This window comes from Panicum virgatum, chromosome 9K (genome assembly GCF_016808335.1).
Source record: "Panicum virgatum strain AP13 chromosome 9K, P.virgatum_v5, whole genome shotgun sequence".
Taxonomy (NCBI): domain Eukaryota; kingdom Viridiplantae; phylum Streptophyta; class Magnoliopsida; order Poales; family Poaceae; genus Panicum; species Panicum virgatum.
Genome location: NC_053144.1, coordinates 41,353,678 through 41,424,910, shown reverse-complemented (window position 1 = coordinate 41,424,910; position 71,233 = coordinate 41,353,678). Strand labels below are relative to the sequence as shown.

The 71,233-nt window shown below is 46.8% G+C and overlaps 4 protein-coding genes and 2 long non-coding RNA genes across 7 annotated transcripts; 3 read left to right on the top strand and 3 right to left on the bottom strand.

Moving 5' to 3' along the window:
- The first annotated feature begins 20,467 nt into the window (after positions 1-20,467).
- On the top strand, positions 20,468-22,513 carry LOC120651439 (purple acid phosphatase 4-like). 2 transcript variants are annotated; one of them, XM_039928914.1, is made up of 6 exons: positions 20,468-20,696; positions 20,781-20,937; positions 21,062-21,169; positions 21,436-21,563; positions 21,703-21,899; positions 22,019-22,513. In XM_039928914.1, the coding sequence occupies exons 1-6, from the start codon at positions 20,523-20,525 to the stop codon at positions 22,323-22,325; spliced, it is 1,071 nt and encodes a 356-aa protein (XP_039784848.1). In that variant the 5' UTR covers positions 20,468-20,522; the 3' UTR covers positions 22,326-22,513. The 2 variants fall into 2 exon arrangements, with proteins under 2 accessions (XP_039784848.1, XP_039784849.1); XM_039928915.1 differs by having other exon boundaries at positions 20,470-20,696; positions 22,025-22,513.
- A 1,766-nt stretch (positions 22,514-24,279) lies between these two features.
- LOC120651437 lies at positions 24,280-27,021 on the top strand. The gene is made up of 2 exons (XR_005666181.1): positions 24,280-25,094; positions 26,745-27,021. It is a non-coding gene; the product is annotated as an uncharacterized LOC120651437 (long non-coding RNA).
- A 12,011-nt stretch (positions 27,022-39,032) lies between these two features.
- Positions 39,033-39,554, bottom strand: LOC120647998 (calphotin-like). The gene has a single exon (XM_039924787.1). The coding sequence runs from the start codon at positions 39,552-39,554 to the stop codon at positions 39,033-39,035; it is 522 nt and encodes a 173-aa protein (XP_039780721.1).
- A 41-nt stretch (positions 39,555-39,595) lies between these two features.
- LOC120647997 (cuticle collagen 2C-like) lies at positions 39,596-40,099 on the bottom strand. The gene has a single exon (XM_039924786.1). The coding sequence runs from the start codon at positions 40,097-40,099 to the stop codon at positions 39,596-39,598; it is 504 nt and encodes a 167-aa protein (XP_039780720.1).
- An 11,296-nt stretch (positions 40,100-51,395) lies between these two features.
- Positions 51,396-52,342, bottom strand: LOC120651436. Its single transcript, XR_005666180.1, has 2 exons — positions 52,018-52,342; positions 51,396-51,919 (listed from the first exon to the last, which is right to left on the bottom strand). It is a non-coding gene; the product is annotated as an uncharacterized LOC120651436 (long non-coding RNA).
- A 1,749-nt stretch (positions 52,343-54,091) lies between these two features.
- On the top strand, positions 54,092-70,775 carry LOC120651435 (extra-large guanine nucleotide-binding protein 3-like). Its single transcript, XM_039928913.1, has 8 exons — positions 54,092-55,105; positions 55,813-55,950; positions 58,304-58,408; positions 58,490-58,675; positions 65,989-66,160; positions 66,793-67,037; positions 69,635-69,804; positions 69,951-70,775. Exons 1-8 carry the CDS (start codon positions 54,218-54,220, stop codon positions 70,513-70,515), a joined length of 2,469 nt encoding a protein of 822 aa, XP_039784847.1. The 5' UTR covers positions 54,092-54,217; the 3' UTR covers positions 70,516-70,775.
- The last annotated feature ends 458 nt before the right edge of the window (positions 70,776-71,233 follow it).

Genomic DNA, 71,233 nt, shown 5'->3' with positions numbered 1-71,233 from the left:
ATTGCCATATGTTGGGCTCGTACATTTGTGGTTGAGCAAGGTTGGGAGATATCTATCTTGTCACAATTAAGGACCGAGTTGATGCATCATCTTGTCTAACTCAATTATTGTGCAACCACTCGATCATTGTGTGTGGCAACAGCTTAGCATAAATCCCACTAGCTGGCCTGTTAGTCATCAGGAGAGCTGGGAGCAACGGGTGATCAAGAAGACGGGATAAGATCTGGGTGACTTATGCCCCGGTTAGGCCTCGTTGGTAGGTCAATGAACCCCTGGGGGATCCCGTATTGGCTAGTCAGGTCTAGCTAAGGTGGGTAATGGCTTTGTTGGGATCTGCACCGTCACTAAGCTGATCGTGCTGCGGTACCCCACTTGTGAGTGAAGTGTATAACCTCTGCAGAGTTAAAACCTATTCGAATAGCCGTGCCCACGGCATTGGGTGAGTTACGTTTTAGTCACATAACTAGATTTTGGGATGGATGGTTCTATGGCGTGAGTTGTTTTTGGAAGGTGTCCGGCAGTTGTGCCGTGAGCTATGGTGGATGAGGAGTTCGGTAGCATTAAAAACTTGGATCTTGTGTGGATTAACCCCACTTATTATTCGGTTTGCTAAAGCACTGCTTTGAAAAAAACCTTTTTTCCAAAATAAACCCTTGCATGTGTAAAATCTAGCTTTATTGCAAATTAACCTTGGCCTTATCCTTATTATATCTTGTGCATATTCTGTGTTATCCCCCTCCATGGATGGGGTTGGACTTGTTGAGTACTTTTGTACTCACCCGATATATATGCTTCAGAGGAAGATCCGGACTTCGTTGTTGAAGACGTCGAGTAGAGGTTGCGTCCACACCCAACGCTGCCTGTGGTGTTGCCCCTTTGCCGGATGCTTCCACTGGCGCGATACTCTGAGCCCAATCTGGACCCCGTCTGGGTCGTGCTTTGGTGTATCACCGTAGCATTTTTACTGCTTATTATCGTTTGTATCGAGTGCCCGCCTCCACAGAAGTTGTACGGTGATTGAGCTATTTGTTGAATAAATGTATTATCAGTCTCCTAGGACTGATATTTATATCACATTTAGTCTCTATTTATGTGGGGACGCTTCAGGACCGCAGACATCGGTTCGAGCACGGCTCCTCCCGGCGCAGACTCGACAGAGCGTGCGGACCCGGGCGGCGCGAGCAGATCCGGAGGACATGCGGCAACTTCCACGGCTGGTGGCTCGTCCCTAGGCGGCGCAGGTCTAGGGGAGGCCTCTGCGACGCCTTCCACATCTTCAGGTAAAAATATTTTATGTCACCGGGTAAAAATGTGTTAAGAACAAGACAACTCAATGCATTTTTACCCAGGCAATTCTTCTGATTTCTTATGTGCAACTCAATGCATTTTGTCCAGACAATAAGTGTTAAGAACAAACAACTCGGTGCATATATATGGGTATTTTTTTCTGGTTTTCATATATGCAACTCAATACATATATCCAGGCAATAATGTATTAAGAACAAGGCACAATGTGTTATTAACAAGGTAGAATAATTCAAATCCATAGATAATTTTTATCTGTCATGTTTCACTGTTTTCCACTATATTGCAGGTATCTAAGTAGGAAAGAAGAAAGGACTGGGGACATAAAACAGTCTGTATGGTTATTGCATCCATCTTGTGTATACAAATCTTGGTTTATTGCATCGATCTTGTTTTTGCTCTTTGGGCTGTGATTTTTTCACCGGAGTTGTTGTCCTCCCGCTGTCCAATTTATGTGGTTGGGGAGCCATTTTTTCCCTTGTGATTTGCGGATGAGCTCTGGAGAGAGGTGGTGGGTCCGCTTGGGCCAGGGAGCCTTTTTTTTTTTTGCGTGCGTGTAGCACTGGGGGATGTCTGCAAACATGCTGCCTTTTGTACTATTCCAAAAATAGTGTGGCCGAATGACCGGTCTAATTTACGGCGTTGCCGGAATACTTTATTGCCAGCATTTAGAAAAATATGGTGGTTATAGCACTTTCATTGCCATGACCATGTTTGTTATAATTATTACCACTTGTTGCAATATTAACATATTACTGCCATGATATCAGTCATTGCAACTACTATCTAATGCAATACTTCATTACGAGGCAATACTATAACTATTGCAACGAAACAAAGAAAAATGTTGCCCAAAGTTTAAACCACGCAAGTACTTACCACGGCTGTCATTGACCATTATATCATGGCAATTAAGATATATTGCCACGATTTAGCCTCTATTGCTGCAATTAGTCAGGGATGCAAAAAGTCAAAATATCTAGTGTTTTCTGTCCATGGCCGACGAGTGGGTCTCCACATCGGAGGTCGTACTGGGTCTCCCTCCGCCTCGGCTGAGCCTGCCGACCCTGTCGAGCTCTCCGTTTGCGAGGCCACCGGAGGCTTGTAGACCCTGCGAAGATACCACAGTCGAAATATGAAAGCACGAGCCTTCAATGTCAGTGATCTGGCGCTTCGACGCATCCAGAACAAGAAAGACATGCATAAGCTATCGGCACCATGGGAAGGCTCTTTCATTGTAAAGGAAGTAACTTGCATAGGGCCATATCGCTTAAGAGGTACCCAACTCTTGTCGAAGGGTCGAGGAGCCTGACGACGTCAGAATCCAGTACGCGCAGCGCCCGGTGGGCGGTGGTGGTGAGGTGGGGGATCCTGGTGGGTAAGCACGACTCATCATCGTTCTGCTCCTGTGATTGGCATGTCCCGGCACTGCGGCAGGACCAAATGCTGGAGTGGCGTGCGTGCCTTTGTCTTTGCCAAATTTGCGAAACTAAATTACATCCTAGATCAAATAACTTAATGTTTGCGTTTCTTGGGTAAAAACACCTTAATTCATATTTCTCGTGTATAGTACTATGATGTAAAGCAACAAGAGGACTTTTACGGCGCACAATACGACCATATATATACTACTGTCTGAAAAGGACTTGTATGAAAACATTGGACGGTCGAGATTTTTCTATACCACTGAAACATTGATTAGTAGTATGAGGTAGTATATCTAGATAGTATAGGTAGTATAAAAGTAATATGGGAAAAATCATTTCACTACAAGGTTTCACCCCAGATGCAACGGCCTAAAAGTGTTGTAGTATGCCAAAAATTGTTGCAATTGACAAAATTGCAAAAAAAATATAAAAATTATCCTTAATTTATATTAAATTACTAATGACAATCTTACTCCTTCAAATAGATGGTCGGATCTTTCTATACTACATACTACTAAGTGGTAGTATTGTGCGCCGTAAAAGAGCACTACTAGAAAACAGACCAAAGGTCCTGGCCAAAGGTACCGGCTGCTTTTGCAACCGGTACTGAGTACCGGTTGCAAAAGCAGCCGGTACCTTTGGCCAGCGGCGATCAAAGGTATGGGGTTTGGTACCGGGTTAAAGCATTACCCGGTACCAAAACCCTAGTATAGGCACCGGTTAGTGCCACCAACCGGTACCTGGCACTAACCGGTGCCTAAAGGGCGGACAATGGCACCGGGTTTTGCCATGACCCGGTGCCGCCACGTGCCCACAACAAAAGCACCGGTTGGTAACTTCAACTGGTGCCTATGCCTATTGTTTGACACCGGTTGTTGAGCACCAACCGGTGCCTTTGAGCCACGCCTATAAATACCCCAACCCCTCTCCCCTCCAAGATGCCGTGAACTCACTGTTCATGGCAGCTGAGTGAGGGGAGGGGAGGCGAATTTTTGTTTTCTTTCCAAAAAAGGTTAGTTATTTTTCTCCATAACTTAGCAATTGGTTTTTAGAAGCAGTTATCACTTAATTTAGTTTATACATGTGATAATTATTTTTAGTTGTAGTATTTTATTGTAGTTATATGCGTTATCAATTTATTTGATATGTGAATACTATCAAATTATTATATTTATATGTTTTATCAATTTATTTGATAAGTGAATAGTATCTATTTATTATAGTTATATGCATTATCAATTATATATTTGAATTCAAATTTTGTATGGAAATATTATCAATTACATATGCAAGGGTACTTTATTTAGTTTCCACATTCGAGATGCATGCTGCGCCAATTCGAGACCCGCAGCTCAGCAAGGCCAGAAAGCCACATGCGTCGTTTTTTGTACAAAAATATAAAGTTTCATATAGAAAACAAAGTTTTTACACAGTCATGCAGTCAGAAGGCCATATGCATCGTTATAATTTTGTAGTTCAGTTTTATTAATAGCATATTCAATATTAGTTATAAATTGGTAGTATGAATGAACTATTTGTACACTACAATGATGTATATAAATGTATTGTGGACTCAGATGAGTCGGCAATGGATGTACATGTCCGACCGGCGTTCAAAGGAGTTCATTGATGGCGTGCATGAATTCATAGAAGCGGCCGAGAAACACAAGTATGGCGGTTTTGTTCGTTGTCCATGCAAATTTTGTAAGAATGAGAAGGATTACTCATCATCAAGAACTATCCACAGTCACTTGTTCAATAGTGGTTTCATGCCGAACTACTATGTTTGGACCAAGCATGGCGAAAGAGGAATTATGCTGGATAATAATGTAGAAGAAGAGGACAAGATTCCTGACTTTGCATCCAATTATAATGCCTTTTTCAATGACACTGCAATGGATGAGCCTGAAGAAGATACTGAAGGATACGTTGTAGAAGATGATCTTGGTCAGATGTTGCGCGAAACTGAGGAAGGTTGCGAAACAGAAAAGGAATCGAGAGATCTGAAGCGTATGTTGGAGGACTATAGAACATTGTTGTACTCTGATTGTAGACAAGACCAAAAGAAGTTGGGTACAACATTGGAATTGTTGCAATGGAAGGCATCAAATGGTTTGTCTGATAAGGGATTCGAGGAGTTGCTGAAACTTATAAAAAACTTACTCCCTGAGGGTAACACCTTGCCGGCGACAGCATACGAGGCAAAAAAAGTTTTTGTCCTTTAGGATTTGAGGCACAGAAGATACATGCTTGTCCTAATGACTGCATCCTATATCGAGGTGAGAATGAAAATTTGGATTCATGCCCTGTATGCAACGCATGCCGGTATAAGATCCCTCGAGATGATCCAGGTGATGTTGAGGGGATGCGTGTCAAGAAGAGGGTGCCTGCCAAGGTGATGTGGTATTTCCCTCTAATACCACGTCTGAAACATTTGTTCATGAACAAAACGAATGCGAAATTGATGCGATGGCACAAAGAAGAACGTAAGCAAGACAATATGTTGAGACACCCCGCTGATGGGTCGCAGTGGAGAAAAGTGGACATAACATTCCCAACATTTGCAAATGATGCGAGGAATATAAGGTTCGGCTTAAGTACGGATGGTATGAATCCTTTCGGTGAGCAGAGCAGTGGCCATAGTACCTGACCTGTGACACTCTGTATATACAACCTTCCTCCCTGGTTGTGTATGAAGCGGAAATTCATTATGATGCCGGTGCTTATCCCCGGCCCGAAGCAACCCGGTAACGATATAGATGTGTATCTGAAACCACTGATTGAGGATCTTTTATTGTTGTGGAAAGAGGAGGGTGTTCGTATGTGGGATGCGCATGCAAAGGATCATTTTAACCTTCGTGCATTGCTTTTCGTAACCACCAACTATTGGCCAGCACTAAGTAACCTCTCCGGACATTCCAATAAGGGTTATAGGGCATGCACCCATTGTTTAGAAGAAACCGACAGCACGTACCTCAAGCACTGTAGAAAGATCGTGTATATGGGTCATCGTCGATTTTTTCCGATTAAGCACCCATTAAGGAGGAGGCATGCTCACTACAATGGAAAGGCAGATCATCGTACCAAGCCTAGGCACCGTTGTGGGAAAATGGTGTTTGAAATGGTCAAAGATATAAAAGTAGTATTTGGAAAAGGACCCGGCAGCAGATCAGTGCAGAGTGATGACGGACGTGCACCTATGTGGAAGAAGAAGAGTATTTTTTGGGAGTTACCTTATTGGGAAGTCTTAGACGTCCACCACGCAATTGATGTGATGCACCTAACAAAAAATCTTTGTGTGGACCTTCTAGGCTTCCTTGGTGTCTACGGTAAGCCAAAGGATACATTGGAAGCGCGGCAAGATCTTCAACGTATGAAACAACGGGCCGCCCTACATCCAGAAAAAAGGGATAAATGACGTCATTATCTAGGTCCTGCGTGCTACACTCTTAGTAAGGAAGAGAAACAAAGTATGTTCGACTGTTTGAACAGTATTAAGGTCCCATCAGGCTACTCTTCGAATATAAAGAGGATACTGAACTTGAAAGAGAAGAAATTCACACACGTAAAGTCCCATGACTGTCACGTGTTGACGACGCAATGGATTCCAGTTGCACTTAGAGGTATTCTACCAGCTAATGTTCAAGCAACAATTATAAAGCTATGTGCCTTTCTCAACAATTACAAGATACCTCTATTTCGTTGTCAATGGGTTAAATTCACAGGAAAAGGTGTCGATATCGACGAGTACGGAATGACAACTGTAGACCTCAAAGAGCTTGGCTATCGAGACGAACCATTCGTCCTAGCTAAAGATGTCACTCAAGTTTTCTATGTGCAGGACATGTCTAGCAAACCGAGAAAGGACAAGTCCAGGAATAAATCAAGTTTTGTAGGTACCGGAGATGAGCCAAAGCGCCATATTGTTCTGGCAGGAAAAAGGAAAATTGTGGGAGTCGACGATGTCACAGATGAAGAAGAATACAATAAGGTTGAAGATATGACTCCATTCGCAGTGGAGGTTGACACAAGTATTCTTTTAGCCGATGAGGAGGCTCCGTACGCATGTCATGATCATAATGAAGGGACGATTGTAAAGCGAACCATCATTAATATTCCCTTAGCTGAATGATTATGTCTTGTAATATTTCCCGTGAACATGATATTAATGATTATCTATGATTGTTATGGCAATTATCAGGTTTATTATGCAACTATCCGCTTTATTGTGCATTTAAATCATTTATTATGCAATTATCAGATTTATTATGCATTTAAATTATTTATTATGTAACTAATAGAATTATTATGCATTTATACTATTTATTATGCATTTAAATGATTTATTATGCAAATATCTGATTTATTATGCATTTAAATGATTTATTATGAAATTATTTGATTTATTATATATTTAAATTATTTATTATGCAATTAACTGATTTATTATGCATTGAAATGATTTATTATGTAATTAAAAGAATTATTATCCAATTATCTGATTTATTATGCATTTAAATGATTTATTATGCAATTATCTAATTTATTATGTATTTAAATGATTTATTATACAATTATCTAATTTATTATGCATTTAAATGATTTATTATGAACTGAAATAATTTATTATGTAATTAAAAGAATTACTATGAAATTATCAGATTTATTATGCATTTAAATGATTTATTTTGCAATTATCTGATTTATTATGAATTTAAATGATTTATTATGTAATCAAAAGAATTATTATGCAATTATCTGATTTATTATGTATTTAAATAATTTATTGTGCATTTAAAAGATGTATTATGCAATTTTCAGTAAAACCTATTGGCACCGGTTGATATTTTCAACCGGTGCCAATGTCTTTCGACAAAAGAAAATGGGTGACCTGGAGTCGAACCCGGGCCGCGGCGAATAAATATCTTTGGCTTTCCATTGAGCTATGTTGTGATTTCAAGTTTTAAGGCAGCAAAACATCTAAAGTACTTCTGAAAAGAGCCTAAGGCACCGGTTTTCTGATTCCAACCGGTGCCTTGGACCCTTTTCATTTCCTGCTCGTTGAGGCTTTTGGCACCGGGTGATATCTCCACCCGGTGACTATGGCTCTCCAATGGCACCGGGTGGTCTTCCAACCGGTGCCTTAAGACCTTTTTTTTGGCACCGAGTGGAGTTTTCATCCGGTGCCAAAGGCTTGATAATATAAAAAGTGTGCCATGTTCTCTCTTCTTCCTCACTTCTCCCTTCCACTGCTGGCCCTCTCGATGCCCCCGATCCTCGACGCCGCCGTCGCCCCATCCGACGATCGTCCACCGCCGCCGCTCAGTCGTCCACCACCGCGCATCCTCGACGCCGCCGCCGCCCACTCCTCCACCGAAGCGCCTCCTCCTCGATGCTCCCTCCTCGACGCCCCCGCGCGGCCGCGCCCGTACAGGTGCGCCGCCGCCCCTCCACCTCAACGCCGCCGCCCTCTCCACCTGGAACAACGCGCCCTGGCCGCATTTGACGACCCCGCGCCTCCTCCTCAACGGCGCCGAACCCGCCCTGCGCCGCCGCCCCTTCGCCGCCGTCTGCCTCGACGCCGCCGCCCCCTACCCTGCGCGCCGCCTCGTCGTCGCCGTGAGATCGTCCCCTGTGCACCACCACCGCCAGGACCCTCGACGCCGACACCGCCAAGTCATCCCGAGCCACTGGAGCAGCTTCGCCGTCAACTCTGCCGCCGGTGCGCCGCCGCCCGACGTCCAGCCGCTGTTCCTATCCTCCCCGACCTCAACCCTGAGCACCAGAAGGTGCGCTTGGAGTCCCTCTTGCGTATCCCTACCCAGAACACGCCGCTGTGGCCTATCCTCGCCGGAACATCGCTGGCAAGGGAAGCTCTGCTCGAGCTCCGACGACCAAGGGCATATCTGCAAATAAAAATGACCCAAGTGTTAGATCTATGGGCTGAAATGTAAAGATTTCAAGAAACTTTCTAAATTCAAACCTGTGAACTTGTAAAATCGATATCAAATGGAGGAAAAATCATAAAAATGCAAAATCAAATGTTTTGGACTCTCTGAAAAGATTCTACAACTTTGTAAATATCCACTTTGGCTGAAATCGAATAGTTTTAATTGTATGTTAAATGAAAGAATAAATAAGGGATAAATGTTCTAGGAGTTCTACTTGTGAACTATAACTGATTTTTGGATATGTTATGCTCCATGCCAAGAATAGCTCTGTGCAAAATTTGGAACACCAATGGACAGCTCTAGCTAGATGAAAACCCACACCTTGTTAGATCTAGTCATAAACTTAAGGATTTATTTCTGGTTGATCTACTCCAGTGCTGTGAATGAAACTTTTTCCATGCTCTTATAGAACTAAAAGAACACCAATGCAAAAGTTTGAAATTTTTTTGAACATTTTGACTATATATTCCATTAAATCTTTATTAGATGCCATTTAATTAGTATAAATAGTTTCTCTAGTAGGGAAAAGCTAAGTTTTATTCCAGTGCTTGCTTTTAGTGATATTAGCCTGCCTGAAAATTTGGAGCATCAGATAATGGTTAGAACTAGAGGTACTAAATTAGCTTGCTGTCATATGGATGATTTTGTTATTTTATTTCTGGTAGTTCTACTACATTTCTAACCATGAAACTTTCACCATGATCTAATATTTGTACCAAGAGGCTATGGTAAAAGTTTGGGATATGATGCATGATAAGTTACAACTCAAATAAATATGCATGTTACAAGATGAATATATAGCTTACGAATTTTAATGATGGACATTAGGGTTGATAATTTTTCTAAGGCTTACTCACTACTAGAAATTTCTTATAGAGATATTTCTTAGAATTATATAGTGAATTATAGAGAATTATAGAACTAGAATTATAGAGAATATTTGTTATAGATATATTTCTTAGAATTATATAGTGAATTATAGAACTAGAATTATATAGAATTATAGAGAATATTTGTTATAGATATATTTATTAGAATTATATAGTGAATTATAGAGAATTATAGAGAATATTTCTTATAGAGATATTTCTTAGAATTCAATTATGGATATTCTTAGAATTGAATTATGGATATAGTTTTTCCTTTAATTACTTTTTCTTTACATGTGTATTTCTATGTCAATTATGAGATGTAAATATCTATGTCCTTATTCAATGTAAATGTCAATTATGTAATTCTGAATTCTTAATTCAAATGTGTCAATTATGAGATGTACATGTCCTTATATAGTGAATTTTTGTACTTTCATTTCAACTAACACACGCAAACACGCGCAAACTCTCGCAGTCTCCTTCGATCACACACCCGACCTCTTGCTTCTTCTCTCACACCCGACTTCTCGCTATCTCCTCTCACACACTCGGTCTCTCGCTCTCTCCCTTCTATAAAACACTTGCACCTCTCGTTGTCTCCTTGTCACCGACGCTCACTCTCTCGCTCACACACATGCACACACACACACACTTTCTCTCACACACACACACACTCACACTCTCTCTCTCTCCCACTAACACACACACACACACACTCTCTCTCTCTGTCCCTCTAACATACACACACACACACACTCTCAAACACGCATATTTGTTCAAAGAATTGAATTCTCCTACTTCATTTAAGGATGGACACATACTCTAACACATTTTTACGGTTTCAGTTAAGGATGGACCCCTTCGGTGATGACGAGGTCGCCGAGCAATACATGTTGGACACAATAAATGAAGATACGAGGGCCAACACCACCTAGCCAATCGCTGAAGAAGATGCTCAGACAGCTGATTCGTTCCTGAATATGTCTAGAGATGCCGATGAAGAAGATGATGACTTTGCGCCACCGCCCAATCAACAGCAGCATGTTCCAATACGAATCTTAAAACTATATGCATGGTGACTTCGGTAGATTAGTTTTGCGATTAACATATCTTTTCTGTAATTTAGTCGACCTCCGCATCGACTTCGTTGAGCCAGTCAAAAGGGAGACGCCGGCCAACCAAGAAAATGGGGGGAAGACAGGTCGTCACAGAAGTGGATGCAGATGGTTGTCCAAGTGCTCCAGATGGCTGCTAGCACAAAATTTGTCAACCAATGTGGGGTTATTCTAGTAGGGATCTCACAAATATGACAATTCATTTTTGTCACAGTAGGCTATCGAAACATCACTGAAGATGTTTTGTGACGAATTAGTGACGAAAACTCATCCGTCATGCATATGCCGTCACATTTATCCCACCGTGACGAAATCGACAAATTCGTCATAGAAGTGAACTTTTTAATGACGAAACGGCCTTTGTCATCAAACAGACGATCTTCAGTGACAAAATATTTATGTCATAGTTGATGACCAGATCTGTCATTAAAGGCTATGCCACGTGGCATGGCCACGCCTGCAGCTGACGTGGCATGTGGTGACACGCTGGCGGGTGATGTGGCGCCACCTTGGATGCTGACATGGCACCACCATGGATGCTGATGTGGCACCACACTGTTCAGCCACATGTCACATTTTTATTGGGCCACGTGTCTCTTTTTTTTTATATTGGGAAATGTATTGCTTTTCATTATTATACCACGTGTCACTTTTTCTTCATCACAGAGGGCATTGCAAAAACATCACCGAAGGCAATGCAAATTCGTTACAGAAGCCACAACCAATTCATCACAAATTTTGTCAAATCACTTATTAGCATAGATCTCAGATTTCAACACCTCCAGTACATCACAATGAGCTACAAAAGTACAACTTCACATAACTATGTTCATCATACATAATTGACTCATCATAAATCAAGTTCACTAGAAACAGCTTGTGCACTAGATCTTGGTGCCTCACCATCAGCTACAGTTGCAGCTTTCAAAGTCTCCATATTAGACTGAAAAAATACAAGGAATATTAGGTGTGATATAGAGTAGCAAGTGGATGTGCTATACAGGCTGTGAGATGTGCAACAATAATATAATGCATACATTTCTGATGACCACATCTGATTATCAATACAACACTCGAGTACAACTATTAGTTTGATCAGATATATGAAAAGAGGAAACTAATGGAAAAATAGTACAGATTTGCATAGATAAAAATTTTTTACAAGATGGATTAGAGCAAGATCTAATTTATACTAGTACCAAATAACTGGTGGCGTTGACACAGCTTGACAGAAAAGTAAGGGACAACCCCAACTCACATTTACAATTTCAGGCATTTTGATTACGACTATCCACAAGTCCAGTATAAAGTGTTGCAAGATAGTATAGTTAATACTAGAAAAGTTTTCCCAAGCCTAGGAAAGTGCCTACAGGAAAGACAGGGAACACTAGATTTAAGGAACAAAACTTTCATGTGCACACAACATAACATACAAATTGTCCTATGTTACTTGTTGGAACCAGTTGTTAGGGTCCAAACAAAGGCAATAGATATGGCCAACTAATCCCAATATAAGTTGTGGAAGGAAACTTCTTAACACCAAAAATTTCAATGATTAAAATGTTGACCTGTGATGATAACTACTAACCCATGAGCACAGATGAACTATAGATAAAACATGGTTCATGTGCACAGCAGAAATAAATAAAAAATGGTCATACCATTCCATTCCAGAATGCATTGAAGGTGGAACTCATGTTTGCATACAATCAACTAGATAGAAAAAGAACAACAAAATGGTTAAGAAGAATATCCACAAAATATAAGGGCCACTCTCACAGAAAGCTTGAAGGCGAATGTTACATGCATCCTGAATGCCACCCACCACAAAAATAGCACATACCTAATGCTCTGCCATGAAACCATAGCACTTTAGCTTAGCCTGCAATCACAACAAAACCACAGCTCCTAACTGAATTCTTTCAGACTTGCAATAAAAACAACTTTGCACACGAGCTATTTCTGCAAATGTTCTGCAACCTAATGCTCTGTCACGTTCTTATGTGCATACATACCGAAATTAGTATCATGAATCAGGGGGCGGTTGATGAGTTAATTAGTGAGCTTACCTGATTGGAGATTCTGCCATGGCTCGTGTTGTCTCTGCAGCAGCACAATGGTCAGCTCAGCAACAGCAAGCATGACATTGACCTAGCAGTAGCAGTTGAGCACAAATTAGAATAGAAAGCCGAGAGGGAGAGAAGGGGATTAGAGAGAGGAAGTAACCTAGAAATCTAGAAAGATGGGATGCAGTGCGATCCATCCCGGAGGAGAGCGCCTCCCTGACCTCCTCGACGAAGGGCCCGAGGAGCCGAATCCGGCGCGACTTGCGCAGGCACGAGCGGAGCCCGGCCGCGGGGCCAGCTACAGCAGCACGGTCGGCAGCAAAGTGCGACCTGAGGAAGGGCCGGTGGCCGAGGAGGAGGCGCGAGGTGGACGAGGTGGAGAGGATGGCGGACGGCCGGCATGCGGACTATGCCGCGGCAGAGGCTCGCACGGGCGCCTCGGACTGCGCCGAATTGAGAGCCACCACACGGCGCCGCCGCACGGAGGCGCCACCACACAGAGAGTCTGGGAGGGGCAAGGGCACAGCGGGGTGAGGTGAGGACGGTGATGGATCTAAGGTGGAGAGGAGGTGGTGGTGCTGGATCTGAGAAGGAAAAGAGGGGAGGTGGCGGCTGATCTGGGAACGAATGGGATAAAGGAGCTAGGGTTTCTGGCTGGCTAGGTCTTTTATACATCCAACTATCAATACGAATCGTTGGTTCGGAGATGGACGATCAAGATGAGTTGGGCCTTAGCAGAAAACGGCCCAGGAATGTTTTTTTGACCCGTTAAACTAAATCGTTAATTATTTTTAATGCTAATCTAGGTTTAAAATGATCTAAATGTACACCTTATAAGATTCAAAATTTTTGAAAAAATTATATTTAGACTCATATGTTTACCTGCAGCCCATGTTCTAAAGATAGATGAAAAATTCAATTGTTTGTTATTGGTAATTCAAGCATCAATCTCCAAATTATCATAGGATAATTGTAATAATATCTAAATTTGTTCAAAATATTCTACAAATTGACATGGAGACATATTTTAAGTCTATAATCTTGCTATAAAAAAACAGATGGTTTTGACAAAGTAAGATTATAGATTGTTCACAAATGGGTACATCTCTCACATAGTTTCTTATAACTTAAGTCAAACTTTGAGATTTGAATACTTCATAATACTTTTAAACTCGTATGAACTTGAAATTTGAACACAACCTTACCTTTACCTTACTAATCATAAGTGTGATTTTACTTTGCCAGTTGTGATGTAGAAAAGTTGGTTTTCTATTTCTACTTTAGAGGAAGAAATCAAGCCATAAGCAAAAGAATCATGAAATAGCAATTAACATACAAATAAATAGATTGAAATGAAGGATCATAATTTTAGAAGAAAGTAGGAACAAAAACCATCAAATTTAGAGTTACTATGAGGGAGAAATACTAGTTAGAAATTTTAATTTCGGATTAAAATGAGAAATACGAACTATTTGTGTGTTCTTCATCTTAGATCTGCCATGTGGCATAACCTGATTGGTCTAACCGGCCGCACGTGGATCACCCCCGGTGGGTTCGATTCCTTCCATCATTAATTTTTTTTTTCTAATTTTAACTCATGGCCCCCGGGCCCCTGCCTCCTCCACACCCGTGCCTCCCCCGCCGCCGCGCCACTAGGCCACACCAGACCAAACCCACCCCGTCCCCGCCGCCGCTGTGCGCCTCGTGGTCTTCCTTTTCGCCGCCCGCGTCGTGCTCGTGGCCCTCGCCGCCGCGGTTCTCGCTGTCGAGATCGCCGTGGATGGCTCCACCCCCGCCTCTTCCCCGCTCCGCCGCTTCAGGACACAGCTTCACGGACGCCACGCACCAGCCGGGGACTCCTCCGCAGGCGCCGACCTCGGCCTCTCCAGATCCGGCGTGTTCCCCACTGCTGCCTCGATCTGGCCAGGCCCGGCCCTCGCCCCCCGCCGTCGCCTAGCTCCGGCCTGGCCGGGCCCTCCCACGACGACGCACGCCGCACCGGCCCTCCTTCAATGCCAGGGAGATGGCGCCGTCGATGTTGCCGATGTCGGCCAGGTCGTCCACCTCCTCCGTCCAACCGGCCACCCCGTCCATGGGCGATGGTCTAGGCTGGGAAGAGGCGATCTCAGAGTGCATGTCCACGCCGTGCCTCGCCGCCACCTCCCTCGGGCCAGGACGACTTTAAGTTTGTTGTCTCCGTACTCCAGACACGCAGCCATCCAGTCCTCCGGTCATGCTGCCGTGGATTGGAGTGTGATGCTGCAAATTGATTTGTTGCAGTCCGTGTATTAGAAAGAAAAAAAATTGCAGGTTGATCATTTTCTTTGTTGGCTATCGTCAGATTGCAGTTGCTGGATGTCCAGCTCATTGGGTGATAGTCAAGTTGATCATGGCAGATCGCTCATTCACAACAAAAAAGGACCTCTGCAACTGGTGCCCTGAGGTATAATGGCGAATGGCTTCTAAATTGTTCAGAATCATTCTTGCTGTTAGATTAATATTGATGAATTCCATCCCATTGTCCATATGTTGTATGCACAATACACGTAGTTTCCTCATTTTCTTCTCAGTTAATGACTGCGCTGCAGGAGAGATCTCAAACTGTACTACTAACTATCTTCTGCCATTTAAGAAAGATCTTGCTGCAGTAAGATTTTGTTTAAGTTGAAACAGAACTGAATTGCAGAACATAAGTTCAGCTTGGTTTCTGTAATTAATGGCACGGGATTATCCTGAAATACAGTAGTTGTTTAAGAATATTACCCTGCCAGAAGAACCATTTTGTTTATGAATATTTCTAGCTAGCAAGGAGCTACTTGTTCAGGCTACTCTAGGTAGCATGTTCAAGAAGGCAGAATATTAAAAAAATTAAGATGCAAAACAAAGACAAAGTAATCTTTTCTCTGACTTTGATTGGATACAAAGATAAATTACAAAATCAACTTTTACAGCTTGCAGACACACATTGACATGAACAAATGTAAGAAGAGAAGAAGGGGGAAATGAAATGAAGCAAGCTGCTTTTGATCTCCCTGACGGCAAAAGGAGTGAGCAGCCACTTGCTGCTACCTGGAGTAGTGGTCACTGAACCGCTTCCTCATGGATCTCTGCAATGAATATCTGTGTTCTTTACATTTCTCTATTTTTTTGTCTTTCCAGATTGGTTTACCAGACTAAGTGTTTGTCACTATGTAATTTGATCAGAAGAAGAAATTCATGTCATCTTGAGTAGAGAAGTGGTGTTACATGACCTGTTTCTCTTTTTTTTGGTTTTCTAAATCATCATCAGAGACGTGTCTGACTGATATGCGTCACTTTGACGGTGCTGTACTGCAATAAAAAAAATCATTTGCTGTTGCTGTGATGTTAGGGTCCACGTACTCATGCTTTTGTTCAAAAGCTAAATGGCTCGTATGATCTATGACGAATGAATTCGTTGTTTTGTGACGATGTGTTGCATTTCGTCATAATTTTTTAGTGCCTGAGCTCCGTCACCAATGATTTATGACAAACTCTAAAATTTCATCATTGATAGACTATGTTTCAAGAAAAAATATGTGAACGTCACGAGGTAATCGTCATAGATAAGCAGATTTCTACTAGTGAATTGTTCGGGCAAGAATTCCGATCACCACAAGACTATGGAAAACGAGCAAACCCGAAGAATAGCAACACGCCGTGCCTGCACATCAGAAGAAAATGCTATGGGCAGAACTCAAGGATATGTTCACTCTTCCTGAAGGAGTTGACCAAGAACTTGTGAAGAAATGTGCCTTGAAAAAGATGACCCTTGCCTTTGCAACTTTCAAGAAAAGTTGTACATCAATTACATCAAGAAGGATAAGGAGCTGAACTGGGACGATCTTCCTCAGGTTAAACCATACTGGGAGGAGTTCAAACAATACAAACTATCAGAGGAAGCCCAAGAAAAATCCGAACAGGCCAAGGTGAATGCAGCAAATAAGAAGTAAAGCCACCGCCTTGGGGCTGTCGGGTACAAGAAGTCAGTTAAAAAATGACAGAAGATGGAGCAAGACCTTATGGATAGAGGCATCAGGCCGACGACTTGGGATTGGCCGGATAGATCCAAGTCGTGGTTATTTGCTAATGGCGTGACACTAAAACAGTTGGATGGAAATTTGGTCGTGCCCGAGCATATGCAAGAAGTGTCCCGCGATCTAGTCGCTGCAATAGATGAGACCCAACAAGGAATATTCCAGCCTTAAAGGGAGAATGATGAGCTGACAAGGGCATTAAAGAATCCGGAACACCCTAGACGAGCCCGCTGCATCGGCGTGGTCCCATGGAAAGTTGCTTGGGCCGGAGATTCCTCTTACAAGACTCACCGAAAGAGCAAAGCCGAACAGGAAGAGAAATTTTGTGCCATACAAGAAGAGATGAACAGGAAGTATGCGTCCTTGGAATCTCAGATGGACGCTAGGGTCAATGAGGCAGTGCAGCTAGCTCTGAGCCAAAGGGCCACTGCTAGGTCGCACCCGGATGTTGTGATAAGCCCGGCCTCTCAGCGACGCAGCAGCTATGCATCCACGGCGGCCCCCGACGTACAAGCGGAACAGCAACCTCAGATTGAGCCAACGGCGGTAGATGACCAGAGGTATCTAGTGGATGATGTCACCATGCCGACACCGTGCGAGCTTCATGTGCGAGCAAGAAATATATCCATTCATGTCGCATACGGGTCAGCCCTGCCCCTGAATCCTTCTACTACAATTCATGGAAGGCTGATACCCCCTGGCTACACTTCCATCACAGTTGAGCAGATAGTTGGAAACAATGAGGATCTTGAGCTCGACTTCGTTGGAGGGGATGGAGAGAAGACATTGGGAGACGCACTGCACGGGGTCGTTCTATGGCGTAAGGCCGACATCAAACTTACTGCAAGCACAACGGCTCCTGTGCAGACTGATCGCTCGTCTCCGCGGCCTCCCTCACCGCCGTCCCCACAACCACCTCCTTCACCACCGTCTCTGCCTGCACAAAGGGCCACGAGTACTCCAACTCCTCCTGCACCAGAAAAAGGAAAGAAAATGATAGCATCCCTCCCAGCGGCTGGACCCTCAAAGAAGAAGCAGAAAACGGTCGAAAGAAAATTAACCTACGAGAAAACCGCTGAGGAGTTGGAAGTGGAGACTGCTTGATATATAAAAGAACAATTGAAGCCTAAAGTCCCCCCGCCGAGGGAAAAGGTACCTCTAGAACTAGAGAAAAAGCTTCTCGCAAACCTAGACAACCCACCAATACCGAAAAGCTTACCCTCGGACTATGATCGTACTCTGACAAAGGCACACAAGGTGAGAAATCTGAAGAAAAAATATGTAAAGACCATTCCTCAGCTTGGCACACAACAAAAAAAACTCGAGCCCCTCCGGATGCCAGGGTTGCCACTCCTACACCCGATGGACGTACAACTCCAGGCGGACCTACATGCCGTGATATTTCTTTCTGAAACTGGATTAACACTAGAGGAGGCAACGGGGCAAGTGGAGGCGGAAATCCCTGTCGCTCCCGTTCTTACTCCATTCCAGCATGAAAAATCTTTTGTCACTGAGGAAGAGGAGAAAAGTCTAGGCACGCAGATGTTCAATTTGCATAGATGGTACCTGCGAATTTCGAATGACGAAAGGAAAATGTTTCGAGTCAAGTATCGTGACCATGATTTCTTCCGCGGGGAGGACGACTTCTGGGTGTACTTCGAAAATTTATATCACATTTACCATCGACAAGCCCTCGACGCCTCTATCATCACCATTTGGGTTTTGTAAGTATCACTTACCTCTACATTAATACTTTTTGTTAATAAGAACATAATTATATGTGTGCATTATAAAATTTCAATTGTATCGTTTAGACAGGAGACCCAAAGAAGCCGAAAACATGGATGGCACCATCAGATCGGCTTCATGTCTCCTTTGCTAGTCAACCAGAAAGTGCTCAACGAAAATTACAAGAAAACGTGCCAAAACATGTACGATTCGTTGACTAGGCAAAATTACAAATCCTATATATTCATACCATACAACTTTGGGTAAGCCTTGGTCGACTCAATCCTCTGTTATATTACTAAATAAATACTAAGTCGTCTAATGCATGTATCTATATATCCTATCTATATCTGCAGTTATCATTGGATTTTACTCATACTTTCCATAGAGACCGGCAATCTTATAGTCTTTGACTCAATGAAAAATCCAAAGTCCGCAATCCAACATATCCTAGACCCCATGAACAGGTAAGTTCAATTTACACAATCAAATCCTTTTTCTGTTAATAACAATTCCTGAATATCAAACTTAACTTTGAGCGCAGGGTTTGGAAAAAAATTGTGAAAAAAAACAAAGGACGTGGTCAATGGAGGCCCGAACTGAACGTTAACATGAATTATCCGGTATGTTGATTCATAAAGATTTGTCTAGTTAAGTATATAATCCCAAATTGTTCTAAATTGAGTAATTCATTTATTTCTCCTTAAGTGTGCGAGACAACAACAAGGAACTGATTGGTGCAGGTACTACGTATGCGACTACTTGCACCTCATGACTCCATGCGGGAAGGCTACTGATGAAGATACGAGAGTACGTCCAAACCGTTCACTAGTACATTTTCATATTTGTACTAACGCACATGATGTTAATCTTTTTTTCCTAAATGATAGATGTCTCAAATGGGGGATGAATGTTACTCTACTGCTCGGATCAACGCCGTGTGCGAGCAGCTCGCCGGATTCATTTTTAACGAGATCTTGGATCCTAGAGGCGAGTTCTACCACGACGGTCACATTCATAGAGGACTTCCATCGAGCTCTTGAGGGGACCAGTAGTTGGACTACAAATATGACTTGTACATATGTAAATATTTTTAAACGTTATGCCTTGATGTTTGTAAATTTGTAAGTATATTAGTTCATCTAATTAGCTTAATTATATGCTCGCATTTCACTTTTAGTTAGTTTCAAATATTCTCTAAAAACAAACACGAACGACCAATGAACGTTTAGCAATTATAAAAGAATAAATAATAATAAATATAACAAACAAAACTAAATTTGGGAAAAAAAAGGAAAAAGTCATTGGTACCGGTTGGAAAGACCAACCAGTACCAAAGGGGCTGCCACCTTGCGTCAGCGTGGCAGCCTCTTTGGTACCGGTTGGTCTTTTCAACCGGTACCAATGGAAGACTAAGGCACTGGTTGAAAAACCCGGTATCTAAAGGCGAGGCCATTGGTCTCGGTTTGCGGGAACCGGTTGGAAAACCGGTGACTAAGGGTGTTTCCAACCGTTCCCATGGCGTGTTTTCTAGTAGTGGAGGTCAACAAATTTAGAGCTACCATATACTTATTACTGCCCATGGAATCAGAATAGAATCTACCATGTCGAGATGCTGTAAGAGAAACCATGTGTATAATAATATACAGAATGCAATGCCCAATAATGCTTTCAAGTCGAACTGTGTGCTCTTGCAGCTGCATCCAAAAATGCAATGTTCCAGTGATGTTATGTCGCTGCACACAGGTTGCAGGTTTGCAGCCCTTTCCGGTGGGTTACCGTGCCTGTGGTTATCATGCAAAACCGTGTGTCCGATGCAGAAAAAGCCGAAACAAATCTCTTTCTCCCAAACGTCTATAGCGTACCTCCATGGTATATTCTTGCCCAACTTTCGAATCCTCCAACTTAAAAAAAACTTTCCAACTCTCCAATATTTAAGTGCGTGCTGCACTCACGTCTTGCAGGTAACCGCAGCTGGCTTAAGCCTTTCACCGGAACAGTTCATGGCTCTTGCTGCTCTCTTGATCGCCGTGATCACACTCCCCTTGAGCTCACCGGCCCGCGGGGAGCTCACCATCATTGAGCACCCGGTGGAGGCGAGCCGGCCACTACGCCTCCTCGTCATCGGCGATTGGGGCCGGAAGGGGAGGTACAACCAGTCCGGGGTAGCCAAACAGGTACTTTTCTTGGAACCGTGACCCTGCCTATATATGTACTAGTAAATTTGAAGGGGTGAAACCTGCAAATTTTTGGGGATCCAGATGGGGAAGGTTGCTGAGGACGTGAGCATCGACATGGTTGTGTCCACCGGGGACAACTTCTTGGACGACGGCCTGGCCAGCGTCGATGACAAGGCGTTCCACGAGTCCTTCGTGGATGTCTACACAGCGAAGAGCCTGCAGAAGCCATGGTACCTTGGTAAGCACACCGCTTTACTGATATCCAATGAGTTACCAATTACCAAGTCTTAACACTAATCTGGAAAAATTACCTGTGTGTAGTAAGTGGAGAATGAACAAATGCGTTTTTATTTATTTTTCAGTTCTAGGGAACCATGACTACAGGGGAGACGTACTGGCACAACTTGACCCAGCTTTGCGCAACATTGACAGCCGATTTATATGCATGAGATCCTTCGTTGTTGAGGCAGGTAGGGAACAGGATCCAAGCAAGCATTTGTAAACTGCAGTGCTGCACACAAGTTGTGCTGAATTAGTGTAAAGTATGCATAAAAAGAAAAACAAATATCGTATCACACGGTATGTTTCTCTGATTATGTCCAGATGTTAAATGTTAACAGTTGAACAGAATAGTAAAAAGGTCTAATAACCAAATAGGTAAATTAACTTGAACAGAATAGTCAAAGGTCTAATAACCAAATAGGTAATAAATTAACAATCTGTGTTTTTTTGCAAGGAAATGTCGATTTCTTTTTCGTCGATACAAGCCCATTTCAGCTCAAGTATTGGACTGATCCAGGGGAAGACCACTACGACTGGAGGGAAGTTGCCCCTCGAGAAGCATACATAGAAAATCTCCTCAAGGTGCTTGAGCTATCATCTCGACTGATCGATTCTTGGTAGCAAATCGGGTTTAATTTCTAGTTCAAAAATATAATTGTAGTACCATGATTAATGATGTTTAGTTAAACAGAAATCTACCATTTAACTATTTGTTATATAGGATTTGGACACTGCAATGAAGAGATCAAGAGCGACATGGAAGGTGGCCGTAGGGCACCATACCATGAGGAGTGTGAGCTCCCACGGCGACACTCAGGAGCTCCTCCAGCTCCTCCTCCCGGTGCTCAAGGACAACAGCATCGACCTCTACATCAACGGGCATGATCACTGCCTGGAGCACATCAGCAGCAGGGATAGGTCTGTGGAGTTCAATTTGTCATGCGTTTTCAATTTGTGGCATATATTTATAGATGTGAAATTAAACTGCGGAACCTTGCAGTAATTGTTTTTTAAGATATATATTGTGCAAAACCTAGTTGCAGCCCAATTCAATACTTCACCAGTGGAGGCGGGTCCAAGGCGTGGAGAGGCGTCTTCCGACCAAACGATGACAAGCTGGAGTTCTTCTACGACGGGCAAGGCTTCATGTCTCTGGAGGTGGATGGCGACTTGGCCCGTGCCGTCTTCTATGACATAGATGGACAAGCATTGCACAGCTGGAGCTTGAGCAAAAGCCGTCGACTCCAGGTTGATCAGCCCCCGATATGCTCTTGTTCCTCAAAAATAAGAAGCTGCAGTAGTAACTTGGATGCTAAAAGTATATATGCAGTAAGTAGTAGTTAGATCTTATTGTCTCGTGAAAAAGAGGCGTTGTCTTTTAGGTTTAAATGCGGTTGGATATGTTATATTTGGCGATATAGGTTAAGATGTGTTACATATATCATATATGACTATCTTAGCCATGATGTAAGTGCGTGTATGTAACCATCTTACTATGTGCTCTATTTCATGAAGGAAAAAATGACGTCAAAGGCTATGTGGCCAGCGGCCACAACGAGTGACCATAGAATAGATACGGACCAAAATGTGCTTAATTAAGGAGCCACAACACAACCCAATATGCCAAAGAGGCCCGTGCCAGCCTAGCACGGCATGGTCATCAGCACGTGGGTTTCTGTTGGAAGCACAGATAAAAATGTGGTTTCTGTTTCTCAAAAGTAAAGGTAAAGGACAACCTCTTGTTGCAAGAGCAAATTGAGAGCCAAGGCTGCCAGCAGGAGCCAAAAAGAAATGATTTCACATCGATCAGTCTAAAAAATGAATCAATGACAGCAAGAATAAAATACCTCATCTAAATGCATTGCTAACAAACGGTGGGTCGACGTCGTTATATATGTTGATCGGTAAGACTCCTGAACGTGTCAAACTGTCATTGGGTAAAAAGATACCGGTCGGCAAAACTTTATACGACGCCACATTTAGTGATAGAAAAGTGGAGTCTGGCAAAGCTCTATACTGATTGATGGTTAGTCAATATAATGGCTTATACTGACTCCTATGTGATTCTGGTTTGTGGTATAGTCACTACTGGAATCCACGTGTTTTCCTAGGGTTATCTGAAATTTTTTAGGGAAAGACTGTTTCCCTAGAGTTCATTCATGAAGTGTAGGGAAATCTCGGATTCTCAAGGATTCTAACTCATTTCCTAGGGGAATATTGAATCTTTCCCAAGGGAAATATTGGTCCGCCCGTCCACTATGTTCCATTTCATCCCCTCGCTCCTCTCTCTCTTATCCTCATCTCCTCCACCTCAGTCCACTATCCACCTCTCTCTCTCGCGCGCCGCCCCCATCTCTCTCCCGGAGCTCCCTCTCTCCCCTCCATCTCTCAAGCCCCCTCCCTCCACCTCTCTCTCTCTCACGCCGGTCGCTCTTGAGGCTCCAGCGGTGGCATGAGGAGGCCATCGCGGAAGGGCCGGGCAGCAGCGGAGGGAAGCATGAGGGTGAGCCTTTTTTTGTGGGCAGGTTCCCTAGGGTTCAAAGTTTCCGATCCTGTTGAATTTTTTCCTACGAGTCTATCTCTACCCAATTTTTTAGGAAAATGCTTCTCTAGGGTTTTTCGACCGTTTCCCTATGGTTTTTCGATCAGAATCCGGCCCGGCTTGCTATACCCATGAGCCAGCGCCCTACCATATCAGAACTAGGGCATAAGGACTGCTCACAGGCGTGGAATATTCTAGAATAAGGGATAGCGCATGGAATGTACATTATCGTCTTATAACTACCCGATTAGGCATAGAACTGGTCGACATACAAAAGAAACTACTCGACCATGTTCGAGTAGGACTCTGTGCTAGTATTCGGCTAGGATTTTCATGTAACCCTGTCCCCCAGACTAAATAAGAGCGTGCAGGGACACCTTCAAAACATACAATCACCTAAGACAATACAAACCACCACACTGGACGTAGGGTATTACGTTCTCGGCGGCCCGAACTTGTCTAAAGCTTTGTGTTCCTTGCACCATCGTATTCTGATCTCGGCGAGTCCTTGCCTACTGTAACACCCAGGGTGTTAATCACTCTGGTTAGTTACATTTCATGTTAGTTGAGCTTTAAACCTTGTTTTTCTGCCAAATCTAAAGCTCAAATCAACTTTCGTCCAACACCAATATTGTAGATCTTTTCCTCCTCTACAACTTTTGTTTTTGCCAAAATTTAAGCTTCTGTATGAAAATTTGTATTTTAGCCATTCAAAATCGGATCAAAATCGTTTTGAGCCCCCATTCCCTTGTTCACCTGCTCCTCTGTTCCCCGTACTGCGCCCATGCCGGCGCCCCGGCACAGCACCGATGACCACCACGCGTCGCCGCCCCGGCAAACCTCGTGCTGTACCTCGAGCGCGTCCTTATCCTCCCGCGGCACCCTATCCTCTCCCGAGCTTCTTGTTTCCTTTCCCCTTTCCCTTCTTCCTCCTCGAGCTCAGTTGAGCTGAGCCGAGCAGAGCTACCACCGGCGCTGGCCGGCCATTCCCCGCCGTCCCGCTTTGATTCCTCGCGCCCAAACTGCTCGACCTCGTTCTCCACCTCCGCCGCCCCTCCCCAAACCCGTTCGAGCCGTTCCCTGTCCGAATCGGACCCCGCCACCACCGGCCGCCACTGCTCCTCTGCCGGGCAGCCGCCCCCGCACGTCGAGTTCAACCCTCCGGTCCTCCTCCCCCCAAATCGAGTACCCGGTGAGCAGCACCGCACCACCATCGACCTCTCCAGCCCCTTTCCCGGCCATCTTGCTTGCCGCGCCGCCGGAAACACAGCCCCGCCGCCGCGGCCAGAGCTGCCATGGCCGCCAAGCCCGAGCTCGCGTGGCAGCGCCCCTTGCCTCCCTTTCAGCGCCCTAGAACCCGAGCCTAGGTCCCTCGTAGGCACCTGCAGTCCCACGCCGCCCCCGTGTCCTCACTGGCAGTGGCGAGCGTGCCGCCGCCCCCCAGCCGCTAGCGCTGCCATGCGCTCATCTCTGGTCGCCTCAGCACAAGATGCTCCAACACGGTGGCTCCTCCATGTGCTGGTGCTCTTCTCCAGCACTGCAACACATCCATACGCAGTCAGCAGCAGCAGGTCCATTCCTTTCCGCCCTCTCTGTTCTTGCGACTGGTGGAAGGAGAGGAACAGTACAAGCTAGCTAATTAGGGATGCAAGTTAGTACTTGTATGTCTCATATCTAGTGAAATTCATATCTATAGTGGTACTGCTCCAATAACTGTAAAATTTTTATGGTAGACTCTGCATGTGATGTTTGCTCTGTGGTAAAAATTTCAGATTTGTTGGATGCAGCATGGCTGAGTTCTTTATTTAACTTGTTTACTGCTTAATAAAGAGTTTATAAATAATAGAAATGTTTGAAAATAGAAAAAGTGTTTCCTATGCCCTTGTATGATGTTGTTATGTCTTCTAAGTACTTAATTTAGTAAGAAAATAGTGATATACAGTTTTATCTTTCTCTCACATGCTTGATTTCAATTAGAACTTATCTTGGTTGTAATAATTAATTTATAGAACCTGTGCATGTAATCTTGGTACAGTAGCCAAGTTTTGACAACATCTACCACACATAAAAATTTCAGCTCCAAACTAGTTGTTTTCCTATATCACTAAAAATAATCCATGTCTTATATATATATATATATATATATATATATATATATATATATATATATATATATATATATATATATATATATAAAGGGTTGATGAAAGTTTATGGAAGATGAGCTTGGTAATATGTTGTAGTAATGGTTATATGTTGTACTCCTCACTAGATAAACAAGTGAACTATTTTTGCCTAGGTGCTGAAAATGGCTGCTTGTATAGTTTCTGTTGGGGTGATAATTTCGTGTTTTGAATTATGTTTTCTGTAGATGTAGTGAATAGAAAAGTTGTAGATGACTTCCATATCTTGCTTGTCCTAAAATTTCATGATTTTAGTCCTACTAGTTTGGAAGTTATAGATTTTAAAATACCCTGTCAGGTTTTGCATTTGTTCTGTGCAGATCTGAAAAACTGTGCCGTTTGACTTAGTTACCCTTTGAATCACCCTTTGGTGACAACCAAAAAGTTTTAGTAATTTTCGTGGGCTTTTCAAGATGTTGAAGAACACAGCTTTTGGTGGGTTAGAACTCTAGATATGAGTGTTTACATCTTAATGTCAGATTCTGTCCAAGTCTGGACAGAATTGTATCTTCATGTTGTTTAACCCTGTTAATTGTTGAATCACCTTGAGATGATAATAAGAAAGTTAAAGATAACTTAATAAGCTTCTCAAAAATTTAAGGATCATGGTTTTTGAATGTTTAGAACTCCATGTATGCATCTCTGAAGCTCATGTCAATTTTCTGTTCTTGATTGTGCAGTTCTGCTTCTTTGTGTTTTTCAACCTGGTTAACTTATGAATCAGCTCAGGATGACAATAACAAAGTTGTAAATAATTTCATAAACTTTGCAGAAAGTCTATATTCACCCTTGTTGTATAATCATAACATGAGGTATGGTTAAAACAAGTGCCTATTGTGCTGCTGTCCAGATTTTGTGCATGTGCTTTGAGTTGATTGCTTAAGCTTGATATTGTTTGTATGTTTCCTAAAACTACTCATAATCTTATTCCTATGGATGCTCATGCCCATGCAAAAATGGACCTTGTGCTTGTCTTGCTTGCCCTCTTTGATGCATTGTCCATGCATTCATACATCAATATTGTTGCATCTCAATTAGGTACGCTAGATGTGCAATGCGTAAGCATGTGCTGACGGACCGAACCACAAGACAGTGTTTGGTGAACATATCCCGAAGAGAGAAGGACCAACTGGAGCAACCGTGGACTCGGCTCAAGGTTGGAAGGGACCAAGGCCTTGATAGTACTAACACTAGTTTAGTGTTACTCCCAGGCAAGCCCTGGAGCATGACCCTTAATTTTAGTATTCCATGTTTATTAATTAATTATTGTGCATTTACGTTTCTAGGAGTTGATTGGAACCCTAAATGCATGATCTATAGGTTTTCTCAGTTACTCTACTAGTGTGTAGGTTGTTAGTACTGTCATGCTTAATTAGGATTCGGTAGAAGTCGAGTGATTCCTGTCACTCGCGAGTTACAGGTCCTTGTTACTTATGGCAAAGTGGCTTGAAGAGGAATCAATGGGAAAGGGAAAATAGAGACCAGGCAGAGATGAGTTGGTGAAAGGTATGAAATGAATGGAAAGTAAACCTCCGCCTGTGTCAATTGAGGACCGTAACGTTGTTGGCCGTGTTGGCAAAATTTGAACAGTACTAGCCACATACCGGGAGTAGGAGGTAGTCAAAACCGGTAAGCTAAATACCTAATTTGCAACGATACTTTGAATCGCGACCTGCTACTATGGGAGTGGGATGATGGCGGGTGTTGGAGTGTATGTCGCCTCCGGGTTCTCTGGGAGTTCGTCGTGAGGGGCCCTGCACCCGGGTTTTGGCAGGCGTGATTCAGACTTCGGGGTGATGATGGGAACAGTTGACATGTGTAGCCCGACAGGGTTTGCATGTGTCGTGTTAGTTAGGTCCACCTTGCAAGGTTAAATCGGATCGATTCGCCGTTTCTCTCGGTTAAGAGAACCTTGGTCACTTCGTTACATCGTAGTAAAGAAATGGGAATGGAAATGAAATGGAATTGATTTGATTGTGATATCACTGGAGGTTTACTTTGATCTACCATGCTTTCTCTAGATATTCAAGCAAACCTAGTTGGTACGGTTTATACTAAATTTGAGCTTAAATATTAAAAGTAAGGATCTACTATTAGTAGCTTTTCCAGCAAAAGTAAACTCCAGAGCCAAAATCCTTGCATGTTTAGGAGTCGGCTAAGTATATACCACTAGTCGGGTAAGCCTTACTGAGTATTAGTATACTCAGAGTTTGTTGTTATCCTGTTTTCAGGTAGCTATTGCTGGTTGGATCTTATCAGGATTCACATCGGTGCGCTCGATGTGACATCCTCACATCTTCGTAGTTATCGTTGTTTTTAAACTAAACTTCTATTTAAATTCCATTGCATGTTGAACTCTGATAATTTATGTTAAACTTAATTTGTAATACTCTGTATTGTAATTTAAATTGAGAATATATGTTGGCTTGTAATCATTTGTGCTCGTCTTTGTGCGAGACTTTCAGTGTTTTTCGATTCTTGATCACCGTAATTTATCAGGCTTGACCCGACAGACTGCCAGATTATATCGTTTTATGTGCGTGATAAATTAGTTAATCATTAAGATGATAGTTAGTGCACTTAAACCAGTTTAATTTAGGTGGTTCTGTTACACCTACAACCTACCACCTCGGGGGTATCCCTCGGTGGGCTTGGCGGTAAAACACTGACAGCTTGCGTGCCAGGTAGGGGGCTTCACCAACGATCACCAGAAGAACTCGATGGCTTCGTTCGACTCCACCAACGTTGTGCCTGATGAAGGCACCACTTTCATTTTCGGCTCCTAGGTCTTCACCGCCAATGGCTCGGGTGGCTTCGACAATCACCTGGCCAATCCCAGTGCGCTGGAAGCATCTGTAGCTAGTTGACGCAGTGTCGTCGACGAGTTCGTCGATCAACTCGGCGAGATCCCACTCCCGGTTCACGTCAAGGAAGTCCAAAAACAACCCGATTTCGACGTAACCTCAATCCCACATAAGTCCCCCTCCGAGTTGGAAGAGGAATTGGATCAGCTACTAGGAATCGGAAAACTGGAAGCTATCGCTAGTCAGGAGACTCCCGTCTCCGATACCCACTCTGATTCGACTAAAAGCTTCGACAACTCAGAGTGGGCTAGCTTCCAATCGCCTATTTTGATCGAAAACTACCTCAAGGAGCTCAAGTCAATTCCACATCAGAAGATAGACAATTCCGATTTACTCAATTGAGTAGATCACGTTTAACGCAACATTGCAGATTGCATTGAACTCGCAGAATCCGCTTTGCCCACAAAAAAAGATCCGCCGAGAATCCGAGAAGCTTAGTTTACGACTTAATCGTTTGGGCGACATCTTCTCAGGGTTTGGCCAGGTCAACTCCAAACTCACCGACTGCATCAAGCTAGCAGAAGGTACTCTCCAGGCGGAAAGTTATGACCAGCGGAAGGATGCCGGACTAGGGACTCATTGGAAATTCGAGAACCCTAGCTCACGATCTGATCGGACGGGTGACACCTTCTCCGGGACCAATTGGGACAATTTCTCCGACTCCAGCCACGACGGGGTCTTTCCTCATATTCCTGACTCAACACTTGATCAAGAATTTGTGGATTACTTGGATGAACTAGACTATCCGAAAGCAATGGATGACCTGGATGAATGGTCGGATGACATCGATCTATTCATGGAAGGGTTGTGTAACCCACATAAGATCGACAAACTCTGGCAGCAATCAAAGGCCAAAAAAATATGGAAAAACTACCTATCAAGTTCCAAAGCTCATCGGACATCCAAGGAGTACAACCTGCGACTTGTTCGACAGGACAATATTTTCTCTGGGGACGATCGGGCTGCCAATGCCTCCTCAGCAAAGTTAACCCACCAACTGAAAGTTCCCATGACACAAGATGATCCAGATTCCCCATACTTAGTCGATGAACTCGAGAATCTACGAAAGTATGAAGAATACATGAATGGCATCGCCGTTCGGGCAGAGATGGGACGCCCGTTCCCAGAAACTCTACCGTATGATGAAAATCTTCTTCGAGCCACAAGGGTTCTGACTTTGAATTCTCTTCCGACTCGAAAGAAAATTCGGACGACGAAACCCTAACTGGGAGAGAAGGGGCCCCCACCTCCAATTGGGTCAATTTGGACATGGGAAAACAAAGCAAACTCCATCAAAACTCTACCAGAATCGGCTCTATAAATACAGAAATCCAAGGCAGATTAGGGGAGAGGCAAGAAAAGTAAATCCATCAGACTTTTGAGAGTCCTGGTTGTCAGATCGATGAGCTTCCCTTCCAAGAGGGCACACTGCTAGAAGAAGAAGATACTCCAGCAGCTTGGGATCCTTGCCGAGAAGTTTTCATGGCGCTGATTTCAGAGATCCCGGAACCAGAGGATGATCCAATGGAGCGAGTCGACCTCGTCGACTACAATTCAAGAAATTTCGACGAATACCTTTTCGATATTGACATGGATGCAGTCCCAACTACAGAGGTAGATACCAATGCTAACCATGAACTCCCTCCGCCTCCTTCAAGCGTCACGGTTACCGTTCAGATGGATGGTGACGAAAGTTGGCGCAAGAAGATCCATAATCAGAAAAGGAACATATGGTATCATCAAGAAGCAGAGAGCTATCATCAGCAGGTCGGCAACTCCTTCGACTACTCCAACAGTGATCTCCGCAATGTCATCAACATTGGCCGAGACGCCCGTACCGTGATCATCTCCATGTGGCAAGAACGCCAAGAAGCGGAAGCCTACAGTCCGACCTCCAATTATTGTATCTCTAATGAATATGAGTGGGCTCCATGCAAGCGCCGCCACATGAGTCCTGATCCTCCACCTCGAGGCCAGCAGAGGGATAAAGCTCTTCAAGCTCAAGAACGCATCTAAAAAAAGTATACAGAAACAATGTTTGTGGCACCTAAAGTCAAAACACTCCATCTTCGAATGCAAAGCTCTACGCAGGGCCTTAGGAGCACCACCTACACCCAGCGATGCAGGCGCCGGCACAAACCAAGGCTGAAGTTTTTTCTCCTAAAATTCACCATTGCTTAGTATACAAGTGGTACTTTTCATTTAGGTTTCATCGCTCGGAGGGTATAAAATCCCCAGGCTGTGAGACTTTGTTTCTTAGTAATATCATCAATAAAGGGTTGATTTTGGCGTCAAATCGACTACTTTCCCAGTTCTTAGGTCCTCGGCTACAGGTTGATCTATATTAACCCATAAACTATCTCGAATACCAACCTTTTCCTGTGTTGCAAGGTCAATGCCACGGGTCGATCGAGTAGTTTATAGGCTAGCACGACTAAGGGGCGTGGTCCCCACAAACTGTCTCGAATACCAACCTTTTCTTGCATTGCAGGGTCAAAGGCACGGGTCGATCGAGTAGTTTTTAGGCTAGCACGCCTAATGGGCGTGGTCCCCATACACTGTCTCGAATACCAACCTTTTCTTGCGTTACAGGGTCAAAGGCACGGGTCGATCGAGTAGTTCGTAGGCTAGGATGCCTAAGAGGCATGGTCCCCATAAACTACCTTAAGTTCCTAACCTTCCTCTGTTTCAAAGAGTCGAAAGCTATAGGTAACTTCGAGTAGTTCCTTTAGGCCTTTGGGTCTCCTTGGGTAATCTTGAGAGATTAACCCATGTCCTAGTGTGGACAATTCACTCGATTATCTAATGTTTCTCCACCTTGCAGAGTTAAAAGCGTATCTTGATCGAGAGTTTTTATAATAACATGCCTATAAGCTATTATCACATAACACATGTCATTAAACATGATGTAGGTATTCACAGGCACGACAATGTATCATTACATGGTTTCACCATGACAAAGACAAAGTTCCAATATTGAACAAATAGTCTAATCTTCAGCATCGCCTCCTTGCTCTAAGCTTTCTACCACCTTCTCGGCAATCATCTTGACCTCTTCCATGTACTACGCGAACTGTTCATCCGAACACTCTGTCACCAGGCCATCACCTAGTAGAGCTAGGTTCGCTCCAGGCCAGTAGGACTTCATAAGTCCCAAGACATGTCCCCCGTACTACTTTGATGTTTCGAACAGATAACCGGCAATCTTCTGCGGGGCTTCACGAAGTCGCTCCACCAAAGATTTGACCTCAGCTCCTCCTTCCTCGATCGGGTCAACCATGTCGACCACAGCTTGGGCTACTGTCTTAAACTCAGTGAGTTCCTTTGCCTGAAAGTCCCTTTCAGCTGCTAGGTCCTTTATTTGTTGCATGCACTGTAAAAGCTGCACGTCTGCATCGGCCTTCATCTTGGACAGCTTCTCCACCTCATCTGTGTGATGGTACACAAGATTCTTTAAGTCAGTCACCAATTCTTCTTTTGTTACTAACAACTTTTTTAGTTATGTGTGATTACATTAGAATATAAGTACAAGAACAGATGCAGGATATCGCAATCGACTACTTTGCAGCTGTATAATAGCAGTACAAGGGAGTTACTTTTATGATTTTTCGTGATTGTTTTGTTCTTCTCCTGCAAAAACTTGTTTCTGTCTTCCAGGAACTTCTTGTCTTGCGCAAGGTCCGCAATTTGCTTCTGCAGGAAAAAAATTTCCTGGCTATGCTCGGCTTTGAGCTTCTCAAGATCTCCTCGGAGACCCGCGACTTCTTGGAATTGCCGCTTCTGATCAACAGTCGGTCGCAGGCCTTCTCCAACTTGCTACAACTCTAAAGCCTTCGCAGTAGCTTGTTTGGCTAATTCCTGCAACCGGGAAACTATTTCAATCAAACAATTATTGGTGAAGATAAGTACTCGATCAAAAGTTACTTACACTCAATAATTTTTGGCACTTGTTTATGCTTTCTTGATATAACTTTATTTTTTACGATGGCAGAGCCGGATCCTCTTGGTGATCATCAGGAATCGCTTGCTCGACTTCTGGAAGAATCACCCCGCATCACCTAGTTTTTCTTGTTCCGGTGCAATTGTGGCTGCATACTCTAGAAGACTAGCACAATTGAAGCTAATTTGTGGGAATCATGTATGAGTTGACCAAAGCTAACCTGGCAGGATCTATGGCACCTTCATCAACATATCTTCACGTTTAGGAGAGGCTGGCACCTCCCATTGCCAATCATCTCCTGCCCCACTCGTGGGGGACACCTCAACAGTTATTTCAGCCTGAACCTGTATAGGTTTAGGCTGAACTTGTGTCGTGGGTGTGCTTTCAGATGGTGCAGGCTCGGGGGTTGGTGAAGGGAAGTCTTGCTCAGGTCCGCCTAAACCAAGGTCGGCTGCTTTACTGACCATCAGCAAGGAATTGAGTAAGATTTTAGCTCAAGCAAGAAAACCAACTACTCGAGAAGCAAAGTGTAGGAGAGAATAATGGATGTATTCCACCAAACCCTAGAAGAGTGGGATATATAGTTTCTATACATGGGCCTCTAGACATGGGCTCACATATATACACCAACACCCCCCCCCCCCCCCCGCAGTCTGAACTACCGTCGCAGCGGTGTTCAAGACTGGACAAGAAGAAAGTACAAAGGGTAAATACCCCCCCTCCGCAGCCAAACTAGCCACCTGCTACGTTGAGGTTGGAGCGAAACTCCGAGAAGGTCGAGGAGGGTAGTCCCTTGGTGAAGATGTCGGCAAACTGGGAGGTAGTCGGGACATGGAGTACCCGAATATTGCCGATGGCGACTCTGTCGCGCACGTAGTGCAGGTCGATCTCTACATGCTTCGTCCGCTGATGCTGGACGGGGTTGGTGGAGAGATACACAGCACTGACATTGTTGCAATAGACGAGCGTGCTCTTGGCGAGCGGGCTGTGGAGCTCTGCCAAGAGCTGTCGTAGCCAAGACGCCTCCGCCACGCCGTTAGCGATAGCACGGTACTCCGCCTCAGCACTGGAGCGGGAGACAACCGGCTGCCGCTTGGACGACCAGGAGATGAGGTTACCCCCCAGGAAGACGGCGTAGCCGGAAGTGGAGCGGCGAGTGTCCGGACAGCCAGCCCAGTCAGCGTCGATGTAGACAACCAGCTCAGCGGAAGTAGACCGGTGAAGCACCAGGCCGTGGTCAACAGTGCCACGGACATACCGCAGAAGGCACTTCATAGCAGCAAGATGTGACTCTCTGGGATCGTGCATATGAAGGCAAACCTGCTGAACAGCATACGTGATGTTCGGGCGGGTGAAAGTGAGGTACTGCAGGGCACCAGCAAGACTCCGATAGGTGGTAGCATCTGCAACAGGTGAGCCCATATCCACAGAGTGCTTCGCCTGAGTGTCAACAGGAGTAGAGCAGGGCTTGCAAGCAGTCGTCCCGGCCCGCTCCAGGATATCAAGTGCATACTGCCGCTAGTGGAGGAAGAGGCTCAACAGTGACACCCAAGAAGTGGTGAAGCTGACCAAGATCCTTCATAGCAAACTCCTGCTACAGGGACGAGATGATGCACTGAAGTAACGGCTGACTGGATGATGTGAGGACAATGTCATCAACATACAGCAGCAGGTAAGCAATCTCATCCCCACAGCGGTAGACGAACAGAGAAGTGTCTGACTTGGCCTCAGTGAACCCCAAAGTCAGCAAGAACGTGGCAAACCAAGAGTACCACGCTCGAGGAGCCTGCTTCAGACCATAGAGGGACTTGTTGAGCCGGCAGACAAGTTCTGGATGACTGGAGTCCACAAATCCCGCTGGATGACTGCAGTAGACTGTCTCAGACAGAGTGCCATGGAGAAATGCATTCTTGACATCCAGCTGGTGCACTGGCCAGGAGCGAGAGAGCGCAAGCGAGAGAACTGTGCACACTGTAGCAGGCTTGATCACTGGACTGAAGGTCTCATCATAGTCGACACCAGGTCACTGGGCGAAGCCCTGAAGAACCCAGCGAGCCTTGTAGTGCTCCAGTGAACCATTAGCCCGATGCTTATGCGTCCAGATCCACTTGCAGGTGACCACATTGCAACCATACGGACGCGGCACGAGGTCCCACGTCTGGTTGGCAAGAAGAGCCGCGTACTCCTCTTCCATCGCGTGACGCCAGTGAGGATCCGCCAGGGCGTCGTGGACAGATGAGGGTACCGAAGAGATCCGCGGCTCTCCCTCGGCAGCGGAGAGAGTCGTGGGTGGAGTGGCCATCCGCCGAGTGACCATGGAATGAATATGGCAAGGATCTCGATGGATGACCGGCAGGTGGTACAGGTCCGGCTCGACATAAGAGCGAGTCGGAGGATGGGTCGACGGCTCTGGTGAGGGTGGCGGTGTCGACGATGTTGTCGCCCGGCGCTCGTAGACGCGCACAGGATGCGCGTAGCGCCAGGAGCCGCCGAGTGTGGAGCCGAAGGCGAGGGGTCCGGCGCCAGGGCCGGCATAGGACGACGCCGATACACCTGCACCGGCTGGGTGTAGCGCGCAGGAGGCACCGGGGCCGCGCCCGGCGCAACCGAAGTGAAGGAATATGGGGTAGCAAAAACAAAAATTTTCTACCACATAAACCTGGATTATTGCAGTTATAGATCACGGGATTACCACTAGACGCACGGTTACGGAACTTTTGTAGCGCGTCGGTGTAGTGCAGATGGAAGCCGGCAGTGCAGTTGCGAGAACCTCCTCACGTGCGGCTCGCCCTTGTACAGCAGATGCGACACTGTAGAACCCCGCGGTTACTGTTCACGGCGTCGTTACGGTTCACGTGAACAGTACCTATGGATAGTAAAAGGGCTAGGGTTTTTAGGCGCCCCCCTTCTGTTTATATAGCCCCTTAGGTGGGCTGCCTTGGGCCCCACTTTGGACGCCCCCTTTTGGGCCTAAAAAGACTATTAGTGCACCTAAGCCCAGTCTAATTCGGATCTCATCATTATCAGGCTTCTTTCCCTTAAGTGTGTGACCCTATGGGCTCACATGTGAATAGACATGGCCCGAGTACTCTTACTCGGCCCAATAGTAGATAGTGGCCTCTAACAAGACATGTCAACTCCTATACACACACAAAGATCATATCAGACGAGCCGCCACAATATCATATACATGCTATTCCCTTTGCCTCATGATATTTGGTCTAGCTGAAAGCCAACCACTCTTTCTCAATCATGTGATTCGGAATCCTTTGTTAACTCTTAACCCTAGCATGGCCATGCATTTCCTGATCCGAATCACTCGAGGGGCCCAGAGATATCTCTCTCTTGTAGAGAGGGGCAAATCCCATCTTGACCGACTATGTCTCACAGCATGCTTCTTGACAAACCCGAAAGCCACCTTTATGACTACCATGTTACGGTGCAGCGTTTGATGGCTCCTAAGTAAGTCGATTCACATCTTGAGTACATACGACGATCTCAGGTCTTAGGACACAGCGTACATATTGTGTAATGAGAAGTCATCATCTCGTGTTGGGTCAGTTCAGTCTCATGTCTCACATGAGCCCACATTATTAGTTTGACATCCCCATGTCCATGACTTGTGAAACGTAGTCAATCAACTAATACATGTGCTAGTCTAATATTCATGTGTGTCCTCACATGAACTCCGACTAGGAACATTTTAGAATATTCATACAAGTATAGAATTTCACAAATACTTCACATGAGCATTAATCAATATAAGTTGTCATCCATGAATATTCAAGGTACACTTTATTAACCATGAATACAAGGAAATATGATTGCCTCTAGGGCATAGTCCAACACGAAGGCGTCGGGGCCGTGTGTGGCGCGGCTGGAGGCTCCAGGGCTGTGACTGGCGCGACCGAAGGCACCGGGGCCACGCGCGGTACGACCGAAGGCATCGGGGCCGTCCCCGGCGTGACCGAAGGTACCGGGGCCGCGCGCGGCATGACCGAAGGTGTCGGGGCCACGCGTGGCGTAGCAGAGACCACCGGACGTGGCGTCAGTGTGCCCGAAAGACCTGTCGGAAAGGGGGAGATAGACAAGGGTTGCGGAACCACCGGGTCAGTAGGAAATAGGGACTCCAGCTCGGAGTCAGGAGCGGGGGTGGAGGAGGTGGAGAAGGGGAAATCCGACTCGTCGAAGACAACGTGTCGAGAGATGAGGACTCGGCGGGAGGTGAGGTCAAAGCAACGGTACCCCTTGTGGTCAGGGGAGTACCCAAGAAACACACAATGGGTCGAACAGGGCGCCAGCTTGTGAGGAGCAGTGGTGGAGGTGTTAGGGTAACACGCACACTCGAAGACACGAAGGTGATCGTAGCGAGGAGGGGTACCAAAGAGGGCGTGGTGTGGAGTGGGAGCCGGGGAAGTAGTGGAAGGAAGGCGGTTGAGTAGGTGGGTGGCGGTGTGGAGAGCCTCAGCCCAGAAGCGAGGAGGCAGGGAGGCCTGGATCAGAAGAGTGCGTAGGACATCATTCATGGTGCGCAGCATCCGCTCAGCCTTATCGTTCTGTGGAGAGGTATACGGATAAGACATGCGTAGCAAAACACCCCGAGAGAGGAAGAAAGAGTGGGAGGTGTGGTTATCGAACTTACGCCCATTGTCACACTGGACGGCCTTAATGGTGAGGCCGAACTGAGTGGACACCCAGGCGAAGAAGTGGAGGAGGGTGGGGAACGTCTCAGACTTGGCATGCAAGGGAAAAGTCCAAGAGTAGTGAGGGAAGTCGTCAACCACCACGAGATAGTACTTGTAACCAGACATGCTGGGTACAGGAGCGGTCCACAGATCACAGTGAACCAGATCAAACACATGCATCGCATGCGAAGAAGATGAAGAAAAAGGAAGGCGAACATGGCGACCCAACTAGCACGCGTGGCAAAGATGCTCAGCAGGAGCCCTAGTGCAAGGAATGTGTGCACTACGACTAAGCTGAGCCAAAGCGTCGTGGCCGGGGTGACCAAGCCGGTGGTGCCAAGTGGTGGAAGAAGGAGTCGTGGTGAAAGCAGCGGACAAAGGAGACGAAGAAGGAGCTGGAGGTGGAGCAGCGAAAGTAGGAAAACGGAGGGTGTAAAGGGGCCTCGTGCTGTCACATCGGAGAAGAGGACGGCGGGAAGCCAAATCCTTCATAGTAAGCCCAGAGGGGTTAAAATCGATAGAACAGGAATTGTCAGTGGTGAATTGGCGAATGGAAAGAAGATTGTGAACAATGTTGGGAGCAACTAGCACATTAGGGAGACGGAAAGGACCAGAAGCGGTACCCACGGAGGTGACCGGAAGACAAGAGCCATTGCCGACCATGATAGAGGAAGGACAAGACGGATGGGGGGTCGGACGGAAGAAAGGAATCCAGCATGAGTTGTGGTGTGGAATGAGGCACCCGAATCGGCAATCCAGTCGGGTCTCACTAGCGGTGTCAACCCCATGGTACTGAAAGCCAGTGCCGGTGGAATCCAGGGTGGTAGGAACGGAGGAGCGGTGCCAGTGAACATGGCCGCTGGCTGGGCCGGAGGACGAGGACCCCCTGGGGCCAGAACCAGCCACATCGGGAGGTGCCCTGACCATGGGTCGCGGTAGGATGGCCAGGGCACACCGGCAGGAGCAAGGGGAGGTGTAGGTGTGGTCCGACGACCACACCCCCTCCACCGACGGCGTCCACTGCGGCCGCCTCCATCGGTTCGGAGTCCAGATCCAGAGGGCAGAGCCTGGTGGGAGGATAGAGCGCCGTGCTCGGTGAAGGGGACGACGGGCTGAAGACGCTCCCAAGCAAAGGCAATCATACGGATGCGCTCCTGAGCCGCTGAAGCCTCGGACTTGGCGGCGAGGAGGGCCGCGGCGAGAGCAGCTTTGGCCGTAGCAGCGCCGGCGCCGATCTGCTGCCCGTAGAAGGCGATGGCAGCGAACGGCGCGTCTGCGGGGGGCATACCAAACGCAGGCCATGCGTGCGCATGCGCGGGCGCCGCGGTCGGTGTGGGCACGCGCGCCATGGCCAGCACGGCTATCCATGCGCGGAAAGGACCAGAAGCGGTACCCACGGAGGTGACCGGAAGACAAGAGCCATTGCCGACCATGATAGAGAAAGGACAAGAGGGATGGGGGGTCGGACGGAAGAAAGGAATCCAGCATGAGTTGTGGTGTGGAATGAGGCACCCGAATTGGCAATCCAGTCGGGTCTCACTAGCGGTGTCAACCCCATGGTACTGAAAGCCAGTGCCGGTGGAATCTAGGGTGGTGGGAACGGAGGAGCGGTGCCAGTGAACATGGCCGCTGGCTGGGCCGGAGGACGAGGACCCCCTGGGGCCAGAACCAGCCACATCGTGAGGTGCCCTGACCATGGGTCGCGGTAGGATGGCCAGGGCACACCGGCAGGAGCAAGGGGAGGTGTAGGTGCGGTCCGAAAAAAACACCCCCTCCGCCGACGGTGTCCACCGCGGCCGCTGCCATCGGTCCGGAGTCCAGATCCAGATGGCAGAGCCTAGTGGGAGGACAGAGCGCCGTGCTCGGTGAAGGGGACGACGGGTTGAAGATGTTCCCAAGCGAAGGCAATCGTACGGATGCGCTCCTGAGCCGCTGAAGCCTCAGACTTGGCGGCGAGGAGGGCCGCGGCGAGAGCAGCTTCAGCCGTAGCAGCGCCGGCGCTCATCTGCTGCCAGCGGAAGGAGACGGCAGCGAACGGCGCGTCCGCGGGGGGCATACCGAACGCAGGCCATGCGGGCGCATGCGCGGGCGCCGCGGCCGGCGCGGGCACGGGCACGCGCGCCATGGCCAGCGCGGCTGTCACGGGCAAAGGCACCGCGGGCGTGTGAAAAGGCGCCGTGGGTGCGGCCACGGGCGTCGCCGCGGGCGCGGGCATCCCGAGCACAGGCCATCCGTGGGGCAGCGGCAGTGCCGGGCGCGGCCGGCGCAGGCAGGGGCGCTGCAGGGGGCCATGGTTGCGCCGCTCCGTGAGCAGGGGCGGCGGCGGCGGCGCCCTGGGACCACAGCCGTGCCACCCCATGAACAGGGGTGGCGGCGGCGGCCCAGGAGGCGGCGGCGGGCCTAGCGCTCGCAGCTCGCAGCGGCGCAGGCAGGGGCAGCCGCGGCACAGGAAGGGGAAGGCTGTAGGCCGGCTGGGCCTGCGTCGACCGCGGGAGTTGTAGGGGCATCCATGCCCGCTGACCCCGCGAGCAGGGGAGGCAGCGCGAGAGCAGCAGCGTCCGCGCCCGGGCCTATCGCGCCCGTGATCACGCCGACGCGAGCAGGGGGGCCGGCGCACGAGCAGCAGCGCTCGCGGCCCCGCGGCAGCGGCGGCGCCCATGGCCAGGGCGGCGACCGGGTCGCGCCAGGCCGGTGGAGCACTAGGGACCGCGGCACCATGGGTGGATCCAGTGCCAGCAGCAGAGGAGAGGAAGAAGGCCGCAGCGCCAGGGGCGGATCCAGCGCAGAGGAGAGGAGAGGGCCGGAGGCGCCGCGGCCAGGGGCAGCACAGACGGCGGGGAGGGGGCAGCGCCCAGGCCCTGCCTGCGCACAGCAGCAGCATAGGCGGCCGTGGGCTGGCTCCATGTGCGCGGCCATGCACAGGCGGCAGCAGGAGCAGAGGAGGGAAGGGGAGGAAAGGGGGAAAGGGAAGGAGGCGCCGGTGGCCGGCCAGCCATGGCGGCGGCGACCTCTGCTAGAGGAAGAGAGAGCTAGCTAATACCATGTAGGAGAGAATAACGGATGTATTCCTCCAAACCCTAGAAGGGTGGGATATATAGTTCCTATACATGGGCCTCTATACATGGGCTCACATATATACACCAACACAAAGGAAAAGATCAATATTCAGGGGTAACTTACTAGCTCGACCTTCTGATGGGTAATTTCCTTGGTTGGAGTAACTTTGGAACCGTTATGGCTCCCAAAGTACTCGGCTCCATCGACCGTGGCCTCGTTGGTGTTCCAGGCTATCCCGAGGTAGTTGTTGCACCACTCACGGGCGTGGAATGAACTGACAGGGTGGGACTGGCAACTTCAGCCATGGAGGCCTCGCTCCCATGTTTTGCTGGCCTTGGGCTACATAGCAAAAAGGAGAAATATACAAGATCAGTGGACAATTTTCTTCTAAAAGAGAGTAGTGCAAAGGCAACAGCACATACCTGGTGTCTCCGGCGGAAACAGCTGCTTTGCACTTCTGCGACTCAGGTGGTGTTGCTTGGAGACCACCTGTCTTGGAACTCCCCTCGGCAGTAGGAGTCCGGCTGCTGTCATCTCCGCCCGCTCCTTCTCCAGATAAACCTGCCAAGCACACAAGCAATGTCATCATCAAGCTTAACCATAAATTTATGGGTGACATTAACTTAAAGAAAAGTTATTCATGCGCACTTGGAAGAGGTTGTGCAGGAGGCACAACATCGGGCATTGGAGGCCTACTCCAATAATTGTTTGGATTAATCTGCATGACAAGTTCTGGATTAAGATCTACAAGGGAAAAGTACTCATTTTCCCAAAATTGACTACTTGATACTACCTCTCGGGGACGCTTCTTTAGGCGAAATTGTCCGGGTTGCATCGGGACTTCGTGTACTCCCTCGAGTACTCGGCATACTCGACGCAATGCATCTGACTCGGTGATCTTGTCAGTTGTGAATCAGGAAGGATCTTTTCTTCCTTTGTACATGAATCCATAATCTCCACGATTCTATAGTGGCTGAATTCGTCTGGTGACCCAGGACAAGACAAATGATGCTCCAGTCAGATGCAATTTCTTTAGTTCATCAATCTTCCCGAGTAGATTGTTGATTTGGGCAAGATTTCTACCCTTGGAATTCCAATTGGGACTGATGACTAGCGGCCCTAGAGTCCTAACTGGGAGTGCTGGTGCTTGGTTCTCGATATAGAACCAGTAGTCCTACCAGTCGATGACTTTCTGCGATAGCTTATATGGGATATACTTTTTGCCCATCCCTTGGCGCAACTGCAGGACAGCTCCTCCAACTTCATCTATGCTATTGGGGCTGGGTTGGGGTTTCAAGTGGAACAGATGTTGAAAAAGATCAAAGTGGGGCTCAATTCCGAGGTAGGCCTCACAGAGATGAACAAAGATTGAGATATGGAGGGTAGAGTTAGGAGTCAAGTGGTGTGCTTGAATCCCTGTTGACGCTCGATTATGACCATTTCTATGCGTCAATATGATCAGAAAATCATGAGAGTTTGTATTACTTACATGCATCTTTATCCAAACAAAGGCCAAAACCTACTATGCCTCTAGAAAATATGCAAGATTGGTTTTTAAGCTAAAATGCAGGTTGCAAGCACCTTTTGATCCAAGGTAAAAAGCATCGACCAATAAGAGCGCGAGAATCAGGTTCACATGGATCAAAGGGCCCACCTTCGGACACTATCGACTTAGACAAGGGCGTGTCACGTGGATAAGGCACGAGGGCCCACAGGGCAGTCCCCCAGACGAAGCTAGGGGCGGTTGGCGCCACTGGGCCGTCGGCCGACCAGCCCGTGGGCCCCACTACCTCAAGCTTCGACGTGGCGGTCCCTGATTGGTCCTAGAAGGCGGTTTGGCAAGGCTTTGCTGCTGAAGGTTGCCATGCACCCCATGGCTCCCTCCTATATATATGAGAGGGGGGTGAGATATGAGACACACACCAAGTTGAAGCTCAAGCTCATTTTCTTGTTTAGCTCTATAGGTTAGTAGAGTTTAGGCTGAAAGTAGTAGTCATCGGGTCCCCGAGGTTGCTCAGGAGTCTCGGTATGAGTTCGTCTCTAGCTTTCCTTTGTAAATCTCGGTCGTTTGTAATAGACTTATCTTGTGGTTACATGTATCTGCATGACTTATATCTTGTGGTGTCAGACATGTTTCATGATTTGTGTGCATTATTGCCCTATGTTTGAGATGATTAGTCGATTAGCTTTAGAACTCTGGTACCCGTTCTAGTCTTCATATGATTGCTCTAGTGATGTCTGTCCGTCAGAAGGGTGGGTGCTCCGCGCGGGATACTAGAGTATCGCTTGTTAATGCAGACGTGGTGTTTGAGTTAATGAAGTGGTGCTAGATGTCGCCCTTTCCCACAATTTGTAGAGGTAGCCGGCAGGTGGTGACAGCCCTGTCCGTGCCCTAGTAATCCTTCACGTTCGGTTAGGGGGGTAGGAGGTCCATAAAGAGCCGTATAGTCTTGGTCAGATTTATTCTACCAAGCTAGTAGCGGTCTCCCGGTAGTGCTAGGTTAACTAGAGTTAATTTAATCATGGGATAGTATAGATATGACTAACTTAAGTACATAAAATCCAAGCTGCTAACTTCTTCCTTTCTCCCTGTCTTTATATTGTGTCTTTATATTGTTTTAAGCTGAGTATAAACTTGTGTGTCATACTACCTTTATTATACCATTTATTTTGCCCCTGTTTATGCAATAGAATATCCAATCAAGATTAGTTCATTAACTCGCCTATACACTTTCGGAAATATAAATGACACCCCGGAATACTTTCAGGTAAAATGCTACATCGGTATTCCGTGTGCTTGCGGATTTATCCATGGTTCATGAAATACCTACACCACACTTGGCACCTGCGGGCATCGCCGCCAGGGACCACCCAACCTAGCGGTGGCGCTGATAGGTGCCAACAATCCCCCAGTGGAAGAGAAGGCCTCGGAAGAAATCAGAGGAAGGAATCGCAAAGCCGCATTCAATAAAAACAGCGAAAACAACAGTTTCATTAGGGTATTCATGAGGTTGAACTTCACCTAACGCTTTCTGCCAGTGCACTACTTCGCGGGCTGAAGAATTTTTTCCTTTACCAAGACAAGCATGTTGAAATCAGAGCACTTGCTCTCCATCCTTCCTAAGTCGATGGATCTGTAGCTTCGGTTTGCCTCCCCTTTCAGCCCGACTTTTTGGGTGCCATCTTTGGATCAAGGAGTGCATCTCGAAAATTTGCTCGGGGGCTAGCAAAGATTTTGGGTGATTGGTTCGCCGGCAGATTGTAGCAAATGGGGAATGAAGCAGATTAGAATGGGGGAAGAAAGCGGCGGTTGCGACTGTGTGAAGGTGGAAAGGGTGAAAACTCTAATTTTTACCAGGTTAAATAAACCAGCGAGTGAAAATTTCGTAAATACTTGAAAGTTGAGGAGACTCGTGCCAATTATGATTTATTTTGAGCGGTAATTCAGGGATTATTTGAGAAGGTTATCTGATTAATCATTTTCTCTGGGAATATATTCCGAAAAAAGAGATTTCAGATTCCAAAATCAATTATTCCGTCTTCATCGTCAAAATAACAATTTATACATTGCATGCCACAACTTTAGATCCTTAATTCCAAATTTATGGGATTTGGCTCTAAGGCTCGAGGGTTGCGGGATATGTGTCATAAATGACATGTTTTTCAAAGAGATTTGGAAGGCAAGAGAAGATTTTGAAGATAATTTTTGAAGATTGATTTGACCCTCAGCTTAATTCTACGATTCAACCTAAGGCTCAGAGTCTACTCCATATAGAGCGTGAGTTCATCGCGCACCATATAAAAGATGATTCGGGGCTTGAGCACCTCATAGCCTCGATACAGCCAAACAAGTACTCGGAAGACTACTCAAAGTACTCGATGGAGCATTGGAGGATTTCAGAAGCATTCGAAGAACTCGAAGATGTCTTCAGAAATACTCGACGCCTGTAGAACTCGGCTACGAAGAGCTCGGGGGCTTGTCAGACCTGGGGCAGCGGGACTACTCACAGGTGTGGTATATTCTAGAGTAAGGGATAGCGCATGGAATGTACCTTATCCTCTTGTAACTACCCGATTAGGCGTAGAACTGGTCGACATACAAAGGAAACTACTCGACCGTGTTCGAGTAGGACTCTGTGCTAGTATTCGGCTAGGATTTTCATGTAACCCTACCCCCCCAAACTATATAAGGGTGGGCAGGGAACCCTTCAAAATATATAATCACCTAAGGCAATACAAACCACCACACAGGACGTAGGGTATTACGCTCTCGGCGGCCCGAACCTGTCTAAAGCTTTGTGTTCCTTGCACCATCGCATTCTGATCTCGGCAAGTCCCTGACTACAACCTACCACCTCGGGGTATCCCTCGGTGGGCTTGGAGGTAAAACACCAACATACCAGGCCTGGGTCTACCGGAGCCCAACCAACCAAGGCCTCAGGCCTAACTTAACCCAAAAGACTAGCATGATGGGTGAGAACTGCCCCACCTTATATGTTATGCTCCCCGACCATCAATTTCCGATGTGAGACTAAATCTAACAATCTCCCCCGTTACATGTGGGGCCCAACTCTTCCATCACATACAACTCATGTGATCTTCCGGAAGACGTTCTCCAGGCCCCAAGTCCAACTCTCTAGCCACACACAACCTATGGGACCTTCTAGAGACGTTACCGGCTCCCCCGTCACAATGTGACCCCTAGCATATTCTAGATTTTCCAACCTTCGCCTCTGATACCACTTGTTAGAGTGCGCAGCGGAATCTGGCCCGGCCTGCTATACCCATGAGTCAGCGCCCTACCAGGCCTAAGTCCACCGGAGCCCAACCAACCAAGGCCTCAGGCTTAACTCAATCCAAAAGACTAGCCTGATGGGTGAGAACACGGCCCCACCTTATATGTGGTGCTTCCTCACCATCAATTTCGATATGTGACTAAATCTAACAAGTAACCATAAGTCATGAACTTGCCCCGACCCTCTTCGTTGCTAACCAAGGCCACTGTGGTATGGAGGCAAGTGTACGGGTCAAGGTGTTGACAATGCAGCCATGGAGCGTGAGATCGGTTAGCTCCAGATCGGAGCTGCCCCCACTTGAGCCGTCCAAGATGGTGGTGTAGGTTGACATCTGTTTGGAGGGGAATAGAGCACCTATGGATTCAGTGTCCTCACAACATCCTTGATCGGTGTTTCATCGATGTAGATTCTGCAGCGAACTGAGCGTAGCTCAGCGCGTGATGTTCAATATGGTGGAACCTACGTACCCGGGTTCGAGTCCTGACATGGGTGCTCGTATTTTTTTAGATTTATTATTCCAAGATTTAACCCGCTCTATTCTTTTGGTGGTAGGTGACTTGCCTGTTAGCGAGATGCTTGTGGTGACTTCCATTAATCTCGAGGATCTGTTCGCTCCGTCTCTCGAAATAGGGAGGAGAAAATCGCGAGGGAGGACAAACGGGCGGAGGAAGACGAGCAATGTGTATCTTTTTTTTTAAGCGGATGATCGGGAGAGGCCTCTCCCGATAGATGCCTCCACCTCCACTTCGGAAAGTTGTGAGTTCCTGGCTTCCTGCACTATCATGCTAAATCTAAGTTGCCACTTATTTTGATATGAATGCAGTGTGCCTTCTTAAGTTTTCTGATGCATGTAACATGTTCTCTTCTTCGTTGCCATTTCCCTACGTAACTTGTGTATATCCCTTCACACACACACACATATATATATATATATATATATATATATATATATATATATATATATATATATATATATATGGTCCGACTATTGGGAGCCCAAGGCTTCTAATAAGTATTGGAAGCCCCGGCCAACCAGCCAGGCGCTAGTCCCCACGCATCTCAGCGCGCCAGCTGCTCCCTATGCGCTGCTGGTCATAGAAACTAGTTGTCCATGTCATAGAAACCTCCTATGTACAAGTCAACAAAACGAACACTTGCCACTATGCAGCTACCACCTGACGTATGCATGCACCTGCCACCTGACGCATGCATGCTTGTAAACCCTACCGTTTTATTTTAGTTTTTTCACTATAATTCTTCAATCAAAGATCCAACTCAAAAACGGTTTCCACCACAAGGTTCCTGACATTTTTATGCACAATTTGAGATCCATTGTAAATATTTTTCTTAATTTTTTTAGTTCATAAATTTGCAAGAGCATAGAAACATAGGGACACGATCATATAAAAAATTTTCGAGCATAGAGATATAAGGACACAAGCATAGAAACTTTGGGATACAAGCATAGAAATGTTTTCGAGCATAGAAACCTACAGGCTTGAGTATAGAAATGTTGATGCCCTAAAAAAAGGAGTATAGAAATGTTGAGGGGCGCCTATTTCCAAGCATAAAAATATTCCGAGCATAGTAATCTACAGGCATGATGAAAGAAAAAGGTGTGAACGTAGAAATATTCGAGCATAGAAACCTGTAATTCATGGTTATACTTTAGATTATACTTTCACATGGCATATAAACCTCGCATATAAATATAGAAACCAATATCCATCTAGAATTTGAATCCAATAGACATGTTGCTCAAGTACAAAATCCACCCGTCATGCTCTAGCCATGTTGTAAACAATTGTGGGAACCATAAATTTCCTAAAAGAGATGTACAAACTAAGAATATAAAAACAATGATGTTTGCACTCCAATTGTGAGGACTATGATGATAGCTTGCAGCTGGTGAAGACTATGATACTAGCTTGCAGTTGTGGAAGTCATCGTCCGGCTGATCCTCGTTAACAACACACCTCGCAATTAAAGAAGGTATAAAAATCAGTGAATGTAGTCATAGAAACAAATATATGATTGCAATCACATACTTCTAAGCAAACTACATGAAGCAAAAAAAAATTATGCAAAATTTGAGATCCATTGTGAATATATTTTTTAAAATTTTTTGAATTCAAAATTTAGGGGCATAGAAACATAAGGACATGAGCGTAGAAAAAGTTCCGGTCATAGAAACATAAAGGTACGAGCATAGAAACATAAGGACACAAGTATAAACTATGTTCGAGCATAGAAACATACGGGCATGAGCATAAGTATAGTAGTTTCTTCACCCGAGGATCCAACTCACAAATGATTTTTGTCACATTTATATAGTGGCAAAGAAACATGTTAGCCATGCAAAAGATCCATGGTTTGGGCAGTACGGCCAGTAGATCCAAAACTATCTCGCAAGTGAGAGAAGGAGAGAGAGGTGGTTTTCACGTCTCCTTTTTCTGATAACTCTTCACTCGGATATTCAGTTCGCAAACGGTTTTCAATCATAGAGCTGAACAATGGCATATAAACACATCAACAGAAATTGAATTCATAATTTTACATGGGCATAGAAACCTAGGGAAACAAGTATAGAAAGATGGTCGAGCATAGAAACATAAGGATGCGTGTATAAAAATATAGGGATATGAGCATACAAATGTTTCAGACCATAGAAACCTACATGAATGAGCATAGAAAATGTTGAGCGGTCCATTTTTTAATTTGAATAAAAGTGGAGAAACTGACACATGCCACATGATGCGCTGACATATGCATGCATGCAAACCCACCATTATATTTAGCCACTATTGTTTTCTTTTCAAATTTGAAATTTGGATACGAGCTTACAAAAATATCCAAGCATCGAACATATAAATCCGGGTCATAGAAATTTGAAATTAAGGACTCGAATATAGAAACATAAGGACACGAGCATAGAAACATACAAAGCACAAGCATAGAAGCCTATCATCCGGGACATAGAAATCTGTAAATGCAAACATATAAACCTGGCCTGGAAGCATAGAAACCAAAATCCATCTAGAATTTGAATCAAATAGAGATGTACAGTTGTGCGAACCATAAATTTCCTAAAAGAGATGTACAAACTAAGAATACAAAATCAATAATGTTTGCACTCCGCTGGTGAGAACTATGATTCTAGCTTGCAGCTGGTGAGGACTATAATGCTAGCTTGCAGCTGGTGAGGACTACGATGCTAGCATGAAGTTGTGGAAGTCGTCGTGCGGCAGATCCTCGTCAATATATAACACACCTCGCAATTAAAAAAGGCATAAAAATCAGTAAGTGCAGCCATAGAAACAAATATATGATTGCAATCACATACATCTAAGCAACTACATAAAGCAACAAAAGGTATAAAAACCAGTGAGGGCAATCATAGAAACATGAGATGCAAGTCGGTATCTGTGCTCAGACGCTCAAGACATAGTATCTATGCATAAAAAGTAGTGACAAAAATCATAGAAGCACTAGAAACCTGGCGCGGCTTTGCCGCGCCCTGTGATGGTGCTTAGCCACTGTTTTTATGGTGGGAGAACAAGAGTGTAAGTTATTCTTGCACTATATAATCCAAATGTATATATCCATGCCTTAAGATCATATTGGGTGACCATGATGTGACTATATAAAGTTATTTCTTTTTAGTATGTCGTCAAGCATGCACACAAAGGTAATTCCATATATTTTGTCAACATATTGTTTGAAAACTACTGTTCATGTAGACGGTCGTTTAGCCTGTTTGCACACCATTTAAACGCTACACAGTGGTACACCTTTTCAGTATGTGAGATTGCTGTGTGTGCTTCATCAGATTAGAGCTTCTCCTCCGTGTCAACTCGGCAGTTCAGCTCGGACTATAACCAGGAGGGATGGAGAATCGCACAGTAGAATTAGTGCGAAATGGTAAGCTTTAGAAATGCTAGAAACTTGTTTTATGAAGCGGTGTGGCAGTAGTCCGGTAGGGGGATCTATTCCTCGCGCGCTACTGGCGCGCAAGCTATCGCAGAAGGGAGGTTCCCTTGGACCCATGCATTGTTCTTCTTCAACCGAGGAGGTTGCCGGGTGTTGTGGTGTCCGTCACAAGCCATCAGTTCAATATGATAAGCAAAGGCATGTAAAGAATATTAAAGTTTTCGCTTCCTCCGTAGAGACCATTTTCGCAATTATATATCAAAATGATCAGTACCACATACTCCATCCGTCCCAATTATTAATTGTTTTAATTTTTTAGATGCATATTTTGTTTTATGTATTTCCATAGAGCGTGAATAGCGCCATGCGTCTTGTGGCATGCTCTAGAGCCCCAAATCCCAATCCGATGAATTGCTGTCTTTTTTTTCTGAAAAGAAGAATTGCCTTCACATCATGGCTCCAAGATTACCCGCAAACTTAATATTTACTCATCTTCTTGTGGTTTCCAAGCAACCTTTACTGGTTTCTTCATAGCACAGAAACGGACTTCCGTTCGCCGTTGAATTGAGATGTCTTGTACAATCCTCTTCAACTCGTAATCAGCTTTCAGTACTTGACGCAACTGCTAGCTGTACAAATTTATTAAGGCCTTGCAGTCAATTTCTTGGCTTCTCGACCATAGACCAATATGGTGGTATGAATGAGGAAGCAAGTAACGAAATGGTGATCTGCATGAAAGAGTTTATCCCATGGGTCGGCACCTCTGCCTTTGTCCCGTTGCCGTGCAGCCATCGAGCCGCCACCGCCTCCACCCGCGGAGGAGGCCCCAGATTTGGGCGGTGGTGGGCACAAGCAGGGGCCAGGTGCGCCGGCGTAGCGGCTCACCGCAGGCTGGTCGTCGTAGCCCTCTCCTGGCGGCCGGCCCTCCCCGCGCGACCTCCTCCCCGGCTAGGGCTGGAAAAAAAGCTCGAGGCTCGCGAGCCGGCTCGGGCTCGAGGTGGCTCGGCTCGGCTCGAGCCAGCTCGCGAGCCTCATGCGAGCCGAGCCGAGCCTATTTCTCTGGCTCGTAAAAACTCCGAGCCGAGCCGAGCCAGCTCGGTCAGGCTCGTGAGCCGGCTCGCGAGCTCGGCCCAACATGGCTCAAGCCGGCCCAGAAGGCAAATCCTACCTTATTCCTTACCTCCTACAATCGGCACGGAGTCATGGTCTCAAGGACGCAGGAGATATGCATCATGTCATGTTTGAACTTGTCATTTTTCAATTGCATAATATATATATATTGATCTTGGATGATGCAAATGATGTAAATATAGCTAGAACGTTGTGTTGCTGTCCAAGTACGGCAGCTCGCGAGCCGGCTCGAGCCGGCTCGCGAGCCTCATACGAGCCGAGCCGAGCCTCATCGGCCAGCTCGTTCGAAGGCCGAGCCGAGCCTGGCTCGGCTCGCTCATGTGCCGAGCCGCACCGAGCCGAGCCTGGCTCGGCTCGGCTCGTTTCCAGCCCTATCCCCGGCGACGTCCTCCTGCCGGAGCTCGGGCCCTCCCCGGTGCCGCGCGACCTCCTCCCCTGTCCGCTGCCGCCCTCTATTGCCAGATCCGCGCGCGTCAGTCGGCGCGGACGGGTACGGGCGGGCGAGGTCGGTGTCGGCAGGCACGGGCGGCGTCGGCTTGCAGCGGGCCACGGCTGCGGCGCGGGCCATGGACGAGCAGGCCAAGGCGGCGGGCTAGGCCACGGCAGGCGAGCAGGCCAAGGCGGCGGCCGGCGGGGCGGGCTACGGTGGGCGCGGGCGGCATCGACGGCCGTGCAGGCCAAGGCGGGTGATCAGGCCAAGGCGCGAGCGGGCGCCGGCGGCGTGGTTCGCTACGACCAGGATCCTGGTTTGATTCGTCGCCGTGATCTTCACACGTTGAGGTCGAGGGAGCTCCTGATGGTTCTAGAATAGCCGGAGGAAGAAGCTGCAGAGGTTGAATCCGATCGTTAGCATGGGAACGGACAGTTGAGAAAATTCGGGTGACGTGGCTCCTTCTGCGCTCGATTTGGGCCCGATCCCAGGGTGAGCTTTCTTCTTTTAGAGAAGATGCTCAGGCTCAAGCAACAAATGATGTCGCGTTGAAGCGGCCACAACATCAAAAATACAACTTTTATGCCAAAAAACCCAGCACTTAATGTATTGACCTGACCATGGCATAAAAGCAGCCAGCTTACCACCATCCCAACATTTGAATGTATGTGGAGAATTATATACTAGTGTAGAGAGCTTTGTACGATGGCATATAAACCTGTAAGGTCAGGCATACAAACATGCATTTGATCAGACATGATGCTCCTATTGTGCATGAAAAATGCATAAAAATAAAGAAAAAATAGAAGATGCTCGACAATTGTCATATGAAAAACTAAATAAACAGCAACAAGGATAAAGGTGAAAATGGATACTTTTATGCTAAAAAACACAGGCATCTATGAAGTTACATTCATATGGTGGCAAAAATTATACACTTCCCTCATACAAGTAGGGTACAAACTCAGTGTAGAAAAGTTTTCTATAGGGGCATAGAAACCTATAAGGCCAAGCATAGAAGCATGCATCTGATAGGAATGGATGCTCCAATGGAGTACCAAAAATGGAATGTGATCATAAACCAGTGAGGACGATCGTATAAACATGGAAGGAAAATAGTAGACAAATATATGACGCATTGTGGGAGGTGTCATCAATTTGAATGCACCAGTGTTCAGTTCAAACCTAGCTGCGGCGTGCGCGGTGTCGAATCCACTTGAAACAGAAACGTCGCCAGCACAGCCCAATCAAATTAACCACAGTAAAAGCTCCTCTTTTTCTTTTTTACAAGAAGCACAGTAAAAAGTTAACGGGAGCTTGAGTAGGGGAACTAGAATTTGAACTCACCCAGGTAGACCTGCTTCCCGCAGTCCCTACTCCCTACCCAATCGGAGGATGCAGACAAGAGGTTACTGAGTGGAAGCTACAATGAAAAACAAGCACGGATTAAGCGGCGAGAGGTTGTCAGGAGCGCTCACCAGATGTGTGACTCCCAGCGGCCGGTCCACCTGTAGAAGGTGACGCCCCTGTACTGCGAGCTCCTCGACCTGGGGCCCCGGCGGCTCTTGGGGCGGGGAGGCCCGGATCTTTGGGCGCCGCAGTCGCTGCAGCGATGCTCCGAGACCGAGAGGGTGCGGCAGGCCCAGTCGCAAGCGGGGCGCTGAGGCCGCCGACTGCGCGCCGCCGCCGGATCCGGTCGTGGGGAGGGTGGAGAAGCAGGTGGCCGGCCAGATCTGGCCCGGGAGGAGCGCCGCCGCCTGGTAGGCCCACGCCGGGCTAGAAAAGGGCTGGGGAGAGGAGCACGGGGAGTGGGGGAGGGTTGCCCTGTATATATATGCCATTGTTACAGGAGCCCTGCGCTCTTAATATATATATATAGAAAAAAATTTCTACACTCGCCCGTAGTTACTCCTATGTGTGTATCTCATGATATATGACATATCCGATTCAAATAATAATATGTATGTGGAGTATGTACTCATATTAGAATACTTATGATGATATATGTTGGGTATGTGATCATACGTAGAATACATATGGATATACTTATTTTTATATACTAATATTGAGGTATAATCATAATATATTTAAAAAATATGGATGTTTTTGAAATTTTTCGTATATATCCCTTTGAAGTATCTTAGAATTAGTATATAAACATAGTAATATACTCAAAGTGATAAATAAGTATGTGGATATACGCACGGTGGTATATTGATAGTGAGAGTAACTACAAGCGAGTGTAGATAAAACTTGTCATATATATATATATATATATATATATATATATATATATATATATATATATATATATATATATAGTGTTTTGTTATAAAGACATTATTTTCAAGCACTATAAATATATACTTTCCGCTGAAAAAAATTGTCCTTTGAAAATTTCGAATACTGAAACCTCAAATTCCGGACCGCGCCCTAGGCTTAGTGCCTTAGTATACGTTTCTTTAAGAAAACGTAGTGTGTAAATTCTCGCTTAAGATGTGAAATTATATATCTAGGTTTTCTTTTGTCGCTACTCCATACAAATGTCCACCCCTTTCATTTTCTGATGGCTACGTTGCTGGTTGTCAGCATTGTTGCGTGCGCTGCCTCCTCGATCCGCTCGGATATGGACAGAGTTTAGATTTGTTGAAATTGAGTTCCACTAGCAGTAAAACTGTCACCAACGGATTGATAGTACTCGATACTGATGTCTAAGGATTAGAGGAGCTTTGTTACTCGGGTGAGTTACATGTGTAGCCATGACGAGAGTTTATTTAACAAACCTAAAAGAACTCCAGGGAATCAAGCAATTTGTTTTTGTTTTTTTTTGCTCATGTCTTGTTTCGCATACTATCATGTTTAAATCCATGTCTAGTGTTGAAAGTAAACAAAAGGTTCTTATCTGTATTGGAGTACAACATTTCTGAATAAGTGTGCTTTGCATACAACCAATTTAGAACCGTAGATCGGCTATTATTTCTTTCTCAGTCTAACAAAAACACACATGGGATTAACAATGGAGGGAGCTTTTCAACCGTCGTTGAAGCATCGGGAATTTTACCCGTCATATGGACATACACATACATATACATGGGCCCTGCCTAGGTACAAGGAATGCAGAGGAAGGGACCAACCTTGCGGGCCCACACGACATTAATTGAAGGGCAAGTGAGCCCACGCTAAAGGACGCAGGACAGCAGGAGCTCACCGCCACCTGTCTTCCGCACGTTTCCGGCCGTCACGTCACTGTGCGGGTATAGGCCGTGTTTGGTTAGTTTTTTATTTTTATCCTAATTAAAAGTTTTAAATAAAGTCTAATTATAAAATTAACTTCACATTCTTTATAAATCGCAAGATGAATGTAAGTAGATCTTTGATCGTATGATTGAGATTGGTTACTGTAATATCATTGAATTATCATCATTAGATTCGTCTCGAAAAATTATACTCAGCCCTCAAAAAATTTTACAAATAAAATTTATTTAATACTTCATATAAATATTATTTTTTATATAATTTTGATTTCACGTCTAACAAAAACACGGCAATAGCTTCCTCGACCTGCACGCCATTCCCACTCCACTTCTCAAAGCTGCCGCCTCCACCTCGCCGGCTCGCCGCCCGCCACCTCCAGCTCCGCTCCCACCCGCCAGCTTCCAACTGCCCATTCTTTGCACAATGCCCTCGTCCCCGCCGCCTCCGGAGCCCGCTCCGCCTCCGCCTATCGACACGGCGTGGGCGCGCGCGCTCCGCAGGCTGCTGCCCCCGGGCGCGCCGCTGCCCGACGAGGACCATCTCGACTACTCATTCTCCGTCGACCTACCTGACGCCCCCGCCGCCAGGGGCCCGCCGTCTCCTTCAGCCGCCGTGCCGCGTCCCCTCCAGGTCCCGGTCCCGGTCCCGCGCCACCGCCGCCGCATCTCCCGCCTCCTGTTCCGCACCGCTCCCGCGCCTCCTCCCCGCTGCGCGTCCCCCTCGCCGCCCTCCTTCCCGGACGCCGCCCCCACCCCCACCTCCTTGTCCCTGCCGACCTCGCCGCCGCGTGCTCCGGAGTCCCCTTCGCCTCCTCCTCTCCCTCAGCTCCACCCGCCGGCTCCGGCCCACGGCGGCGGCGGCGGCGGCAGGCGTCCCGCGTGCGCGAGGTGCGGCAAGGGGGGACGCATCGCGGTGGCAATGGGCATCCTGGGAGACCAGCGCCAGGAGGAGTGCCTGGCCTGCGGCGCGCGTTACTGCGCCGTGTGCGTTCTCCGCGCCATGGGCTCCATGCCGGAGGGCCGCAAGTGCGTCACCTGCATCGGCGCGCCAGTGGTCGACCCGCGCCGCCGGGCGCGGCTTGGGAGGGGTTCCCGGCTTCTCGCGCGGGTGCTGGCGCCGGAGGAGCTAAGACAGGTCATGCGCGTTGAGCGTGGGTGCGCGGCCAACCAGGTGCGGCCGGATGAGGTGGTCGTCAACGGCCGGGGGCTCTCGCAGGGGGAGCTGGATCTTCTGCTTGGGTGCGCCCTGCCGCCGGACCGCCTTGTGCCGGGCTGGTACTGGTATGACAAGGACTCCGGGCTGTGGGGGAAGGTACAACATCTCAGAACCTCAAGCTGCAAGTTAGTCCCGTTAGGGCCATTTTGTTGCAAATTTGGGAATTTGGGATTGAAATTCATGCTCTATAATGTAACTACCGCTACACACGGATAGCACAAGGACCTTTTACTATTCAAAACTGTTGATTTCTGCACAAGCTTTTGAATGTTTCTAGCCAGCATTTACATCGGTCTCTTACTATCTTCTGTATCATATTTGGTAAGTCGACAAGTAAACCTTATAACTCGATTGATGCACCATTCATAACAGAACTCACTACCTGAATATTTGTTAACACCAAGCACAGATAAAAAAAAATCTTAAATTGTGCTAAACCAGAAACTAAAAGGACCTATTTGTTTCTGGGAAAAAAAGGAGCCCATTTTGCACAGCCGTGCCTGATATGTATTGTACTGACCTTTATCCAGTAGAGAGAGGGGAAAAAAACAAGACATTGTCATGAGGAATGCCTGGTAATAAGGAGAAATTTCTGTTTTTTGATAGATCAATATTCTGGAGCTGATAGAGGACACAAAATCAATAGAGCAATGCATGAACTCGAGATCTAGGTTGTATTTGTTCATAGTACAGGCTCAGGTTTATCATTTATGTGTGGTTCAAGTCCATTTATATTGCCCGGAGTACTGTATATTAAATTTTATTTACCAATAACTCATTATATATCTCAATCCTGTTGTCAGGAAGGTGAGAGGCCAGATAGAATTGTTAGTTCAAAGTTAAGTGTGGGAGGAAAGCTGCAAGCAGACGCTAGCAATGGCACTACACAAGTATTTGTAAATGGGCGGGAGATCACGAAAACTGAACTCAGGATGCTTAAGGTAAAACATTTATCTGCCAGTATAGTTCCAAAATGTAGGTCGTTTTAGTTTTTTTAGATTAATAGTATTTGCTATGTACATAGATATAATGTATGTCTAGGTGCATAGCAAAATCTATGAACCTGTAAAAGTCAAAACGACCTACATTTTGGAACGGAGGGAGTATTCATTATCCCACATGGTAATTTTGGTGATCTATTGAATGTTGCAACTTGTTATGACTATTGGGCTATAGAGCAGTAGAGCTAGGGTGAAACAATTGATGCGCAATCATATAAGTACCGTGATCCTGCTCGTGCAAATGGTTATACTGAAGCTGAATAGATGTTTCAGATCTGAGTGTGGGCTTAGATGGAGATTTCTAATTATATTATCGCCAATGCCCTTTGAGCGGTTGAGCTAGTAGTAAATCTTTATAGTGTTGAAAGTTATAACAATTTCACCATTACATTATTGTGTATTACCTCATGAAGTGTCTGCTCTGTAGTACTCATAAGCAGTGCAGCATGAACCTGTTGATAGGCCCTGTTTGGATCCATGGGTTAGAGTTAGATTGGGTTAGATTGGGCTCATCTAACCCAAAAGTATCCAAACATGTGGGTTAGATTGGGTTAGATGCATCTAACCCACCCCAAAAAACTATCCCCTCCAATGGGTGCTTATTGGGGTTAGATGAGATGGGGCCCACATTTTCTCCCCCTCTCTCTCATGCTAGAAAGAGGCCAAATGATTGAAAAGGTGCATTTATTTTCTATCTAACTCTTCCATCCAAACACCTCTTTGGTTAGAGTTAGTTTAAAGATACTCATGAGCTAGATACTAACTTTAAGTTTCCCTAAAAAAAAAACTAAGTTTAACCTCTAACTTAGTTAGAGTATCCAAACAGGACCCTAAACCTCTAACTTAGTTGTGCCAGGTATTGAGAAATTTATATTACTTCACACGGAATACAAGTCCTTAACGCGGTATAAATCCAAATCCAAATCCAAATAAAGTGATCCAAATGAGATCCAATTTTGAGGAAGACTCAAATCCGTCCAATCCGATTTATACTAAGAAAAGACAATCGAAATCCATTGCAATCACTTGAAAGCACAAAATTCATCTGATTATCCAATCTTCCTAACGCCCCCCTCTGGTATTATTCAAAAGCACAAGCTTTTTTGTCTTCCTCCCTCGGTGTTTTCGATGTCGCATGCTGCTACTGCCTACAGGTGGCCTGGGAGAAGGGAAGGGAGGAGGTTTAGGGTCCCACAGACTGCAGTACCCAGCGACATCGATACTCTGGGCACCAGAGCGAACTAGCGAGCTTGACCTTGGTGGTGACTGTGAGATCAGCTGGGCTGCACAGGACGGTGTTGACCACCGGCCCCAATGTGAAGCGGTGCAGTAATGGTTTGAACATGCTGAATCAGCAAGCTCAACCTGGCAGCGTTATCGAGTTGGATCCACGTGTAACGGAGTAAGAGCCGTAGAAACCCAGATCCACATGTAAGCTTGACAATGCAGGGTTTTACCTCACTTTTGTGTGGGGTAAATGTTCAAACATTTCTGCAATTAGCTGTGAATTTTGTTTATATCATCCCCAATGTGTTAGCTGACTCAATGTATTTTCAAAAGATTATCCGTTAGAAGTCAGTTCTGCTTGTAACAGCTGTATAATGTTGGAATGACTTGCTTTGCTTGACATTGAGTTTTGCTTTAATCAGTAGAACACCTCCTGTAGTGTCAGTTCATGTTGCTCATATAAATATGAGACTCAACATGTGAATTGCATTTGCCAGTTTAGGTTACTCTGAAGTAAGGCTATGTGACTCAACATGTGAATTTATGTTAAACCAGTAGAACGCCGCTTTATGGATACCATAGAAAAAAAAAGAGAAAGAAAACTTGATATGTGCTAAAATGCCATGGATAGAAAAAAAAAAGAGAAAGAAAACTTGATATGTGCTAAACTTGAACCGTTACGCTTTTCTGGAAGAGCCTATCAATGATTATATATTTGATTTAGCAGGTAAGCTATTGTCTGCTGTTAGCTTAGTTGGGGCGCTGGTCAATTATATAAACATTTACATTGCGACGGTGATATGTGTCCAAGACAAAAGGTTGCAGCTTTCTTTTCGATGGGTTTGCATGTTGCATTATTTATTGTACTGCTGCATGCAGAAACATCTCTTTGATGCTGTGTTCTACAAACTGAAAATTATAAAATTTTGTCTCCCATTAGTATATTTCCTTTAGTGGCTTGCTTCTTTTCCTAATTTTCAATCTTAGAAGGGGCTTAAATCCTTTTAGGGGATCATTCATCACCTGTACAAGATCTTAATAAGAGTTTTACTGGCTTTTCATTCAGCTGGCCAGCGTACAATGTCTGCGAAATACTCATTTCTGGTTATATGATGATGGATCTTACGAGGAGGAGGGACAGAACATAATAAAAGGAAACATTTGGCAAAAGGTAATATATTTTCCTTAAAAAGTTGCTTCAAAGTTTGCATGTAAATCAACTAAGTAACTATACTTTTTTTTTCTTAGCCAGGCATCGACTCGTCTTATTGCTAACCTTTTTTCTCTGCCAATACCTCCTGGATATTCTCATGGTTTCAAAGGACATGCGACTGGAGACTCAGGTAGGTTTGTTCCAGAGTACCTGGAGCAGAAAAGAGTTCAGAAACTTTTACTGATTGGACTAGAAGGATCTGGATCGAGCACAATTTTCAAGCAGGTTTATAATGAAGCTTGCCTGTATTTAAATCCTTCCAGTTTTGCACATATTGTTGTTCTTATGCTGCAGACCAGGGCAAAGTATTTTTCCTGTCAAAATTTGTTCAAAACTGCAAATTAGGATGTAAATTGTTTATGTTCCGTGTCAGCTTGCAAATATGATTAACTTCAGTATTTTTTAAAATACTAAATACTAAAGTCAATTAAAAATGTTCTGTTAGCACAACACCTATGCGCCAAACTATATTTCTAGGATGCTGTACTTGCATATTCTTTCAGAATGGGAACCATGAACCATCGAGTCTAAAGTTATAATATAATTAAAACATGATTTTGAAATTACTACATAATAGTGTTTAGTTACCATGTAGTGATGAAAGTATGTAAAAAGAGGAGCAAAGTTTAAAAGAGAGACTTTTTTTTTCTCGAATGCGCAGGAGAACTGTGCATCAATATATATTAAGAAGAAAAAGGGGGTGAGATCCCCGGAGTGTTACAGATATAAAGGGTCTGTAACCCACCCTAAGAACAGGTTAGCTACTCTTACACTAGACCATTAACAAGACCAGCAACACTAGACCAATCACATTAGATGGCTGGAGCAGCTAGAGCGAGGAGATGAGAAATTCCTCTAGCCCCTGCTGTGGCCCAAATCTGCAATTCTTCCTTCACAACCTTGATGACATTGGTAGAGTTAGGTGAAATGCCATCAAATACACAACGATTGCGGTGATTCCACAAGGTCCAGGAACATAGAATGACGATGGAATTGAAACCCTTCTGTATTTGCCCTGAAACCCTGCTGCTTGTGGACGCCCACTAATCCTCAACCGACCTTTCCCCAGCTTGTGGTGCCAAGACCTGTAGGCCAAGGTGTTGTAAAACATTAAACCATACTTGCCTACTAAATACACGGGATACCAGCAGATGGTCAATGGTTTCCCCATCTTGGTCACAAAGAGGACAGGCTGTCGGGTGAGAGAGCCCTTTTTTTTCAAGTCTATCAGCTGTCCAACATTTCTTATGTGCTACAGTCCACATGAAAAATCTGCACTTGCCAGGGGCCCAGCTATGCCAAATTCTTTCCCAAGGTGCAAATAGAATTGCACCAGTAAAGAGGGCTTCATATGCTGACTTTGTAGAGAAAGTACCCGTGTTAGAAAACTGCCAGATATGTGTATCCTCCAAATCTGGCTGGAGCTCAAAGTTCTCAAGAAAATCCTATAGTTGTAGGTATTCAAAAATGACATCCACAGTGAGAGCTCCTTTTAAATCCGAGACCCATCTCCTATTGTCCAGTGCATCAGAAACTGTTCTTCCTTGACCCCTGGCAGTCACAGCTCTAAACAAATGTGGGAAAGTGTGCTCCAGGCTTTGCCCAGCCATCCACCTGTCAGTCCAGAAGAGGACATTCTTGCCATTCCCAACAACAAACACCACTGCGGCAGCAAAGAAAGCTTTAACTTGATGCTGAGCTTTGACTGGAAGGAATGCCCATGCCTTGTCAGGTTCAGTCTTCTGCAACCAAAGCCATCTCATCCTAAGAGCCCAACTCAAAAACTGAAAATGGGAGTACCCAGTCCTCCCAAAGAGCATGGTCTAGTGACCTTAGGCCATGCAATCAAACAATGGCCACCTCTCACCTCTTTTCTACCTTTCCACAAAAAACCTCTTCTTATCTTATCAATTGCCTTTAGAGCTCGAGGAGGAAGGTCCAGGGCCAACAACAGGTAAATCATCATAGAAGTAAGGACAAACTGAACCAAAATGCATCTACCAGCTTTGGTCAGGAGGTCGGCTTTCCATCCCGGGAGTCTGTCAGCAACTTTATCAACTAGCGGCTGAACCTGAGCCAATGTCAATTTGAAGGGAGAAAGAGGGACACCCAAGTATTTGCAGGGGAAATCAGAAATCTGACATGGGAGATGGTTATGTAAGATTGCTTTATCTTCCTCCAAACATTGAATAGGATGTACACTGCTTTTTTGGATGTTTGTTTTAAGGCCTGAAGCTTCACCAAAGAGCTGCAATATATCAAGTGTGATGTTGATGTCACTTGCTGTTGGCCGTAGAAAGATGACCACATCATCTGCATAAAGAGAGATTCTATGCTGCAGGGCTCTTCTGGCAAGTGGTTGGAGAAGCTCCTCCTCAGAAGCCCTATGTACCAAGTGGCAAAGAACATCCATGACAAGTATAAACAGCATAGGAGAAAGTGGGTCACCTTGTCTTAGGCCGCGCCTATGAGCAATTCTTTCACCGGGGGAACCATTTAGGAGAATCTGAGTGGAGGAGGAGGCAAGAAGACCACTAATGATGTCACACCAAATCGACCCAAAACCCAGGTTCTGCATTACCTCTAAGAGAAAGGGCCAAGAAACTGAGTCAAATGCTTTAGTGATATCCAGCTTCAAAAGTATGCGTGGCAGTTTTTGCTGATGTAGGAATCTTGTGGTGTGTTGAACTAGCATGAAGTTATCCAAAATAAACCAACCCTTGATGAATGCACTTTGATTAGGTGTGACCATTTGGTCCAGCCGACCAGCAAGCCTATTAGCTAGCAGTTTTGTGACAAGTTTAGCGAAGGAATGTACTAAACTGATTGGCCTATAATCTCTGATATTGGTGGCATCATCCTTCTTTGGTAAAAGGGTGATGAAAGCAGAATTTAGTACCTCAAAGTTGCCCAGTTTTCTGCTCCAAACAGCAGAAATTGCTGCCATGATATCAGTTTTAATTGTTGGCCAGCACACCTTATAGAACTTCCCTGTGAAGCCATCCGGTCCTGGGGCTTTGTTTGGAGGCAGGGACCCAATTGTTTTCCAAACTTCCTCCGAGAAAGGGTTGTCCAAATCCACAATATCAAATCTGGGTAGATGCAGTTCTTCCAAGTTTACTGTGACCTCTCGATCAGCACACTCCCCCAACAGAGTATTGTAGAAGTTGAAAATGTTTTGCTCCTTGTCCTCATGTTTTGTAAGCACCTCCCCCTCATCTGTCACAAGCTTACTTATAAAATTCTTCCTTTTTCGGTATCTAGCAAAAGAGTGAAACATGGCAGTGTTGGCGTCTCCTTCGTTTAGCCATGAGATGCGTGACCTACAGCGCGCAATAGTACGCTGTAGGGAGGAGAGGGCCAAGGAGTGCAGTTTGAGTTTATTTCGCAACCATAACTCCAAGCTGGAAAGAACTCGATGGTCCTGTGCAATTTCCAATTGGTGCAGGACTTCTCTGGCTAGACTCCATTGGCTGTTAATGTGTCCAACTTTTTTCTGACTCCAACTTTGGAGAGCTCTAACGGTTGCCTTGAACTTTTTTGCCGGGGTGTCGAAAGGACAGGACGTTGACTGAACTGAGGACCATGCTGACTCTACTATTTCCTGAAAGCCATCAAGAGTGGGCCAGAAGGATTCAAAGTGGAACCGAGCCTTAGCAGGTTGCACGTCATTCAGACCCAAGAGGAGTGGGCACTGATCAGAGCCCTCGCTAGCAGTGCTTTGCAAGAGGCAATTCGGGAAAAGTTGCTCCCATTCAGTAGAACAAAAAACTCTGTCGAGCTTGACCAGTGTAGGCGAGTCTTGCTGATTAGACCAAGTGAATTTCCTTCCATGTAATGACAATTCTTTCAATTCCAAATCATTTATTAGCCGGCGAAATCTACCCATCATTGCTCTGTTGAGATTTCCATTATTTTTATCTTCCTCACTTGTGATGAGATTAAAGTCCCCAAGCACAGTCCAAGGCCCAGGGCACACTGATCTCACGTTTCTCAATTCCTGCAGGAAGAGAACTTTATTGTCGTCACCTTGAGGTCCATATACACAGGTCAGCCACCAGGGTTCCAGGGCAGTAGGAGAGAACTGTAAAGAGACACTGTAGTTGTCAACTCGACTAGCAGTTGCAGGACCAAGTCCCTGGCGCCATGCTACCAAAATTCCCCCACTGGCACCAGCAGCCAGTAGATCAATCCAGTGAGAAAAATCAGAGCCAAGCATAGAAAGCATGGTAGCGCGAGATAGCACTAACATTTTTGTTTCTTGCAAACAGACTATCAATCTTAGCAGAGGAGACTAAAGTACGCACTGAGTCCTGGCGGGCTCTTGAATTAAGGCCACGCACGTTCCAGCATAGAATATTTCTAGGATTCATTATAACAAGTAGGAGAAAAAACGACCAACAAGCCTGAAGATCAGTTGGAACCGGTAAGCAGAGCAAGCTCCTCCTCGTCAGGAGCTGCCCACCCAAACAGGGCCGAGATGGCGTGAACGTGAGTGTAGGTAAGAGAACTGGCAGCAGTGAAGAGTTTACTGTACTTCTCTAGGCTTTGCTGATCGATGCCTTCTGTCTCACCAATAATATCCAATGCACGCATCACTTTCTTTTTTGATCTTGAGTGCAATGCTCCACATGGTGTTTCTGGTGCAATCCCAGCCAGACGCCGGCTACGTCGCGGGGGAGCAGCAGGAGTACGCGCATGGGCTCGCGGCCTTGCACTTGGCGGGGTGGGGAGGATCTTCACTGTCTTCTTGGACAATTTGGCTATAAATTTTCCCCGTCTACTTGATGATGGAGAGCCATGCACATTGGCCGTTCCTTCTTCTTCTGGAAGCTGCTGTAGTTGTGGTCGCCGACGGGAGTAGGTGCGCGCAAAGCTGGGAACCAGAGGGGAGGGGCCCATCTTCTGCTGTTTGACCCCCTCCAGCTCCAGGCCGGCAGCAATCGTGGCCTCCAATGGGATGGTGACCGGTGAAAGCATGGTCGGAGTGGTGTCACATGGCCGCACCGGTTCGAGCGTAGGCGACCAAGCGCTGACCTCATCAGCAGCTGAAATGGCGGCAGCAGGGGGGTTGACGACCTTTGCAACTAAACCAGGGTCTTCCACGAACAAGTGCTCCGTGACGGCCGGCTCGATGGGGCCATGAGCCGCGGCCGCGATCAGTGCGTCAGGGACACTAGCCACGGAAACAATTTTGGGGCAGGACGTGACAGCATCAAGAGCAAAAGCCATCGCCTCTATTGATGTCTCCATGCACGGCCCAACCAGCCCAGGGACCTCAGGCCCAGACGCAGCATGGTCACAGTCCAAGAGCGTCCCTTTTGGCCCAGCAGCTGCCCGCGACGGAGATGACAGCCCAGGCGGGAAAGCAAGGTCAGAGGCCGCAGGGAGGGGCTGCTCGGGGAGGGCGGCGCCTGGGGTGCTGGGCTGCACATCAAATGCACTGGACTTAAAGCCTCCATTAATGCAGCCAGCGTTGCCTCGGGTGAAGGCCGAGCAGGCTCCTCGAGCCCTTTTGGGTCGGGAGCCATGTAGGGCGCAGGTCCCGGGGAAGTCGCGAGAGACGAGTTGACGTGCCGGTCCGCCGCTGCCACGTGGGGGGATGTCGCTGGGAGAGGTCCCAGCCGAGCATGCACCGAGGCACGAATCCCACGGTTCGTCGGTGGCAAGCTGGCCGCCCGGCGCGCTGAGCTCCCCGGAGAGGGAGGGTTGCGCCGTCTTCTACGACCTTGACGATCGTCATCCTCCGGAGCAGGGGGAGGCGAATCCCCAGAACTCGACGGCAGCTCGTATAGCACCACAGAGATCTTGACGGGGTAGGACAGTGTTCTCGCCGTAGCGGAAGCACCCGCCGCCGGCGAGGGCTCGACGATCTCCAAAACCATCTCCGGCGGGATCTGGTAGGGATCGGAGCACCACACCGCCACCTTGAAGATATCACGGCGATCCTCATTGAGGGGGTGGAGGTCGCTGATCGAGCAGTGATCACTCAAGAGTAGCTGGGTAGTCGTGAGGTCCCAGGCATGAGCCAGAATGCCCTCCAGGTTGATCTCCACGGCGACCGGCAGGGAGCTTGCCGAGGAGTAGAGGAAACGAGTCCACCTCATCACGTGCAGCCGCAGGTCTGGTGTGATGAACGCCCGTCCGCCATTAAGCACTCTCTCCATCAGCTCCATGCTAGGTAAGATCAGCAAGAACCTCGCTGGGCCAAGATGATGTAGAGCCAACGAGGATTCGAGTATCTCAAACCGATGGGCAATGGAGCTGGAGATGGATTCGGCCGCACCATCGATCACCGTGATGACCAGCGCATGGGCGAGGTCGTCCTCACGCTGAGAGATGCCAGCCGAACGGTCGAGAATCCGCCGAGGCCTCGGGAGCGCCACATCATTGCCGGGGTTAGACCGGACGGGCGAGAGCGAGGAGCCTCCATCAGCGCCGTCGACAATGTCGTCTAGTTCTCCGCCGTCGCAGCCGCCACCGGAAGTCGGCGGGTCGCAACCAGACCCCGGACCGCGCCTAGACCGGACGCGCCGGCGTCGCTTCCTGCTCCGGCCCTCCCACGATGCAGCGGCGCCTCTTGTCGTGGTGACAGGAGCGCCGGTCGCTGGGGCAGGCCGAACAACCGGCCGCCAGGCCAATTGCCCTGGGCGGGGATGAACAGGGTGCGGCGAGGGGGGCCGACGGGAACAGGAGTAGGACTGGGGTCCCAGGGCACGGCAGTGGAAGCAGCGGGGCTTGGTCCTGCACTCAGCAGCTCGATGACGAGGAGAAAAGCAGTTGAAGCAGCGGCCACGGAGATCCACCGGCACCGGCCGTCGAGGAGGCAGCCGGGAATCCAGCCGACGGCGGTCGTGGCGGGCCTGGCGGCTCACCACTTTAACCCAACCATCAGAGCATGGACGGCGTGTCTCCGCCCGGCCAGGACGGCGGTCCGCCTTCAGCACGATGCGCGTCAAGGACGGGGGCACTGCCGGCGAGCGCGGATGCAGCTTGTCGGCAGCATGTGAAGTCGTCTAGGGAGCCGTCAGGACGACGTCCCAGTAGGAGCGATACGGAGTGCCGCTGGAGGACCCACCGGAGGAGGGAGATCCATCACTCCAATGCTGGGCTTTCGAACGGCTAGCGGTGGTGGTGGTGCATGTGGCAGCCGGGCCCGGGGTGAACGCCGGCGTGGGGCTGGAGGAGTGGATGGTGGGAGGGGGAGCGGTGGAGGGATCCGGTAGGAGTCGGGAGCCATCTTCCAGCATTGGCCCAAAAGTAATATATGATTTAAAAGAGAGATTGATAGTGTACCTTTCGTTTTGAGTAATAAGATGCCCATCAGAATATTTGAACTGTTCGGAAAACAAACAGGGTGCAGTATCTGAAATTGAAAAATCAATGCTACACTCTCCACTTTCATTTTGTTCACTGGATAATGGTTAACTTTTTACATATATAATTAGCATGTTGGCAGTGCCTATTGTTTATTGTGACATGATGTGGAACAGACTAATTCTATGTATGTGACTTCATATTTGAATTTTCTCGTGCAGGCAAAGTTTCTATATGGAAGCAAGTTCTCTCCAGGAGAAATACATGACTTGAAGCTCATGATACAAATTAATGTTTACAAATATCTTAGCACACTGCTTGAATGGCGAGAATGCTTTGAGGATGAAGCTTTGAAACAAGAGAGAGAACTTTGCACAATTGATAAAGCTGCTGGTTAGATTTGGTTCTGTTTTTCTTTATTTTCTTTTTGGATACTTATTGACACCTTTTGCTATTATTTAATTCTGGGGTCATTTACTCAAATCATCTTCGAACATGATGCTGGTTCAAAGGAGAAATCAGAAAAGTGAATATGATAAAATTGGAAATGCTACACACACTTTTCATGGCTTCCATTGGGTTATTCTAAATTTTAATCATTGTCAATATGCTCCAAGAAATCTGCAAGATTTTCTATTATATTGCATCATTATTTAGATTAACCTCTTAGGGTTTTATAGAATTACATGCTGAAGTTAAGTATGCATCTCATACTTATAACTTATTCAGCTTTGCATTTTCTTGTAATAATTTGGTGTTGAATACAGAATGAAGGGACCCACCATTTGTTTTTTTAATCACTTCAATTTTACTTAAAGACCTATGTTTCCAGTTTCCACTTCCAGTGCCACCATGAAACGTTATTGTTCTAAACATTGAGATTTGTTGTACTAAACATTGAGGTTTTGTGATAACCAAAGGCATGCTCAAATCATTGATTTATTGTACTATTCTGTTCCTGGACTTCACCAATTGATTTCTGTGTTTATGGGGGAAAAACACTTACAGAACGTGACTGTTAACAGGTGAAACAGTGGTAGCTCAGACCAGGTCATCTCTATATTCGCTGAATCAAAGACTGATGCAGTTTGCTGACTGGCTGTTGGAGATAGTTGCATTGGGTGACCTGGATGCCTTCTTTCCTGCTGCAACTCGAGAATATGCACCAATTGTTCAAGAGGTTTGGAAGGATGCTGCTATTCAAGCAACACACAAAAGGAATAATGAGTTCCATTTTCTTCCAGATGTTGCCAGCTATTTTCTGGATCGGGTAAGACTGGCAATTACAACATCAGAGGTCATAGTAAGATAGTGATACACTTTCTCATTTTTTTAATCTTTTATTTGAACCCTTTTTATGTGCAGTTTTATTTGTACTTCGCTTTTTCCAATTGTAATGAACCTATTAATCCCTCCAGGTTGGACATGAACAAATATGAACTGCATAAGTACTCGGGTGATTTTTTTTTCAAAACGCGCTTGTAGAAAGGTAGAGAGAGATAGGAAACACCGCACACCCTAATCGGGGGGCGACCATTCATTATATAGTGTCAATATGACTTTGGTACAAGATGTACATGCCCAATGAGCCTACACGCCCAATACGGGCCTTGTGTACACATACACAGCCATACACAGCTATACATGCCTAATACCCGCCCTCAGTCGAAGCATCAGGATTCCAGATGCAAAGACTGGAACGAAAATCCTGAAACAGCTGTACTGGGAGACCCTTCGTCATGATATCAACGAACTGATACTGTGACGGCACATGGAGAACGCGGACTTCACCCAAGGAGACCTTTTCTCGGACGAAGTGGATGTCGATCTCGATGTGTTTGGTACGGCGATGGTGGATTGGGTTGGCTGTCATGTAGACAGCACTGACGTTGTCGCAGTAGACGACGGTGGCGACGCGCAGAGGAACGTGCAGGTCCTGTAGAAGCTGGCGCAGCCAACAGCACTCGACAACGACGTGAGCAACAGCCTAGTACTCGGCCTCTGCACTGGACCGGGACACCGTGGTTTGCCGTTTGAACAACCAGGACACCAGGTTGTCTCCAAGGAAGACACAGAAACCTGATGTGGAGCGGCGGGAATCTGGACAACCTGCCCAGTCGGCGTCGGAGTAGGCGATCAGCTTGTTGACAGGCCCAGTGCCGATGTGGAGGCCGGCTGACAGGGAACCCTTCATGTACCGAAGGATGCGCTTGATGAGCGCAAGGTGGGGCTCTGGAGGGTCATGCATGAACAAGCAGACCTGCTGAACCGCGTACGCCAAGTCGAGGCGGGTCAGAGTGAGGTACTGGAGAGCTCCGACGAGGCTTCGGTACTCGATGGGGTCGGCAACAGGGGCACCCGCCAAAGCTGACAGCTTGGCGCGAGCGTCAACAATTGTCGACGTCGAGTGACACTCGGCATGGCCGGCTCGCTGAAGAAGCTCTAGCGCATACTGACGCTGAGAGAGGAAGAGGCCCTCAGAAGAACGCGTGACGGAGATGCCGAGGAAGTGATGTAGATCGCCCAAATCCGTCATAGTGAACTCAGAGTGTAGACGCTCGGTGATGCGACGAAGGAGAGCTGAAGTCGACGCAGTCAGGACGATGTCGTCGACATAGAGGAGCAGGTACGTCGTGGCACCACCCTCTTGGAGTACAAAGAGGGAGGTGTCGGATGCCGAGGCGAAGAAACCGAGTTGGCGAAGGTAAGTGGCGAACCGCTGGTACCACGCCTAAGGAGCCTGTTTGAGACTGTACAAAGAACGCTGCAGGAGACAGACATAGTCAAGATGAGCGGGGTCGACGAAGCAAGGCGGCTGCTGGCAATAGACAGTCTCCTCCAGGTGACCATGAAGAAATGCGTTCTTCACATCGAGCTGGTGTATAAGCCAGCTGCGGGAGGCGGCGATGCTGAGGACGACGCGGATCGTGGCCGATTTCACAACCAGGCTGAATGTCTCGTCGTAGTTGATGCCGTGGTGTTGGGTGAAACCACGGACCACCAGCGAGCCTTGTGACGGGCTAGAGAGCCATCAGCGTGGAATTTATGTTTGTAAATCCACTTGCCCGTCACAACGTTCGCACCCGGAGGTCTGGGCACAAGTCGCCAAGTGTTGTTGTCGATGAGAGCCTGGTACTCGTCCGCCATACCGCCCTCCACTGAGGATCGGCGAGCGCGCTCCTGTAGTTCCCCGGAATCGGGGAGATGGCCGAAGATGAAGCCACGTGCGCCGAGGGAGTAGACGAGGAAGACGGGTTGCCGTAGCGGTCGACGGGCTTGAGGGAGCCGGTCGGATGGGAGCCGGAGGTGGTGCAGGAGCCGGAGGAGGGACAGCCCTTGAGGGTCCACACAGGCCCTCCAGCTGTACACGCGGCCGAAAGCCGCTGGCGGCCGCGCGGGAAGGATGTCCGCCGGGTGTGCCGTAGCCGCTGGCGACGAGGGGGGGCAGCTCGATCAGGGAGGACGTGTGGCGCAGGTCTGGCGGTGTGGCGTGCTGCAGATCAGCGGCACATCGAGGAGATGTGGGCGCGCAGGGAGGGGATCCCGGCGCGGGGAGGGGTGGCGGCGCCTAGGGCAGGCGGCAGCCGGCGCGCAGGGGAAACCCTAGTGCAGGGAGCGGAAGCGATAAAAACAGGGAGGATCGAGATTTCTCTGATACCATATAGAAAGGTAGAGAGAGAGATAGGAAACACCGCACACCCTAATCGGGGGGTGACCTTTCATTATATAGTGTCAATATGACTTGGGGTACAAGATGTACATGCCCAATGGGCCTACACGCCCAATGCGGGCCTTGTGTACACATACACAGCCATACACAGCTATACATGCCTAATAGCGCTGACTGGAAATTTAACATGTTTGCAGGTGGTTGAAGTATCAAGCAACGAATATGAACCAACAGAGACGGATATTTTGTACGCAGAAGGTATCAACCAATGGAATGGTCTATCTTTGCTTGAATTCTCACTTGATGATCGATATACATTTACTGAGTCTTATGTAAACAAGCCTGATGATCCATCCATGCAAACGAAGTAAGTTAATGAGAATCCAAAGATGCTGTGTGTTTCGGACTTTCTGATTGTTGATTTGTTGGACCTAGTGTTCCACATTTTTCATGGTAGCATCTTCAACTTTTTCTTTAATGCTTACAGTACCTGTCCTTTCTTAACTTTGGCAGGTATCAGTTAATTCGTATCAATTCTAAAGGACTTAATGGAGGCTTGAGGTGTTTGGAAATGCTAGAGGAGGTGCGGGCCATCATCTTTTGCATCTCGCTGGCAGACTACGATCAGATGTGGGTGCAGAGCTCAGGAGAGCCTTTCAACAAGATGATCACCAGCAGAGACATGTTTGAGGGCCTGATCAAGCACCCTTCCTTTCAGGACACCACCTGCGTGCTTCTCCTGAACAAGTATGACACATTCGAGGCAAAAATCAACCGTGTCCCCCTAACAGTATGTGACTGGTTTGCCGACTTCAGCCCTGTGAAGCCACACCACACGCACCAGTCACTTGCCAGCCACGCCTACTACTACATTGCGTTGAAGTTCAAGGATCTGTACTCCAACATCGCCAACCGAAAGCTCTTCGTGTTCCAGACCAAAGCCCTAGAGCGGAAAACAGTGGACGATGCATTCAGGTACATCAGGGAGGTGCTAAGATGGGATGATGTTAAGAACAGCGATGCTTTCGGCAGTGTTGACGAGTCGTTGTGTAGTATGGACATGAGCTCGTCGTCATAGTTTACATTTGCTGAGAAGAAAATTCCGCCACCATCACTAAATTTTGCCTTACCCAGATTTGACGTACTGTCACAAGATGTGACACGGAAAGCTAAGCCATGAATCTTTGATCCAGCTGTACTCACTTTATTGGACAGCTATATCCGTCTGACAATTTAAAAGTTAGTTATCTGTAGTCACTAATGTTTGTCATGTGCATATAAATTGTTACAAGCCCCTGTTTGTTTTCCTGTCTATATTAGAGTCTTTTACTTGTGTACTATTTAAAAAGTTGGTGCTACTACAGAAGATCTAAATCTGCAGCCGCCGCCGCCGCCAGGCCCTCCCTTCTCTGCCCCCTCGGTCCCCTTCCTCTGCCCCTCCGGTGGCCTCGCCGCCGGTAGGTGGAGTGGGGACCTATCTTTTTCTTACATCTGTTTAGTTTTTTAGGGTTTGGTTCTCCAGCAGCATCGATGAGGTGGTGGCAATGATGACACTTTGGAATAAGGTCTCTCCAGCCTTTTCTCTACCTCGACGACGTCCGTTCTGGCGCCGGCGATGGCAAGTGAGAGTTAGTTCTGCCAGATTTGAAGGTTCTCTCCAGATCTTTGCAATTGGTGTGTCAGTCAGGAGATGTAGTTGTCTGTCCTTTGTTGTGGCAATTTCGACCTCTTCTTTCGATCTGTTCGGCGACAAGATTCGGTTTCTTCAATCCTCTGTTTTGGTGGTGAATGATTGC

Coding starts and splice junctions, on each gene's coding strand:
- LOC120647997 (XM_039924786.1), bottom strand. CDS start 40,099: ATGGAGCCAGCCCACGGCCGCCTATGCTGCTGCTGTGCGCAGGCAGGG.
- LOC120647998 (XM_039924787.1), bottom strand. CDS start 39,554: ATGGGGTGGCACGGCTGTGGTCCCAGGGCGCCGCCGCCGCCGCCCCTG.
- LOC120651435 (XM_039928913.1), top strand. CDS start 54,218: ATGCCCTCGTCCCCGCCGCCTCCGGAGCCCGCTCCGCCTCCGCCTATC. Junction 66,161..66,792: donor CACAATTGATAAAGCTGCTG/GTTAGATTTGGT, acceptor GACTGTTAACAG/GTGAAACAGTGGTAGCTCAG. Junction 67,038..69,634: donor CCAGCTATTTTCTGGATCGG/GTAAGACTGGCA, acceptor ACATGTTTGCAG/GTGGTTGAAGTATCAAGCAA.
- LOC120651439 (XM_039928914.1), top strand. CDS start 20,523: ATGGCTCTTGCTGCTCTCTTGATCGCCGTGATCACACTCCCCTTGAGC. Junction 21,564..21,702: donor ACATAGAAAATCTCCTCAAG/GTGCTTGAGCTA, acceptor TTTGTTATATAG/GATTTGGACACTGCAATGAA. Junction 21,900..22,018: donor CACATCAGCAGCAGGGATAG/GTCTGTGGAGTT, acceptor TGCAAAACCTAG/TTGCAGCCCAATTCAATACT.